Source organism: Panulirus ornatus, chromosome 27, assembly GCF_036320965.1.
Source record: "Panulirus ornatus isolate Po-2019 chromosome 27, ASM3632096v1, whole genome shotgun sequence".
Taxonomy (NCBI): domain Eukaryota; kingdom Metazoa; phylum Arthropoda; class Malacostraca; order Decapoda; family Palinuridae; genus Panulirus; species Panulirus ornatus.
The window spans coordinates 21,070,077-21,142,165 of NC_092250.1; the positions used below are offsets into that span (position 1 = coordinate 21,070,077).

Consider the following 72,089-nt stretch of genomic DNA (forward strand, 5'->3'; position numbering starts at 1 on the left):
TCTTTTCTCTTTCACTAACAATTTTACTTCTTACTCACTACCCTTTCTAATCTGCCAACATCCTTTTGCCACTCGTCACTCAATCTTTCCTGGTGTTTAGTCACAGAAGTCTCCTTTCCAAGTTCACTTACTCTCACGACTCCCCTCTCCCCAACATTCATTCCTCTTTTTTGAAAACCTTTAAAAATCTTCACCTTCGCCTCCACAAGACAGTGATCAGACATCCCACCAGCTGTCCCTTTCAGCAAATTTACATCCAAAATTCTCCCTGTTACACGCCTGTCAATCAATACGTAATCTCATAATGCTAAGGGACCATTTCTCGAACTCATATACGCATGCTTGTATCTCTCTTTTTGAATAAGGTATTCCCAATCACCACTCTTTTTTCAGCACACAAATCCACAAGCTCTTCACCATTTCCATTCACAACACTGAATAAACCATAGGTACCAATTGTACCCTCAACTGCCACATTACTCACCTTTGCATTCAAATCACCCATCGCTAGAACCCGGTCTCGTGCATCAAAATTGCTGACACTTGCCTCTCATGATCTTTCTTCTCATGACGAGGTGCATAAGCACCAATAACCACCCGTCACTCGTCACCCTCTTTTAGTTTTACCTACATCAATCTAGAATTTACTTTCTTACACTCTATCACACACTCCCACAACTCCTACTTCAGGAGCACTGCTGCTCCTTAATTCTTGTCCTCCCACCAACACCTGACCTTACTCCCCTAACGTTTCCAAACCATTTTTCCCCATTACCCTTGAGCTTTGTTTCACTCAGAGCCATAACATCCAGGTTTCTTTCCTCAAACATACTACCTATCTCTCCTTTCCTTTCATCTTGGTTACATCCACACATGTTCAGACACCCTAATCTGAGCCATCGAGGAAGATGAGCACTCCCCGCTTGACTCCTTCCGTTTCCCCTTTTAGAAATTGCAATACAAGAAGGAGAGGGTTTCCATCTCCCCTCTACAGCCCCCTTTAGTCGCCTTCTACATGCAGGGAATACGGAAATAGAATTCTTTTCTTCTCTACTCTAGAGACATTTCTCCCCTATCTAAGGGTATCACAGTGGAATTTATTGAAAAAGGGGATGACTGTGTTGTTGACTGGTTGATGATATTCAATGTATGTATGGCTCATGGTGAAGTGCCTGAGGTTTGGCTGAATGCATGCATAGTGCCATTGTACAAAGGCAAAGGGGATAAAGGTGATTGTTCAAATTACAGAGGTATAAGTTTGTTGAGTATTCCTGGGAAATTATATGGGAGGGTATTGATTGAGAGGGTGAAGGCATGTACAGAGCATCAGATTGGGGAAGAGCAGTGTGGTTTCAGAAGTGGTGTTTGCTTTGAAGAATGTATGTGAGAAATGTTTAGAAAAACAAATGGATTTCTTTGTAGCATTTATGGATATTGAGAAGGCATATAATAGAGTTGATAGAGATGCTCTGTGGAAAGTATTAAGAGTGTATGGTGTGAGAGGCAAGTTGTTAGAAGCAGCGAAACGTTTTTATCGAGGATATAAGGCATGTGTACGAGTAGGAAGAGAGGAAAGTGATAGGTTCTCAATGAATGTGGGTTTACGGCAGGGGTGCGTGATGTCTCCATGGTTATCTAATTTGTTTATGGATGGGGTTGTTAGGGAGGTGAATGCAAGAGTTTTGGAGAGAGAGGCTAATATGCAGTCTGTTTTGGATGAGAGAGCTTGAGAAGTGAGTCAGTTTTTGTTGGCTGATGATACAGCACTGGTGGCTGATTCGGATGAGAAGTTGCAGAAGTTGGTGACTGAGTCTGGTAAAGTGTGTGAAAGAAAGCTGAGAGTAAATGTGAATGAGAGCAAGGTTATTAATATTAAGTACAGTAGGGTTGAGGGACAAGTCAGTTGGGAGGTAAGTTTGAATGGAGAAAAACTGGAGGAAGTGAAGTGTTTTAGATATCTGGGAGTAGATTTGGCAGCTGATGGAACCATGGAAGCGGAAGTGAGTCACAGGGTGGGGTAAGGGGCGAAAGTTCTGGAAGAGATGAAAAATACGTGGTAGTCGAGAAGATTATCGCGGAAAGTAAAAATGGGTATGTTTGAAGGAATAGTGGTTCCAACAATGTTATATGATTGCGAGGCGTGAGCTATAGATAGGGTTGTGCGGAGGAGGGTTGATGTGTTGGAAATGACATGTTTGAGGACAATATGTGGTGTGATATGGTTTGATCGAGTAAGTAATGAAAGGGTAAGAGAGGTGTGTGGTAATAAAAAGAGTGTGGTTGAGAGAGCAGAAGAGAGTGTATTGAAATGGTTTGGTCACAGAGAGAGAATGAGTGAAGAAAGATTGACAGAGAGGATATATGTGTCAAAGGTGGAGGGAACGAGAAGTTGGAGACCAAATTGGAGGTGGAAGGATGGAGTGAAAAAGATTTTGAGCGATCGAGGCCTAAACATTAAGGAGGGTGAAAGGCGTGCAAGGAAAAAAAGTGAATTGGAACGATGTGGTATACCGGGGTCGACATGCTATCAATGGATTGAACCAGGGCATGTGAAGCGTCTGGGGTACACCATGGAAAGTTTTGTGGGGCCTGGATGTGGAAAGGGAGCTGTGGTTTCGGTGCATTATACATGACAGCTAGAGACTGAGTGTGAACGAATGTGGCCTTTGCTGTCTTTTCCTAGCGCTGCCTCGCATGCGTGCGGGGTAAGGTGTTGTCATTTCATGTGTGGCGGGGCGGCGACGGGAATAAATAAAGGCAGCAAGTATGAACTATGTACATGTGTATATATGTATATGTCTATGTATGTATATATATGTATATGTCTATGTATGTATATATATGTATATGTCTATGTATGTATATATATGTATACGTTGAGATGTATAGGTATGTATATGTGCGTGTGTGGACGCGTATGTATATACATGTGTATGTGGGTGGGTTGGGCCATTCTTTCGTCTGTTTGCTTACGCTACCTCGCTAACGCAGGAGACAGCGACAAAGTATAGTAAATATAGAATCAATATATATATATATATATATATATATATATATATATATATATATATATATATATATATATATATATATATATATATATATATATATCCCTGGGGATAGGGGAGAAAGAATACTTCCCACGTATTCCCTGCGTGTCGTAGAAGGCGACTAAAAGGGAAGGGAGCGGGGGGCTGGAAGTCCTCCCCTCTTGTTTTTTGTTTTTCCCCCAAAGAAGGAACAGAGAAGGGGGCCAGATGAGGATATTCCCTCAAAGGCCCAGTCCTCTGTTCTTAACGCTACCTCGCTAGTGCGGGAAGTGGCGAATAGTATGAAGGAAAAGAAAGAAATATATATATATATATATATATATATATATATATATATATATATATATATATATATATATTATCTTTTTTTTTATACTTTGTCGCTGTCTCCCGCGTTAACGAGGTAGCGCAAGGAAACAGACGAAAGAATGGCCAAACCCACCCACATACACATGTATATACATACACGTCCACACACGCACTTATACATACCTATACGTCTCAGCGTATACATATATATACACACACAGACATATACATATATACACATCTACATAATTCATACTGTCTGCCCTTATTCATTCTCGTCGCCACCCCGCCACACATGAAATAACAACCCCCTCACCCGCATGTGCGCGATGTAGCGCTAGTAAAAGACAACAAAGGCCACATTTGTTCACACTCAGTCTCTAGCTGTCATGTATAATGCACTGAAACCACAGCTCCCTTTCCACATCCAGGCCCCACACAACTTTCCATGGTTTACCGCAGACGCTTCACATGCCCTGGGTCAATCCATTGACAGCATGTCGACCCTGGTATACCACATCGTTTCAATTCACTCTATTCCTTGCATGCCTTTCATCCTCCTGCGTGTTCAGGCCCCGATCACTCAAAATCTTTTTCATTCCACCTTTCAACCTCCAATTTGGTCTCCCACCTCTCCTCGTGCCCTCCACCTCTGACAGATATATCCTCTTTCTCAATCTTTCCTCACTCTTTCTCTCCATGCGACCAAACCATTTCAAAACACCCTCTCTTGCTCTCTCAACCACACTCTTTTTATTACCACACATCTCTCTTACCCTTTCATTACTTGATCAAACCACCTCACGACACATATTGTCCTCAAACATCTCATTTCCAGCACATCCACCCTCCTGCGCACAACTCTATCTATAACCCACGCCTCGCAACCATATATCATTGTTGGTACCACCATTCCTTCAAACATACTCATTTTTGCTTTCCAAGATAACGTTATCGACTTCCACATATTCTTCAACGCTTCCAGAACTTTCACCCCCTCCCCCACCCTATGACTCACTTCCGCTTCCATGGTCCCATCCGCTGCCAAATCCACTCCCAGATATCTAAAACACTACACTTCCTCCAGTTTTTTTCCATTCAAACTTACTTCCCAATTGACTAGTCCCTCAACCCTACTGTACCTATTAACCTTGCTCTTATTCACATTTACTCTTAGCTCTCTTCTTTCACACACTTTACCAAACTCAGTCACCAGCTTCTACAGTTTCTCACCCGAATCAGCCACCAGCGCTGCATCATCAGCGACCAACAACTGACTCACTTCCCAAGCTCTCTCATCCACAACAGACTTCATACTTGCCCCTTTTTCCAAAACTCTTGCATTCACCTCCCTAACGACCCCATCCATAAACAAATTAAACAACCATAGAGACATCACGCACCCCTGCCGCAAACCAACATTCACGAAGAACCAATCACTTTCCTCTCTTCCTACATGTACACATGCCTTACATCCTCGATAAAAACTTTTCACTGCTTCTAACAACTTGCATCCAACACTATATACGTATTCTTAATACCTTCTACAGAGCATCTCTATCAACTCTATCAAATGCCTTCTCCAGATCCATAAATGCTACATACAAATCCATTTGCTTTTCTAAGTATTTCTCACATACATTCTTCAAAGCAATCACCTGATCCACACATCCTCTTTCACTTCTGAAACCACACTGCTCTTCCCCAATCTGATGCTCTGTACATGCCTTCACCCTCTCAATCAATACCCTCTCATATCATTTCCCAGGAATACTCAACAAAGTTATAAATCTGTAATTTCAGCACTCACTTCTATCCCCTTTGCCTTTGTACAATGGCACTATGCAAGCATTCCGCCAATCCTCAGGCACTTCACCATGAGTCATACATACATTAGATAATCTTACCAACCAGTCAACAATACAGACGCTCCCTTTTTTGATAAATTCTACTGCAATACCATCAAAACCCGCTGCCTTGCCGGCTTTCATCTTCCGCAAAGCTTTTGCTACCTCTTCTCTGTTTAACAAATCATTCTCCCTGACCCTCTCACTTTGCACACCACCTCGACCAAAACACCCTATATCTGCCACCCTATACCAAACACATTCAACAAACCTTCAAAATACTCACTCAACCTCCTCACATCACCACTACTTGTTATCACCTCCCCATTAGCACCCTTCACTGATGTTCCCATTTGTTCCCTTGTCTTACGCACTTTATTTACCTCCTTCCAAAACATCTTTTCATTCTCCCTAAAATTTAATGGTACTCTCTCACCCCAACTCTCATTTGCTCTCTTTTTCACATCTTGCACCTTTCTCTTGACCTCCCGCCTCTTTCTTTTATACATCTCCCAGTCATTTGCATTTTTTCCCTGCATAAATCGTCCAGATGCCTCTCTCTTCTCTTTCACTAATAATCTTACTTCTTCATCCCACCACTCACTACCCCCTTTCTAATCTGCCCACCTCCCACGCTTCTCATGCCACAAGCATCTTTTGCACAAGCAATCACTGCTTCCCTAAATACATCCCATTCCTCCCCCACTCCCCTTACGTCCCTTGTTCTCACCTTAAGTCTCCTTCTCAAGCTCACTTACTCTCACCCCAACATTCTCTCTTCTTTCCTGAAAAGCTCTACGAATCTTCACTTTCTCCTCCACAAGATAATGATCAGACATTCCTCCAGCTGCACCTCTCAGCACATTAACATCCAAAAGTCTCTCTTTCGCGCGCCTGTCAATTAACACGTAATCCAATAACGCTCTCTGGCCATCTCTCCCACTTACATACGTATACTTATGTATATATCTCTTTTTAAAGCAGGTATTCCCAATCACCAGTCCTATTTCAGCACATAAATCTACAAGCTTTTCACAATTTCCATTTACAACACTGAACACCCTATGTACACTAATTATTCCCTCAACTGCCACATTACTCACCTTTGCATTCAAATCACCCATCACTATAACCCGGTCTCGTGCATCAAAACGACTAACACACTCATTCAGCTGCTCCCAAAACACTTGCCTCTCATGATCATTCTTCTCATGCCCAGGTGCATATGCACCAATAATCACTCATCTCTCTCCATCCACTTTCAGTTTTACCCATATCAATCAAGAGTTTACTTTCTTACACTCTATCACATACTCCCACCACTCCTGTTTCAGGAGTAGTGCTACTCCTTCCCTTGCTCTCGTCCTCTCACTAACCCCTGACGTTACTCCCAAGACATTCCCAAACCACTCTTCTCCTTTACCCTTGAGCTTCGTTTCACTCAGAGCCAAACATCCAGGTTCCGTTCCTCAAACACACTACCTATCTCTCCTTTTTTCTCATCTTGGTTACATCCACACACATTTAGACACCCCAGTCTGAGCCTTTGAGAAGGATGAGCACTCCCCGCGTGACTTCTTCTTCTGTCTCCCCGTTTAGAAAGTTAGAATACAAGGAGGGGAGGGTTTCCAGCCACCCGCTCCCGTCCCCTTTAGTCGCCTTCTACGACACGTGAGGAATGCGTGGGAAGTATTCTTTCTCCCCTATCCCCAGGGATAATTAATATATATATATATATATATATATATATATATATATATATATATATATATATATATATATATATATATATATATATATATATATTTATATATATATATATATATATATATATATATATATATATATATATATATATATATATATATATATATATATATATATATTGGAAAGGATCACAATTTTGCGCGTGATCAAGATATTCCTATGAGTCCACGGGGAAAATGAAACACGATAAGTTCCCAAGTGCACTTTCGTGTAATAATCACATCATCAGGGAGACACAAGAGAGAAATATAAGTCAGTCGATATGCATCGAAGAGACGAAGCTAGGACGCCATTTGGTAAACATGCGATTGTCCAAGACATACAACGAACGTTCATAAACTTATCTTGCTGGAAAATCCTGTTTATGTGTTTATGTGTTTTACAAAACACAAGAACAGAATTTTCCAGCAAGACCTATAGAGAGTTCAGTAGACTCCATCAGATATAAATTGTCAAAATGTTTAGTTTCTTTATTAGCCCTTTAGTGAGTAAGGTATCAAATTCTAATATCATGAACAATGTAAATTTAGTCAACAAGCTAAACAATATAATTGTTAATTTTGATTTCAAATTAGTTAGCTTTGATGTTTCCTCATTTTTCACTAAAGTTCCAGTTGATGACCTTTTAGAATATTTATTTGCTGTCTTGGATGATATTAATTTACCTGTTTCAAAGTCTGTTTTCATTAAACTGATAAAGTTGTGTACAAAAGATTGTGTATTTCAATTCAGTGGAGATTATTATGCTCAAAAATTTGGTATGGCAAATACCTGTACTAAGTAATCTTTATATGGAATTTTTTGAAACAAAATTACTAAAGGATATCTTACCTTCTAACACAATTTGGTTTAGGTATGTAGATGATGTCGTTTGTGTTTGGCCAACAAACGAAAATGTACAAATATTTCTCCCCTTACTTAATAATTTAGTACCTTCCATCAAATTTACTGTAGAAAATGAAAATAATGGTATGTTACCATTTTTAGATTGCATGATCCATAGGCAAGGAAACAAGTTTAAGTTTAGCATATACAGAAAACCTACCAATGTATGCTTATTTTTTTTTTCACACTATTCGCCATTTCCCGCGTTAGCGAGGTAGCGTTAAGAACAGAGGACTGGGCCTTTGAGGGAATATCCTCACCTGGCCCCCTTCTCTGTTCCTTCTTTTGGAAAATTAAAAAAAAAAAAACGAGAGAGGAGGATTTCCAGCTCCCCGCTCCCTCTCCTTTTATTCGCCTTCTACGACATGCAGGGAATACATGGGAAGTATTCTTTCTCCCCTACATATCCATTATCACTCATCTCAACATGACAGAGTTAAATCATTATCATTTCAATCTATGTTCCTTAGGGCATTACGTATTTGCAGTCCAGAGTTTATTGATGATGAGTTTGAGAAGATGTATTCTATTGGATCAAAGTTAAAGTACCATAGATCTTTCATTGATAAATCCCTTAAGTTAGCAAAGAAATCCTTCTATAGAGTGAGCCTAAACATCCCATTGACACCAAGAATCTTTCAGTTCTCCCTTTTGATAATAATTTCACCATACTTCCCATGTTGCTCAAATTCTTTAATGTAAATGCTGCCTTCAGCAACATTAATACTATAAAGAATATCTTAATCAGGAATTCACCAGAAAATTTTCTTGGATGCATCTATAAAGTGCCTTGTGAAAACTGTAATAAATTTTATGTTGGGCAGACTGGTAAGGATCTTTCTGTTAGACTTAAGCAACATAAATATAGTATAAGAACGGGACAAGAATCAAATGCCTTGTTTAATCACGTTAAAAACTATGATCATTGTACTGACTGGAGTAATGCCATCTCAGTTATTAACTCCAACGCTATTACCACGAGAAATATCATTGAATCTTCTATTATTAAATACACAAAGAATTATAATCTTAATATCAGTGACGGTCAATACAAATTAGATAACTTTATTATTGATAAAATTTGTAAAATGATAAGTTTATGAGTTTGGTAAAGTGTGTGAAAGAAGGAAGTTAAGAGTAAATGTGAATAAGAGCAAGGTTATCAGGTACAGTAGGGTTGAGGGTCAAGTCAATTGGGAGGTGAGTTTGAATGGAGAAAAACTGGAGGAAGTGAAGTGTTTTAGATATCTGGGAGTGGATCTGGCAGCGGATGGAACCATGGAAGCGGAAGTGGATCATAGGGTGGGGGAGGGGGCGAAAATTCTGGGAGCCTTGAAGAATGTGTGGAAGTCGAGAACATTATCTTGGAAAGCAAAAATGGGTATGTTTGAAGGAATAGTGGTTCCAACAATGTTGTATGGTTGCGAGGCGTGGGCTATGGATAGAGTTGTGCGCAGGAGGATGGATGTGCTGGAAATGAGATGTTTGAGGACAATGTGTGGTGTGAGGTGGTTTGATCGAGTAAGTAATAATAGGGTAAGAGAGATGTGTGGAAATAAAAAGAGCGTGGTTGAGAGAGCAGAAGAGGGTGTTTTGAAATGGTTTGGGCACATGGAGAGAATGAGTGAGGAAAGATTGACCAAGAGGATATATGTGTCGGAGGTGGAGGGAACGAGGAGAAGAGGGAGACCAAATTGGAGGTGGAAAGATGGAGTGAAAAAGATTTTGTGTGATCGGGGCCTGAACATGCAGGAGGGTGAAAGGAGGGCAAGGAATAGAGTGAATTGGAGCGATGTGGTATACCGGGGTGGACGTGCTGTCAGTGGATTGAATCAAGGCATGTGAAGCGTCTGGGGTAAACCATGGAAAGCTGTGTAGGTATGTATATTTGCGTGTGTGGACGCATGTATATACATGTGTATGGGGGTGGGTTGGGCCATTTCTTTCGTCTGTTTCCTTGCGCTACCTCGCAAACGCGGGAGACAGCGACAAAGCAAAAAAAAAAAAAAAAAAAAAAAAAAATATATATATATATATATATATATATATATATATATATATATATATATATATATATATATATATATATATATATATATATTATCCCTGGGGATAGGGGAGAAAGAATACTTCCCACGTATTCCCTGCATGTCGTAGAAGGCGACTAAAAGGGGAGGGAGCGGGTGGCTGGAAATCCTCCCCTCTCGCTTTTTTTTTTTTTAATTTTCCAAAAGAGGGAACAGAGGAGGGGGCCAGGTGAGGATATTCCCTCAAAGGCCCAGTCCTCTGTTCTCAACGCTACCTCGCTAATGCGGGAAATGGCGAATAGTATGAAAAGAAAAAAAAAAAAAAAAATATATATATATATATATATATATATATATATATATATATATATATATATATATATATATATATATATATATATATATGTATATATCCATTCCCGGTGCCGCCACCCCGACCCCCCTAAAACAAGAAAAAGAAACAGCATCGCTGCCTCCCAGCTTCAGCGAAGTAACGCCAGGATAACAGACAACAAACGCCACAATCGTTCACACTCAGTCTCCAGCTGTCATGTATAATGCACCGAAACAACAGCTCCCTATCCACATCCAGGCCCCACAGACCTTTCCATGGTTTACTCTGGTTCAGTCCATCGAGAGCACGTCGACCCCGGTATACCACATCGTTCCAATTCACTCTGTTCCTTGCACGCCTCTTACCCTCCTTATGTTCAGGCCCCGATCGCTCAAAATCTTTTTCACTCCATCCTTCCATCTCCAATTAGATCTCCCGCTTCTCCTCGTTCCTTTCACCTCTGACACATATATCCTCTTTGTCAACATTTCCTCACTCATTCTCTCCATATATCCAAACCATTTCAGCACGCCGTCTTTTGCTCTCTCAACCACACTCTATTCATTACCACGCATCTCTCTTACCATTTTCTTACTTAATCAAACCACCTCACACCACATTTTGTCCTCAAACATTTCATTTCCAACACATCCACCCTCCTCCGCACAACCGTATCTATCGACCATGCATCGTAACCATATAGTACTGTTGGTTCCTTCAAACACACTCATTTTTGGTCTCTGAGATATAGTTTTCCTTGTCCACACAATTTTCATCGCTTTCAGAACCTTCGCCCTCTCCCCCACCCTGTGAATCACATCCTCTTCCATGGTCCCATTCGCTGCTAAGTCCTCTCCCAAATATCAAAAACACTTCACTTCCTCCAGTATTTCTCCATTTAAACATATCTCCCAATTAACTTCTCCATCAACCCTGCTGAACCTAATAACCTTGCTCTTATTCACATTTACTCTCAACTTTCCCACACTTTTTCAAACTCATTCACCAACTTCTGCAGCTTCTCACTCGAATCAGCCACCAGCGCTGTATCATCGGCGAACAGCAACTGACTCACTTCCCAAGCCCTCTTATCCTAAGCACACTTCATACTTGTCCCTCTCTCCAAAACTCTTGCATTTACCTCCCTAACCACCAAGTCCATAAGCAAATTAAACAACCATGCAGACAATACAGACATCTTTACTGGGAACCAATCACTTTCCTCTCTTTCTAATCGTACACATGCCTTACATCCTTGATAAAAAAAATTTCACTGATTCTAGCAGCTTACCTCCCACGCCATATACTCTTAATACCTTCCACAAAGCATCTCTATCAACCCTATCTATGCCTACTCCAGATCCATAAATGCTACATACAAATCCATCTGTTTTTCTAAATATTTCTCACACACATTCTTCAAAGCACACACCTGATCTACACTTCCTCTACCACTTGAAACCACACAGCTCTTCCCCAGTCTGATGCTCTGGATATGCCTTCACCCTCTCAATCAATACCCTTCCATACAATTTCCCAAGAATACTCAACAAACCTATGCCTCTGTAGGTGGAACACTCACCTTTATCCCCTTTGCCTTTGTACAATGGCACTATACATGCATTTCGCCAATCCTCAGGTACTTCACCATGATCCATGAATACAATGAATATCCTTACCAACAAGTCAGCAACAAAGTCACCCCCTTTTTTAATCATTTCAACTGCAGTGCCATCAAAACCCGCTGCCTTGCCGGATTTCATCTTCCGCAAGGATTTTATCGCCTCTTTTCTCTTAATCGAGCCATATTCCCTGACCCTCTCGCTTCGCACACCACCCCGACCAAAACACCCTACATCTGCCACTCTATCACCAAACATATTCAACAAACCTTCAAAATACTCACTCCATATCCATTTCACTTCATCACTACCTATCATTACTTTCCCCTTTTCCCCTTCCACCGATGTTCCATTTGTTCTCTTGTCTTTCCCACTTTATTTATCTCCTTCAAAACAACTTTTCATTCTCCCTGAAATTCAATGATACGCTCTCACCCCAACTCTCATTTGCCCTCTTTTTTAATCCTTGCACCGTCCTCTTGACCTCCTGCCGTTATAATACATCTCCCAGTCATTTGCATCACTTCCATGCAAGTTTCGTCCAAACGCCTCTCTTTTCTCCTTCGCTGACAACCTTACTTCATCACACCACTCACTACCCTTTCTAACCTGACCTCCTCCCACCTTATTCATGCCACTTGCATATTTTGCACATGCCATCACTGCTTCCCTAAATGCGTCCCATTCCTCCCCCACTCCCCTTACGTCATTTCCTCTCATCTTTCGCCATTCTACACTCAATCTCTCCTGGTACTTCCTCACACAAGTCTCCTTTCCAAACTCACTTATCCTCACCACTCTCTTCTCCCCAACATTCTCTTTTTTCTTTTTGAAAGTCTACAAATCTTAACCTTCGCCTCCACAAGATAGTGATCAGACATCCTCCAACTGCCCCTTTCAGCACATTCTTTCGTCTGTTTCCTTGCGCTACCTCTCTAACGCGGGAAACAGCGACAAAGCAAAATAAAATATAAATGAATATTTTTTTATTTATTCATTTATTATTATTCATACTTTGTCGCTGTTTATGGATGGGGTTGTAAGAGAGGTGAATGCAAGAGTTTTGGAGAGAGGGGCAAGTATGCAGTCTGTTGTGGATGAGAGAGCTTGGGAAGTGAGTCAGTTGTTGTTCGCTGATGATACAGCGCTGGTGGCTGATTCGGGTGACAAACTGCAGAAGCCGGTGACTGAGTTTGGTAAAGTGTGTGAAAGAAGAAAGCTGTGAGTAAATGTGAAAGAGAGCAAGGTTATTAGGGACAGTGGGGTTGAGGGACGAGTCAATTGGGAGGTAAGTTTGAATGGAGAAAAACTGGAGGAAGTGAAGTGTTTTAGATATCTGGGAATGGATTTGGCAGCGGATGGAACCACGGAAGCTGAAGTGGGTCATAGGGTGGGAGAGGAGGCGAAAGTTTTGTGAGCGTTGAAGAATGTGTGAAAGGCGAGAACATTATCTCGGAAAGCAAAAATGGGTATGTTTGAAGGAATAGTGGTTCCAACAATGTTGTATGGTTATGGTTGCCAGACATGGGCTATAGATAGAGTTGTGAGGAGGAGGGTGAATGTGCTGGAAAGGAGATGTTTGAGGACAGTATGTGGTGTGAGGTGGTTTGACCGAGTAAGTAATAATAGGGTAAGAGAGATGTGTGGTAATAAAAAGAGCGTGGTTGAGAGAGCAGAAGATGGCGGTTTGAAATGGTTTGGTCACATGGAGAGAATAAGTGAGGGAAGATTGACAAAGATGATATATGTGTTAGAGGTGGGGGGAACGAGGAGAAGTGGGAGACCAAAGTGGAGGTGGAAGGATGGAGTGAAAAAGATTTTGAGTGATCGGGGCCTGAACATGCATGAGGGTGAAAGGCGTGCAAGGAATAGAGTGAATTGGAACGATGTGGTATACCGGGGTCGACGTGCTGTCACTGGATTGAACCAGAGCATGTGAAGCGTCTGCGGTAAACCATGGAAAGTATTGTGGGGCCTGGATGTGGAAAGGGAGATGTGATTTCGGTGCATTATACATGACAGCTAGAGACTGAGTTTGAACGAATGGGGCCTTTGTTGTCTGTTCCTAGTGCTACCTCGCGCACATGCAAGGGAAGGGGGTTGTCATTACATGTGTGGCGGGGTGGCGACGGGAATGAATAAGGGCAGACTATGGATTATGCACGTCTGTGTGTATATATATATATACATATATATATATATATATATATATATATATATATATATATATATATATATATATATATATATATATATATATATATATATATATACGTTGACATGTATAGTTATGTATATGTGCGTGTGTGGACGTGTATATATATACATGTATATGTGGGTGGGATGGGCCATTCTTTCGTCTGTTTCCTTGCGCTACCTCGCTAACGCGGGAGACAGCGACAAAGTATAATATGTAGATAAATAAGTTAATATATATATATATATATATATATATATATATATATATATATATATATATATATATATATATATATATATTTTTTTTTTTTTTTTTTTGCTTTGTCGCCGTCTCCCGCACCTGCGAGGTAGCGCAAGGAAACAGACGAAAGAAGTGGCCTAACCCACCCCCATACACATGTATATACATACAAGTCCACACACGCAAATATACATACCCATACATATCAATGTACACATATATATACACACACAGACACATACATATATACACATGCACACAATTCACACTGTCTGCCTTTATTCATTCCCATCGCCACCTCGCCACACATGGAATAACATCCCCCTCCCCCCTCATGTGTGCGAGGTAGCACTAGGAAAAGACAACAAAGGCCCCATTCGTTCACACTCAGTCTCTAGCTGTCATGCAATAATGCCCGAAACCACAGCTCCCTTTCCACATCCAGGCCCCACAGAACATTCCATGGTTTACCCCAGGCGCTTCACATGCCCTGATTCAATCCATTGACAGCACGTCGACCCTGGTATACCATATCGATCCAATTCACTCTATTCCTTGCCCGCCTTTCACCCTCCTGCATGTTCAGGCCTCGATCACTCAAAATCTTTTTCACTTCATCTTTCCACCTCCAATTTGGTCTCCCACTTCTCCTCGTTCCCTCCACCTCCGACACATATATCCTCTTGGTCAATCTTTCCTCACTCATTCTCTCCATGTGCCCAAACCATTTCAAAACACCCTCTTCTGCTCTCTCAACCACGCTCTTCTTATTTCCACACATCTCTCTTACCCTATTATTACTTACTCGATCAAACCACCTCACACCACACATTGTCCTCAAACATCTCATTTCCAGCACATATATATATATATATATATATATATATATATATATATATATATATATATATATATATATATATATATATATATATATATATATACACTTTAACCTTACCTGGTACCCATTTTATGGGCTAACTTTAAGGGCTGAATGAATAGCAAGGTTGACTGTGTAACGACTGCCACAAGCAGAATTGGGACCTATGCGCTTGACCCTGAACGGCCGGTTAATGCGTTGCGGTCAGAATCTCTGAAGGATACACCACCGCAGGGATCCATAGTGTAAAGGCAAGGGGAACAAATGTTAATTTTCGAATTACAGAGGTATGAGTTTGTTAAGTATATCCGGTAACTTGTATGAGGGAGTGGTGATTGAGAGGATGGCGGCAAGGATAGAGCATCAAACGGAAGGAACACTAGTTTCAGGAGTGGTAGAGGATGTACAAAACAGGTGTTTGCATTGAAGAATCTGAAGAAAAAAAATAGAGGAATAGAAGAATTTTTGGGGAAAAGTGTACGACAGAGTTAATAGAGATGCTCCGTAAAAGGTAATAAAAGTATTTGTTTTTGGAGGAAAGCTGTAGAAGCAGCGAATGAGTTTATCAAGAGATTAAGGCTTGTGTTCAAATCGGAAAAGAGGATGGTGAGTGAATCGAAGTGAAGATAGATCCACGGTTGTGGTGTGGGATGTTGCCATTACTGTTCAAACTAATTATGGATGGGGTCCGCAGTTTCTGATGTTGAGGGAGTGGAGGTGGGAAGAGGCGAGTCAACTGTAGCTTGATAATGACTGTGCTGGTGGCAGATCCGAGAGGAACTGCATGAGCTGGTGTCTGAGTTGAGATAGTGTGAGAAAAAAAAGTTGATTAAATTTGCATAAGAGCAGTGGAGGGGTTTTTGGTTATTTGAATGGAGAGAACCTGAAGAGTCCTGTAGGTCGAATGGAGCCATGGAGCTGAGCCATAGAGTGGGTGAGGTGGTACAGTCGTGGGCACTGAGGAGAGTTTGGTGAGATCACTGTCTCTTAGTATGTTCCGACGGTGTTCTACGGATGCGATGAATCGACCCGGAATTAAAAGTACGGAAGAGGGTGGATATTTAAAAAAAAAAAAAAATGTTTGAGGATATATTAGGTGTACGGAGGTTGGGAGAATGAATAATTGTAAGAGAGAGGTATAGATGGGAGAGGAGTTTGTATTGGAGAGCTGAAGCGAATGTGCTGAAATAGTTTGGCATATGGAAAGCATAATTAAGATGATATATGTGTCAGAGGTGGAGAGAACAAAGAGAAGGGAGAAACCTAGAAAGATAAAAAAAAAAAAAATTAAAGAAGTCGGGGCTTGAACAAGCTGGAGGGTTTGAGTGCCTTGGAGTGATAGAGTGTACAGAGAGCAACGTACTGTCACTAGGCTGAAGTAGGGTATATGAAGAGGTCAAGGAAAACTATGGAAAGGTCTTTAGGCCTGTTTGTGGATAAAATGCTCTGGTTCAGTACGTTATACATGACAGCTAGATAGCAAATGTGAACGAAAGAGGCCGTTCTTGGTCTGTTTCTGCACTACCTAGTTATCACGGGAAACGGCGAAAGATAAACGTTTCATTTGTGGGTCTTCACGTGTAACCATTTGTCTAAATGAAACAGAAGATATAATATCCAAAAGAACCACTGAAACGGCTGATGTGGACATTACATGTATTCAAACCTTGACACAGGAAAGGAGCAAAATCGGGAACACACATCCGCAAAACGTGATTTAAGAAAAAAAGAGGTATGTAAGAACAGTGAAACAATCAAACCTAATGCTCATGTTCTTTCGAACACAAATTTTCCATATGGGAAGGGTGAGGTGGAAAGATAGAAACCCTCAGGTTATGTCGAATTGAGATTGGGACAGATATCATTGGCAAATTGTGGTTAAGAAAGGCGAGTGAAATAAAGAATGCAGAATGTGTAGAACACCCGAATCCTACACCCTGCCACATTATGTACTTTAATCTTCATTACTTAATGAATGTAGAAATACCCAAATAGGTAATGTCCCCGAGAACAGATTGAATGTGCAATAATGGTAAAACCGATGATATAATAAAGAGGTGTAGACAAACTTTGCATGTCAGATAATTGCAGTTATTGATAATGTAGTTACTTAGGAAGTCCCTTTATGGATTTATGTGAGCCTTACGAGGGGCATTAATTTATGGGGTTGGGCTAACTAGTATCATTTCATCCCTTTGATACATTGCATTATTTCATCTCAGTAAACGTATCCATCAACTTCTACCATCATCTATGCTATCGTTCCTGTATGTGTTGGTCGTATTGCTTTATAGCTTCCAGGTAAATAGTGAAGCTTGTTTCATTATGAGAGTTTATCATCATTATATATTCTTTATGTAGTTACAAATATAAGCCCGTCAAATGTTATTGTAAAATGAATCATATATTGAAATACATCGAAAGATGTTTTCCTTTTAGATGTTGTCACTCATTTGTACTATAATCATAATTTTTCCCCCCTTAGTCGAAAATGGCATTACTAGTACTGAACAAAGTGTATTGAATTGTAAGTCCGTAGCATATGAACCAAATAAACCGTGACATTTCACAGACCGTAAAGCGAGGTGTTGTTTGGGTGTGCCAAGTCACTGCCAACATGGCAAGTTGGGGAGGTAAGGCTCATAATTTTATTGTTCTGTTAGAGGTGTACAATTACGACTAGTTGGAGAGATAAGGTTCACTGTGCTACAAGTAGTGTGCTGACATTACTATCCGGGAGGTAAAGTTTATTATGCCGTAAGTAGTGTCAATATGACTAAGGTTAGGGAGGTAAGTTTTATTGTGCTTTTAGTTGTATTCCGTCATGGCTAGTTGGAAGGTAATATTCATTGTAAGGTGCCAGCATGACAGCTGGAAGGTAAGGTTCCCCGTAAGTTAGTTGTGTGCCAACATGACTGATTGGGGAGGTGAAGTCTGCTGTGCTCCATGGGGTATGCTAACATGATAAGTTAGGGAGATAAGTTAGGGAGATTAGGTTACTTATGCTGTCCGAGTGTGCCATCATGATAGTTAGAAAGATGAAAGTTCTCTGTATTGTTAGTAGTGTGCCAACATGACTAGTTGGGGAGGTAAGGCTAATGTTGCTGTTTATAGTTGTACCTCCATAACATGTTTTGGAGATAAGGCTCACTGTACAATTAGTAGTGCGCTAACATGACTGCTTAGAAATTAAAGTTAATTGTGCTGTTACTAGTGTGTTAGCATGATTAATTGGGGAGATAAGGTTCTTTGTGCTAATAGTAGTGTTCCAGCATGGCTAGTTGGGGAGATGAGGTTCATTGTGTTGTTTAAGAGCATTTGTCGAAGGTAGGCAGCTTAATTATCTCTGATTCTTTATCTTTACCACTTGCCTTTAATACCCTGAGATCAGAATGTAACATGCTGGTCTCTGAAGCCAGACACAAATACTTTATTGCTCAAGGGATTCAAATCAAATTGTTATGGATTCCCTCTTATATAGGCCTCCATGAGCATGACAAAGCTGATGCTTTAGCCAAACTTGCACTTAGTAAAGGTGATGTTGAGAACAATATTGGGTTGTCAATTAGAACCCTCAAACTGCAATTAGAAAAGAACTAATTGACCTCTGTGAAGCACGAAGACGAGTTCATATAAGCATAAGTAGAAGCATTTACCATCAGTGAAATATGTAAAATAAAACTTGTATGTAGAGATCGTACTAAGATCAGCAGATTACATAATGTTGTAACTGCTAGACTACAGCTAGGGTATAGGTACTATTGGCACTTTGGCATAACTGAAGATGTTAACTGTGTGAATTGTAAAGTTTGTGGTCAAAGATTTGTACACAAACTAGAACACTTTCCTAGAATGTGGAAGAATCGAGCGTTTTAGGGACAAATGTAAACAAACTTTGCAACAAATGTCACAACACCTTATTGTTGATAACAAGATACCTGAAAATTTAAGTTTGTGTCCACTTTTTGCATCTAGTCATTAAAATTTACCATGTGAAACTGTAATACACTCAATGAAATACAAATTGTAACATCTTCTGTGATAACTCACTGGGGTCTGAGTAAGACCCTTTGTAACCCATGTAATCCTTTTGCGCTACCACTCATAGGATGAGCATGCGGTTCACAGTAAATTTGCCAGGGACACCGGCACAAATCTAATTTGTGTTGTTTATAGTGTGCCACTATGGCTAGTTGGGGAGGTAAGGTTCACTGTGCTGTTTGCAGTGTGCCACCATGGGTAGTTGGCTAGGTGAGGTTCATTATGCTGTTAGTAGTGTGCCAGCATGGCTAGCTGGTGAAAGTGCTATATGATTCCACATCGAAATTAGCAAGACTCTTTTGTTTCTGGTATATTTCATTACCTGACAGTAGCAAAGTGCAAACTTGTGTTGTATGCAGACTGCTGTACTTTTATGGTATCTGTAAAGAATGTATCGGTTTCAGAAGAGATCTTTAGTGCAGAATTGGAATCAGTTATTGATTGTAGAACAGAGTAAGTTGTTATTGCATATTGGTAACTATGAGTCCATTTCATTTACTTCAGAGCGTTAATTGAATAGGGTCGATTCCTTCAAGTTATCTTGGATTGAAAACGAAATTGAATCAGAATCAAATGCAACCCATTTAGGTGTAACATTAGACTAGTAATTACTGGATGACAGTATTGCATGTAAGTTACTAACTAATAGTTCAAAAAGCTCAAATTTTCCAACCGAAACATCTGTAATGTTGATCCAGAAACTTAAAAGTTTCTTGTATTAGCTTTGACTCAGTGTCATTTTGATTTTACTTATTTATCATGGTATGGTGGTCTTTCTAAAAACTGAAAAGTGAAACAGACCTAATTTGAAGGGTACTAACTGATGGGGATGCTTTTTTTTTTCTTACTAAAACACGTGTAGATTCAGAAAGGAACCTACCAAATCACACAGCTTCCACTTCATTCAATTGTAATCTGTCCTTCATAAACATAACAGATTGCATGTATAAATGCTACCATAAGTGTATGGACTTGACTCCTTCCTGAAAAAAAGGGGTTCACTAATCTGTTATCTAGACTGAATGCCTTGCCAAAGAAGGCATTTCCCATGTTGATTTTGATAAGAACTCTTGGAATTATAATTTCTTAGTTTTATCATGAAAACATCAGATAAGCTGGTGATATTTTCCCAGTAGCCCCCCTAATCTGTGCTTCAGTACGTGGTTAGTATCTACAAGACGAATAACAAGTGTATTATGGTTAGTGTCACCATAAACCTCATCCTTAGCATTGGCAGAATGTTTTACCCTTGTTTCTGAGAAACAAACATTTATGGCTTGAAGGGTTTCTGGTACAGAATTCCTCCAGATGTCCTCAGATAATGGGGTTGCTGACAAGTCTGTTCAGTGTTGTTGACATCATCCAAGGGCTAAAACTGATTCTTTGTAATTATTGGCCTCAATGATTTATAATCAAATGTCGGATATAATGAAAATTAGATGCAAGTATAGTTCCTTGGGGGACTGAGTTGGCATGGTTTACAACTATGTGCTATGATTTGTTAGTTAAAGTGTTTTTGCTTTGATTGAAGTTACCAAATATTAGAGGGGAGAATTGACAAGAAATCCTTCTTAAGGAAAGTTCACTTTATGTTTTAAATTTTATGTCCAGCAGGTTTCCCTTGCTAAAACAATCCACACATTTATTCAAATAGTATGGCATCACCCATGGGGTCATTGTCTGTTTCACAGATATTGAAAGAAACATAGTTTGACCAGAGCAAGTAATGAGTCAAAGATGCAACATTGTAGTAGATAATGTGGTGGTCTAAGTGCTGGTACCTAAAGCCAGATAGATTATATTCATTTTATTTTACTTTGTCGCTGTCTCCCGCATTAGCGAGGTAGCGCAAGGAAACGGACGAAAGTTGGCCCAACCTACCCACATACACATGTATATACATACACGTCCACACGCAAATATACATACCTATACATCTTAACATATACATATATATATACACACACAGACATATGCATATATACACATTTACATAGTTCATACTGTCTGCCTTTATTTATTCCCATCGCCACCCCGCCACACAGGAAATAACACCCCCCTCCCCTCGCATGTGCGCAAGGTAGCGCTAAGAAAAGAAACAAAGGCCACATTTGTTCACACTCAATCTCTAGCTGTCATGTAATAATGCACTGAAACCACAGCTCCCTTTCCACATCCAGGCCCCACAGAACTTTCCATGATTTACCCCAGACACTTCACATGCCCTGGTCCAATCCATTGACAGCACGTCGACCCTGGTATACCACATCGTTCCAATTCACTCTATTCCTTGCATACCTTTCACCCTCCTGCATGTTCAGGCCCCGATCACTCAAAATCTTTTTCACTCCATCTTTCCACCTCCAATTTGGTCTCCCACTTCTCCTCATTCCCTCCACCTCTGACATATCCTCTTGATCAATCTTTCCTCACTTATTTTCTCCATGTGACCAAACCATTTCAAAACACCCTCTTCTGCTCTCTCAACCACACTCTTTTTATTACCACACATCTCTCTTACCCTATTATTACTTACTCAGTCGAACCACCTCACACCACATATTGTCCTCAAACATCTCATTTTCAGCAAATCCACCCTCCTCTGCACAACTTTATCTATAGTCCATGCCTCGCAACCATAAAACATTGTTGGAAGCACTATTCCTTTAAGCATACCCATTGTTGCTTTCCGAGATAATGTTCTCAACTTCCACACATTCTTCAATGCTCCCAGAACTTTCGCCCCCTCCCCCACCCTATGATTCACTTCCGCTTCCATGGTTCTATCCGCTGCCAAATCCACTCCCAGATATCTAAAACACTTCATTTCCTCCAGTTTTTTTCCATTCAAACTTACCTCCCAATTGACTTGTCCCTCAACCCTACTGTACCTAATAACCTTGCTCTTATTCACATTTACTCTCAGCTTTCTTCTTTCACACACTTTACCAAACTCGGTCACCAGCTTCTGCAGTTTCTCACACGAATCAGCCACCAGCGCTGTATCATCAGCAAACAAGTAACTCACTTCCCAAGCTCTCTCATCCACAACAGACAGCATACTTGCCCCCCTCTCCAAAACTCTTGCATTCACCTCCTTAACAACCCCATCCATGAACAAATTAAACAACCATGGAGACATCACACAACCCTGCCGCAAACCAACATTCACTGAGAACCAATCACTTTCCTCTCTTCCTACAAGTACACATGCCTTACATCCTCGATAAAAACTTTTCACTGCTTCTAACAACTTGCCTCCCACACCATATATTCTTCATACCTTCCACAGAGCATCTCTATCAACTCTTATCATATGCCTTCTCCAGATCCATAAATGCTACATACAAATCCATTTGCTTTTCTAAGTATTTCTCACATACATTCTTCAAAGCAAACACCTGATCCACACTTCCTCTACCACTTCTTAAACCACACTGCTGTTCCCCAATCTGATGCTCTGTACATGCCTTCACCCTCTCAATCAATACCCTCCCATATAATTTCCCAGGAATACTCAACAAACATATACCTCTGTAATTTGAGCACTCACTTTTATCCCCTTTGCCTTTGTACAATGGCGCTATGCAAGCATTCCGCCAATCCTGAGGCACCTCACCATGAGTCATACGCACATTAGATAACCTTACCAACCAGTCAACAATACAGTCAACCCCTTTTTTAATAAATTCCACTGCAATACCATTCAAACCCGCTGCCTTCCCGGCTTTCATCTTCCGCAAAGCTTTTACTACCTCTTCTCTGTTTACCAAATCATTCTCCCTAACCCTATCACTTTGCACACCACCTCGACCAAAACACCCTATATCTGCCACTCTATCATCAAACACATTCAACAAATCTTCAAAATACTCACTCCATCTCCTTCTCACATCACCACTACTTGTTATCACCTCCCCATTAGCCCCCTTCGCTGAAGTTCCCATTTGTTCCCTTGTCTTACGCACTTTATTTACCTCCTTCCAAAACATCTTTTTATTCTCCCGAAAATTTAATGATACTCTCTCACCTCAACTCTCATTTGCCCTCTTTTTCACCGCTTGCACGTTTCTCTTGACCTCTTGCCTCTTTCTTTTATGCATCTCCCAGTCATTTGCATTATTTCCCTGCAAAAATCGGCCAAATGCTTCTCTCTTCTCTTTCACTAATAATCTTACTTCTTCATCCCACCACTCACTACCCTTTCTAATCTGCCAACCTCCCAGGCTTCTCATGCCACAGACATCTTTTGCGGAAGCCATCACTGCTTCCCTAAATTCATCCCATTCCTCCCCCACTCCCCTTACCTCCTTTGTTCCCACCTTTTTCCATTCTGTACTCAGTCTCTCCTGGTACTTCCTCACACAAGTCTCCTTCCCAAGCTCACTTACTCTCACCACTCTCTTCACCCCAAAATTTTCTCTTCTTTTCTGAAAACCTCTACATATCTTCACCTTTGCCTCCACAAGATAATGATCAGACATCCCTCCAGTTGCACCTCTCAGCACATTAACATCGAAAAGTCTCTCTTTTGCGCGCCTGTCAATTAACACGTAATCTAGTAACGCTCTTTGGCCATCTCTCCTACTTAGATACGTATACTTACGCATATCTCTCTTTTTAAAGCAGGTATTTCCAATCACCAGTCCTTTTTCAGCACATAAATGTACAAGCTCTTCACCATTTCTGTTTACAACGCTGAACACCCCATGTACACTAATTATTCCCTCAACTGCCACATTACTCACCTTTGCATTCAAATCACCCATCACTATAACCCAGTCTCGTGCATCAAAACTACTAACACACCCATATATATACTACAATAAACATCTGATCTGAGTGTTTACATCTTGAATCAAATGATGGATTAAGCCATCAGATGGAGTACATGTTTTTGATAAGTGTGTAACTTAACCAATAATGGAACCCATATATCATGTGTACTGTGAAAACAGGCAAGTTATCTTAATGATTATGTAGTTATTGATATTTCATATTACTTGATAATTACCTAAACCTTTATTTTTTATGTCTTCCCATAACTTACTGATTAGATATTGAAAATTGTATTATAAGAATGAAAGTGGAAAATCCAATACTCTTAAGTACTTCTTTGAATTGATAACAACAGTTGCATAAGTGTAGAACTTAGACCATAAATCTAGAAAATGCACATCCATAAACAGATAGGTTAAAAGGTTATTGTATGTTTTTGTGATGATAGAAATACCTGCAAAGCATGATTTGGAACATAGAGTTGAACAATATTGAATAAGATGGTAACTGTTACGTATATCAGGAAAGATTTAGAGTTGATTAATGTAAAAGTAGGTAATATACTTCGAAAATATCAGCAGAACCCATCAAATCCCCACATGACTTCAGCTAATTGCCAAAATGATAGTCTAAATTTGTCTGATAAAGACCCATTCATAACAACCAAATAAGTTTGGAAGACATCTTCAAGGAAAGAAACAATGAAAAATCCAAGAAAACCAAATTCTTGAACCTATATCATCACTTTCAAGTACCCCATATGTTACCCCTAATGACACTGGAACTCCAGTCAACAGTTCATTTGATTTTAAAGTTATCAAGACCTGTCAGATTGAAAGTGGAAACTGGATAAGGCAGCATTTAGGATTATTACTAGTACAGTGTTGTACCTGTTGTTTCTACCATTTCATGGTGTTTCTTTTTTTTTTTTTCTCCATACTATTCGCCATTTCCTGCGTTAGCATGGTAGCATTAAGAACAGAGGACTGAGCCTTTGAGGGAATATCCTCACTTGGCCCCCTTCTCTGTTCCTTCTTTTGGAAAATTAAAAACAAGAGGGGAGGATTTCCAGGCCCCCTGCTCCCTTCCCTTTTAGTCGCCTTCTACGACACACAGGGAATACATGAGAAGTATTCTTTCTCCCCTATCCCCAGGTGTTTCTGTAACCATTAATATTATAGCAGCTGTAAAATATGCAAAATGATTTTTCCTGTATTGTTTATATGGCACCATGCATAAACCAGAAAAGTCTTATCATTCAGCAGATCCCTGGTCCCATGGTTGCTGAAGTAGGAAGGTTCAACTTGTAACACTGAAAAGTACATTCATCAACTTGTGTAAGTTAGAATCACTGCACCTCAGAAGTAAATAATTACCTATTGTGTACTGATTTGTTGAATTAGGGTTTCTAGTTATGCCCCCCCCCCTCTTCAGAACTTATTTCTTTTTTGTTTTTATGAGAATTTTACATATTTATCCCATATTGAAAGTAGGGTGGGTTTGAAGATTTTTTTCCCCCGAGGATCTGTTGAAATTTTTAATTCACTGTTCCTGGAAGCCAGAAATAATTCTGTATTCAAATGATTTGAAATATGCAATTATTTTTGATGTTACTGAAATTACACACCGATTTTCAGGTGCTGAAGAAAATGAGTTGGATAACCGCAATCAACAAAGGGCATATTCTCTTTCAGGGAAAGTATCAACGTTACGCTCTGTGAGTATATAGTTCTTGTTTGCACTGATGATTATGTTTTGTAGAATCTGTTATTGGTTTGGCAAGAGATTTGTACAGTATATTAATGATTCATTTTTCTAAACTTAAGGGTCCAGCCATCTTAGAAATATTCACAGCAAAGAAAGGATTGATAAACATCAAGGTGCTCAGAAAATGTCATTGTGCATGAATGGAAAGATGAAAATGCTAAAGAGGCATTAATTGTTTCCAGAACACGTGTGCATCAGCTTCCCATCCATTGACCTCACTGCAACATTAGATCAGCAGCCCAGTGGCCACAGGTGCTTCAACTGCCCTGTGTTTAATTCTCATTCAGTATGAAATATACAGTTTAGAAGTATTCCAATAGTTGAAAATTACAGCATTGAAATTTTATGGTTTGCTTGCAATGGAAGTGTACTAATCCATTCACTTCATCTGGTACACATATGTATCGTTTTTTTGTCTTCCAAAAACTGCCGCACAGGGGGGTAGACTTTGAAATTAACCAGCTGCAGTGATGAGTTAACAATATGACCATATAGAGGTTATCACCTTAAAGAAGAAGCAGTGGTTCAAGGCTGCCATCATTTGGGAACACCAAATTCAGCCATTGACAGCGTGAACTGCCAGTCTAGTTTTACAGTGAGTTCAATATTTCCATTTTAACTGTTTAAGATTCCATTGCCCATTCTTTGGCAGTGGTAGCATGCTTAAAAGTTTGATTGCTCATTTAGACAAATTATGTAAGGGTTTTCAACAGAAGTGGTTCTTAATTTAAGAATGATTTAAATTTCTTGAAAAAGGGAAATGGGTTAAAAAAGGTTGAGAACCACTGGTGTAACAGATGATAGAGACACATGAGCATCTACCTTTTGGGAACAGAAACCCAGATGATATCTACAGAAGAGGGGAAAGAGAACCAACTTAGCAGCATAAGGCAGCAGGGTTATGTCTGAGGGTTAGACTGAAAGAGTTTATAAGTTACATTACTTTGGAGTCACCTTTATGAAATGAGTATACAGAGTCAGAATTTCCCTAGATATGAGAGAAGTACTTCATCAAGGATGGATCAGACCTATGTATAATCAGGGTGGCTGATCAGAGGGATTATTTCTTAGAGACAGACTAAGCTATTTGTGTTATGTGGGGCTACCAAGATAAGTTAGATGTTACTGTGATAGCAAGTTGTTTTGTGTTGAGTTTTGGAATTTTGCATATGTCCATTAAAAGAAATGGAGAAAGTTTTGAAGGGTCTCAGAAAGAGAGATAGGAAGAAATTGGGTTATAGAAGGATGAAATGTAATTAGATTGCATGTACTTAGAAACATTTTTGTAGTATGTTTAAAGAGAAAGTTGCAATGTGATGATATGTGGATTGAGCAAGAGAGGATGAAATAGATTTCAAGGAGGTGGAGGAATGTGTTGTTGAGTCATTAGTGTTGAATGCATTTGGTTATCAGGTGAAGAAAGGAAATCGTTGATAGAGAAGAAGAAAGAGTGTAGGAGGCAGTACAGAATCTGAAGAACACTGTTATTGATAGGAAAGTGGGAGAGGTTGATTGATTGTCAACTATGGAGACAGAATGGCCAGAGAGGAAGCTAAATATAAGGGTACAAATTGTGAGGATGAACAGTGGCGTATCTAGGGTATGGCAGGTAAGGCAGGTGCCCTGGACGTTACTTGAAGGTGGGCGCCACTCAACAGGTTTGTTTTTTGACATTTGCTACCTGATTGACATTCTTAAGAGTTTGCTTTTGTGAGATAAAAAAGAAACTCGCCTACTTTTCATTTATATTAATATTTTGCTACTGTCAGTTGCATTACCACTTCTACCTTACAATTTTGATCAAATAACTCTTAAAGACTTTGAAGTTTATATACATTTAAGTTTGGCCTACCTCTTCTACAGTTTATAATTATGCTGTATATATTTTTACATACATCCACTGTATTTACATTTTTAATCAAGCCAGGGGTGCAATTTCAGTGCTTGCCATAGGCAGTATTTCCCCTAGATACGCCCCTGAATAGTTAGGGGTATTGTTCAGCTCAAAATGCTTTTTGTTTCAAAACTGAAACATAAGATATTCAAACACTTTTATACTTGAAATAATTATGGAAAGTATATCATAATGCTCACACTACCGATACTATATTTATTTATTTATTTTGCTTTGTTGCTGTCTCCCACATTAGCGAGGTAGCGCAAGGAAACAGACGAAAGAATGGCCCAACCCACCCACATACACATGTATATACATACACGTCCACACACGCAAATATACATACCCATACATCTCAATTTATACATATATATACCCACACAGACATATGCATATATACCCATGTACGTAATTCATACTGTCTGCCTTTATTCATTCCCATCGCCACCCTCCCCCCTCATGTGTGCGGGGTAGCGCTAGGAAAAGACGACAAAGGCCCCATTCGTTCACACTCAGTCTCTAGCTGTCATGTAATAATGCACTGAAACCACAGCTCCCTTTCCACATCCAGGCCCCACAGAACTTTCCATGGTTTACCCCAGATGCTTCACATGCCTTGGTTCAATCCATTGACAGCACGTCGACCTCGGCATACCACGTTGTTTCAGTTCACTCTATTCCTTGCTTGCCTTTCACCCTCCTGCATGTTCAGGCCCCGATCACTCAAAATCTTTTTCACTCCATCTTTCCACCTCCAATTTGGTCTCCCACTTCTCCTCGTTCCCTCCACCTCCGACACATATATCCTCTTGATCAATCTTTCCTCACTCATTCTCTCCATGTGACCAAACCATTTCAAAACACCCTCTTCTGCTCCCTCAACCACACTCTTTTTATTACCACACAACTCTCTTACCCTATTATTACTTACTCGATCAAACCACCTCACACCACATATTGTCCTCAAATATCTCATTTCCAGCACATCCACCCTCCTCCGCACAGCTCTATCTATAGCCCATGCCTCACAACCATATAACATTGTTGGAATCACTATTCCTTCAAGCATACCCATTGTTGCTTTCCGAGATAATGTTCTCGACTTCCACACATTCTTCAATGCTCCCAGAACTTTCTCCCCCTCCCCCACCCTATGATTCACTTCTGCTTCCATGGTTCCATCCGCTGCCAAATCCACTGCCAGATATCTAAAACACTTCACTTCACTTCAGTTTTTCTCCATTCAAACTTACCTCCCAATTGACTTGTCCCTCAACCCTACTGTACCTAATAACCTTGCTCTTATTCACATTTACTCTCAGCTTTCTTCTTTCACACACTTTATCAAACTCAGTCACCAGTTTCTGCAGTTTCTCACACGAATCAGCCACCAGCGCTGTATCATCAGCGAACAACAACTGACTCACTTCCCGAGCTCTCTCATCCACAACAGACAGCATACTTGCCCCTCTTTCCAAAACTCTTGCATTCACATCCCTAACAACCCCATCCATAAACAAATTAAACAACCATGGAGACATCACACACCCCTGCCGCAAACCTACATTCACTGAGAACCAATGATTTTCCTCTCTTCCTACACATATACATGCCTCACATCCTCGATAAAAACTTTTCACTGCTTCTAACAACTTACCTCCTATACCTTATATTCTTAATGCCTTCCACAGAGCATCTCTATCAACTCTATCAAATGCCTTCTCCAGATCCATAAATGCTACATACAAATCCACTTGCTTTTCTAAGTATTTCTTACATACATTCTTCAAAGCAAACACCTGATCCACACATCCTCTACCACTTCTGAAACCACATTGCTCTTCCCCAATCTGATGGTCTGTACATGCCTTCACCCTCTCAATCAATACCCTCCCATATCATTTCCCAGGAATACTCAACAAACTTATACCTCTGTAATTTGAGCACTCACTTTTATCCCCTTTGCCTTTGTACAGTGGCACTATGCAAGCATTCCGCCAATCCTCAGGCACCTCAACATGAGTGTTTTTATTTTTTTTCTTACTTTGCTTTGTTGCTGTCTCCCGCGTTAGCAAGGTAGCGCAAGGAAACAGACGAAAGAATGGCCCAACCCACCCACATACACATGTATATACATACACATCCACACATGCAAATATACATACCTATACATCTCACTGTATACATATATACATACACACACAGACATATACACGTATACACATGCACATATTTCATACTGTCTGCCTTTATTCATTTCCCATCGCCACCCCGCCACACATGAGTCATACATACATTAAATAACCTTACCAACCAGTCAACAATACAGTCAACCCCTTTTTTAATAAATTCCATTGCAATACCATCCAAACCCGCTTCCTTCCCCGCTTTCATCTTCTGCAAAGCTTTTAGTACCTCTTATCTGTTTACCAAATCATTCTCCCTAACCCTCTCGCTTTGCACACTACCTTGACCAAAACACCCTATATCTGCCACTCTATCATCAAACACATTCAACAAACCTTCAAAATACTCACTCCATCTCCTTCTCACATCACCACTACTTGTTATTACCTCCCCATTAGCCCCCTTCACTGAAGTTCCCATTTGTTCCCTTGTCTTACGCACTTTATTTACCTCCTTCCAAAACATCTTTTTATTCTCCCGAAAATTTAATGATACCCTCTCACCTCAACTCTCATTTGCCCTCTTTTTCACCTCTTGCACCTTTCTCTTGACCTCCTGCCTCTTTCTTTTATACATCTCCCAGTCATTTGCATTATTTCCCTGCAAAAATCGTCCAAATGCCTCTCTCTTCTCTTTCACAAACAATCTTACTTCTTCATCCCACCACTCACTACCCTTTCTAATCTGCCAACCTCCCAGGCTTCTCATGCCGCAAACATCTTTTGCACAAGCAATCACTGCTTCCCTAAATACATCCCATTCCTCCCCAACTCCCCTTACATCCTTTGTTCTCACCTTTTTCCATTCTGTACTCAGTCTCTCCTGGTACTTCCTCACACGTCTCCTTCCCAAGCTCACTTACTCTCACCACTCTTTCCACCCCAACATTCTCTCTTCTTTTCTGAAAACCTCTACAAATCTTCACCTTTGCCTCCACAAGATAAAGCTCAGACATCCCTCCAGTTCTATGTTACAGTTTTGATCAAATAAGTCTTTAACTTTAAGTCTTTCAGAGTTTATATAGATTTAAGTTTGGCCTAATTCTTCAACGGTTTATAATTACACCATGTATTTTTATATACATCCACTGTATGTACATTTTTAATCAAGCCGGGACGCAATTTCAATACTTGCCATAGGCGCTATTTCCCCTAGATACGCCCCTGAGGACAAAGAAGAGAACACAATGCCATACCTTGTCACAAGCTTTTGATACATCAAGGGTTTACCACAGGATTCTCTGCAGGCCCTAGAGATGATCAGATATTATCAAGATAATAAAAGGTATCACTGGTCAATATTTCCATGCAAAAGCCATACTGTTGATCAGAGAGAAGACTGAGATTCAGGATACTTAAGGAAATAAGAATTGATGTAGGATTCAAAGGTTTGAAATAGTAAAATGTAAAGCATTAAGATGATAGTTGGAAGGGTTAGAATGGTCAACTTTTCCAAAAACGAAAAGTTTTGGATTTTAAACAAGCAGAACAGGCAAGCAAAGTACAGGTGCAAATTTGGAAGAACACTGGTTCAAAACATGTATATAATTCCCATCTGGTCCATATGCCATACTTTTATCCTGATAGAGATGTGCTTATTATAGGGAATAGTGTAGGATTAATAGGAGGAATATTAGTAAGTGAGGAAAGTCAGAGTAATCCAATGTGGAGTTCGAGAAGGAGAGAAGTTACTCTTATTTGCAACAAATCCTGCCTAAGTAGAGGCCTGATAAGGGAGGATAAATGTACTTCCAGTATGTTGTATACATGAACTAAGATTGTGAGATTTTTACATGGTTATGTTTTCATTTTATGAGTACTTGATATGAGGCATCACTTTATGCTCTTTAGATACATATAGATAAATCCTTTTTGCCAATGCCATAACTAGTGCACATCCTGACTAGTGATGGAATAGGTATGTATCAATGGCAGCTTATCATAATGCACTTAAGTAAGGTATTGTGTTTGTTACAGTGCTATTATTGCAGTACATAATGTACAGTATGTTGAAATATAAGGGCAAGTATTCCACATTGCCTTAACTCATGTTCATTTAAGTTTTAGGGTTATGGAACTCAGAAAAATATGTGTAATTGCATAAACCAATGTGATGGTTATAACAAATGAAATATGGTGAATTTAGTTGAAACTCTTGTGTCATTAAGTTCACAGTTGCTGCAGTAAAGTGTTTCCCAAATACATGCAGATTTTCCTTCTGTAAATTTCAGCTAGCTCTTGACATTGAGAGTGAAGCATATGAACACAACAGACTACTGGATGGCATTAGCAACGACTTCTCTAGTGGTGAGGGTTTGATGTCTGGTAGTATCAACAGAATCAAGACTCTCCTAACTTCTGGAAGACAGAATCGTAAGGCTGTGTGTTACATGGCCGGTTTTGTTATTGTATTTTTATTTATTTTGTGGTATTTGATATCAAGAGTGTCATCTGTAAAATAATATATATCTTCATTTGCAATGAAGAAAGTTTTTTGCTTTTCTTACGGATTTTGTGATTAAAAAATATATTATTTTGATTATGATCTTTCAAGAATCAGGGTGTGTTTCCCTTAACTGACTAGCATTATCTGCAGGTGACAAATTTTGAAGGTGCATTTTAGTAAATGGGAAGTGTTTAAAACTATCATCCCACTAAAATAAGGTTCCAAGTCTCTAACCAGGCTGGTGCCATCTGTTTTTACATGAGAAACTGCATAAAAGATGCTGGATTTCAAAACCATAAGCTCTACTCACTTCACAAAGCAAATGTGATTTATGTGGCAAAAATGGGTTGTTACTATTAGTATATTTTTTTGTCTTATATTCTGTAAATTACTTACAGCCCCAGAAACCCTTCAAAGGGGTTCACTGCAGCTTTGGATTGCTTTCCATGTAGGAGCAAGAAAATGAGAGATTCTTTTTGAGCAAGAAGTTCCTCTTGTCAGTTGTCAGTGATACAGCCTTTGCCACTCATGATGTAACCATTTGCTAGCAAAGTCTGGTAACATGGTAAATGACAAACAAATATGAAAAAGAAAATGTATAACTAAATGTAACCCTAGTACTCCTTTCATTTGGCTTTTATATTTTCAAAGTTGTACATAAGTCAGCAATCAGAAGCAGGGAAATTATGAACTCATTTGAAGAGAAATTCCTCAACAAGACTGTACTCCCTTTCATCTTCTAGTGATGATACAGCTACTTGACTCTCCTTGTTCGAGGTTACAATATGAGTCAAAAGTTACCTTCAGTGAGGCTAAGCATCAGGAGTACGGTTTCATCAAAGAGCATTTTTTTTACTCCAGAGGAATGCACAGTTTCCTGTGACATCACACCCCCCTTTCACAGACTATCCTTTACCTGGAACAACTCCCTCGCTTCTCTTCCTGTTTGTACATGACCTTAATAGAAACTTTTCTCTGCTGACAACAGCTTTCCTCCCACAACACATGTACATAAGACATTCCACAAGGTGTATCTATCAACCTGATCATATGCTTTCTCCATTATATTTTATTATATGATTTTTTATTATCATACTTAATCGCTGTTTCTCCTGCCAGCGAGGTAGCACCAGGAAACAGACGAAGAATGGCGGGGAGTGCTCATCCTCCTCGAAGGCTCAGATTGGGGTGCCTAAATGTGTGTGGATGTAACCAAGATGTGGAAAAAGGAGAGATAGGTAGTATGTTTGAGGAAAGGAACCTGGATGTTTTGGCTCTGAGTGAAACGAAGCTCAAGGGTAAAGGGGAAGAGTGGTTTGGGAATGTCTTGGGAGTAAAGTCAGGGGTTAGTGAGAGGACAAGAGCAAGGGAAGGAGTAGCAGTACTCCTGAAACAGGAGTTGTGGAAGTATGTGATAGAATGTAAGAAAGTAAATTCTCGATTAATATGGGTAAAACTGAAAGTTGATGGAGAGAGATGGGTGATTATTGGTGCATATGCACCTGGGCATGAGAAGAAAGATCATGAGAGGCAAGTGTTTTGGGAGCAGCTGAATGAGTGTGTTAGTGGTTTTGATGCACAAGACCGGGTTATAGTGTTGGGTGATTTGAATGCAAAGGTGAGTAATGTGGCAGTTGAGGGAATAATTGGTATACATGGGGTGTTCAGTGTTGTAAATGGAAATGGTGAAGAGCTTGTAGATTTATGTGCTGAAAAAGGACTGATGATTGGGAATATCTGGTTTAAAATGCGTGATATACATAAGTATACTTATGTAAGTAGGAGAGATGGCCAGAGAGCGTTATTGGATTACGTGTTAATTGACAGGCGCGCGAAAGAGAGACTTTTGGATGTTAATGTGCTTTGAGGTGCAACTGGAGGAATGTCTGATCATTATCTTGTGGAGGCTAAGGTGAAGATTTGTATGGGTTTTCAGAAAAGAAGAGTGAATGTTGGGGTGAAGAGGGTGGTGAGAGTAAGTGAGCTTGGGAAGGAGACTTGTGTGAGGAAGTACCAGGAGAGACTGAGTACAGAATGGAAAAAGGTGAGAACAATGGAAATAAGGGGAGTGGGGGAGGAATGGGATGTATTTAGGGAATCAGTGATGGATTGTGCAAAAGATGCTTGTGGCATGAGAAGAGTGGGAGGTGGGTTGATTAGAAAGGGTAGTGAGTGGTGGGATGAAGAAGTAAGAGTATTAGTGAAAGAGAAGAGAGAGGCATTTGGACGATTTTTGCAGGGAAAAAATGAAATTGAGTGGGAGACGTATAAAAGAAAGAGACAGGAGGTCAAGAGAAAGGTGCAAGAGGTGAAAAAAAGGGCAAATGAGAGTTGGGGTGAGAGAGTATCATTAAATTTTAGGGAGAATAAAAAGATGTTCTGGAAGGAGGTAAATAAAGTGCGTAAGACAAGGGAGCAAATGGGAACTTCAGTGAAGGGCGCAAATGGGGAGGTGATAACAAGTAGTGGTGATGTGAGAAGATGGAGTGAGTATTTTGAAGGTTTGTTGAATGTGTTTGATGATAGAGTGGCAGATATAGGGTGTTTTGGTCGAGGTGGTGTGCAAAGTGCGAGGGTTAGGGAAAATGAGTTGGTAAACAGAGAAGAGGTAGTAAAAGCTTTGCGGATGATGAAAGCCGGCAAGGCAGCAGGTTTGGATGGTATTGCAGTGGAATTTATTAAAAAAGGGGGTGACTGTATTGTTGACTGGTTGGTAAGGTTATTTAATGTATGTATGACTCATGGTGAGGTGCCTGAGGATTGGCGGAATGCGTGCATAGTGCCATTGTACAAAGGCAAAGGGGATAAGAGTGAGTGCTCAAATTACAGAGGTATAAGTTTGCTGAGTATTCCTGGCAAATTATATGGGAGGGTATTGATTGAGAGGGTGAAGGCATGTACAGAGCATCAGATTGGGGAAGAGCAGTGTGGTTTCAGAAGTGGTAGAGGATGTGTGGATCAGGTGTTTGCTTTGAAGAATGTATGTGAGAAATACTTAGAAAAGCAAATGGATTTGTATGTAGCATTAATGGATCGGGAGAAGGCATATGATAGAGTTGATAGAGATGCTCTGTGGAAGGTATTAAGAATATATGGTGTGGGAGGCAAGTTGTTAGAAGCAGTGAAAAGTTTTTATCGAGGATGTAAGGCATGTGTACGTGTAGGAAGAGAGGAAAGTGATTGGTTCTCAGTGAATGTAGGTTTGCGGCAGGGGTGTGTGATGTCTCCATGGTTGTTTAATTTGTTTATGGATGGGGTTGTTAGGGAGGTGAATGCAAGAGTTTTGGAAAGAGGGGCAAGTATGAAGTCTGTTGGGGATGAGAGAGCTTGGGAAGTGAGTCAGTTGTTGTTCGCTGATGATACAGCACTGGTGGCTGATTCATGTGAGAATCTGCAGAAGCTGGTGACTGAGTTTGGTAAAGTGTGTGAAAGAAGAAAGTTAAGAGTAAATGTGAATAAGAGCAAGGTTATTAGGTACAGTAGGGTTGAGGGTCAAGTCAATTGGGAGGTGAGTTTGAATGGAGAAAAACTGGAGGAAGTGAAGTGTTTTAGATATCTGGGAGTGGATCTGGCAGCGGATGGAACCATGGAAGCGGAAGTGGATCACAGGGTGGGGGAGGGGGCGAAAATTCTGGGAGCCTTGAAGAATGTGTGGAAGTCGAGAACATTATCTCGGAAAGCAAAAATGGGTATGTTTGAAGGAATAGTGGTTCCAACAATGTTGTATGGTTGCGAGGCGTGGACTATGGATAGAGTTGTGCACAGGAGGATGGATGTGCTGGAAATGAGATGTTTGAGGACAATGTGTGGTGTGAGGTGGTTTGATCGAGTAAGTAACGTAAGGGTAAGAGAGATGTGTGGAAATTAAAAGAGCGTGGTTGAGAGAGCAGAAGAGGGTGTTTTGAAATGGTTTGGTCACATGGAGAGAATGAGTGAGGAAAGATTGACCAAGAGGATATATGTGTCGGAGGTGGAGGGAACGAGGAGAAGAGGGAGACCAAATTGGAGGTGGAAAGATGGAGTGAAAAAGATTTTGTGTGATCGGGGCCTGAACATGCAGGAGGGTGAAAGGAGGGCAAAGAATAGAGTGAATTGGAGCGATGTATGGGGGTGGGTTGGGCCATTTCTTTCGTCTGTTTCCTTGCGCTACCTCGCAAACGGGGGAGACAGCGACAAAGCAAAAAAAAAAAAAAAAAATAAATAAACATACATAAATGCACATTTTTTTCTTTATTATTATACTTTGTCGCTGTCTCCCGCATTAGTGAGGTAGTGCAAGGAAACACAAAAGAATGGCCCAACCCACCCACTTGCACACATATACATACCTATACATTTCAACGTATACATATATATACATACACAGACATATACATATATACACATGTACATAATTCATACTTGCTGCCTTTATTCATTCCCATCGCCACCCTGCCACACATGAAATGACAACCCCCTCCCCCTGCATGTGCGTAAGGTAGTGCTAGGAAAAGAACAAAGGTGACATTCGTTCACACTCAGTCTCTAGCTGTCATGTATAATGCACCGAAACCACAGCTCCCTTTCCACATCCAGGTGTCACAAAACTTTCCATGGTTTACCTCAAATGCTTCACATGCCCTGGTTCAATCCATTGATAGCATGTCGGCCACGATATACCACATCTTTCCAATTCACCCTATTCCTTGCACTCCTTTCATCCTCCTGCATGTTCAGGCCCCGATCGCTGAAAATCTTTCACTCCATCTTTCCACCTCCAATTTGGTCTCCCACTTCTCGTTCCCTCCACCTCTGACACATATATCCTCTTTGTCAATGTTTCCTCAATCATTCACACCATGTGACCAAACCATTTCAAAACACCCTCTTCTGCTCTCTCAACCACTTTTTTTATTACCACACATCTCTCTCACCCCTTCATTACTTATTCAATCAAACCAGTGAATGTCGGTTTAGTGGCAGGGGTGCATGATGTCTCCATGGTTGTTTAATTTGTTTATGGATGGGGTTGTTAGGGAAGTGAATGGAAGAGATTTGGAGAGAGGGGCAAGTATGCAGTCTGTTGTGGATGAGAGAGCTCGGGAAGTGAGTCAGTTGTTGTTCGCTGATGATACAGCGCTGGTGGCTGATTCGGGTGACAAACTGCAGAAGCTGGTGACTGAGTTTGGTAAAGTGTGTGAAAGAAGAAAGCCGAGAGTAAATGTGAATGAGAGCAAGGTTATTAGGTACAGTAGAATTGAGGGACAAGTCAATTAGGAGGTAAGTTTGAATGGAGAAAAACTGGAGGAAGTGAAGTGTTTTAGATATGTGGGAGTGGATTTGGCAGCGGATGGAACCATGGAAGTGGAAGTGAGTCACAGGGTGGGGGCGAAAGTTCTGGGAGCATCGAAAAATGTGTGGAAGGCGTGAACATTATCTCGGAAAGCAAAAATGGGTATGTTTGAAGGAATAGTGGTTCCAACAATGTTGTATGGTTGCGAGGCGTGGGCTATAGATAGAGTTGTGCGGAGGAGGCTGGATGTGTTGGAAATGAGATGTTTGAGGACAATTTGTGGTTTGATACATGCACATATACATATCACCATATATACATATACATACGTATACATACACAGATATATACATATATACACATGTACATATTCATGCTTGCTTGCCTTCATCCATTCCTAGCGCAACCCTGCCCCACAGGAAACAGCATCGCTACCCCTGCTTCAGCAAGATAGTGACAGGTAAACAGGAAAAAAAGGCCACATTCGCTCACTCTCAGTCTCTAGCTGTCATGTGTAATGCACTGAAACCACAGCTCCCTATCCACGTCCAGGCACCACAGACTTTTCTGTAGTTTACCCCAGACGTCTCACATGCCTGGGTTCAGTCCCTTGACAGCACGTCGATCCCGGTATACAGCATCATTCTGGTTCATTTTATTCCTTGCATGCCTCTCACCCTCCTGTATGTTCAGGCCCCAATCACTCAAAATCTGAGTTTTGTACAGCCATGGGTTGCTTCTAGCCAAGCATTTTGGGATCCACTGTGGTGGTGGCAAGAGGATGTTCTCAGCATTGTGAGAGTGAGGTCACTGTCACCCATATCTTGTCAGCAGAGCTCTGTTTGTGTTATTTTTTCATAATGTGACTCTTTAAGTGATCTTGATACACACCTTAACTTGTAACCTTAACTTTTATGCTGTTTTTTATTGTTAAATACCGTACAGTATGGTTTCCAGGTGTACAGCTAGTGATGTAAGTCATGTTTCCATAAAGATGGCCAGAAAGAAATGTATTTAAAGCAAAACATAGACTATCTTGACCACCTTGCCATGGTGAAAATGCAGCATCAGATGCATGGTACTTTAGTGCTAACGAGTCCATACTGTAAACCATAAAGAAGATTGAAACAGTAATAAGAGCTATGGTTGCAGCAAGTGCATCACTGAGCACAAAAGTGACATACTTTCCCCATAATTGATTCATAGAAAATGAATGAAAGAAAAAAGCTCTCTCTCTATCGATATCTTTGATGCTCATTCCTACCAGAAACTCCCATCAGAAGGGTAGCCATAGCAAGAGAGTCTCCGCTTATCTCATTTCTTACATTATACACTCAATCTCTCCTGTTACTTTCTCATATGGTTCTTTCCTAGCTTACTTACTCTCACCACTCTCTTCTCCCCACATCTCTTCTTTCTTGAGAACCTCTACAAATCTTCACCTTCCCCTCCACAAGATAGTGATCAGACATCCCTCCAGCTACCCTTTTCAGCACATTAACATCTAAAAGTCTCTCTTTTACAAGCCTATCAGTTAACACATAATCCAATCATGCTCTTTGACCATCTCTCCTGCTCACTTACGTATACTTATGCATATCTATTTTTAAACCAGGTATTCCCAATTACTAGTCTTTTTTCAGCACACAAATCCACAAGCTCTTCATTTCCATTCACAGCACTGAAGACCACTTGCACACCAATTACACCTTCAACTGCCACATTATTCACCTTCGCATTTAAATCACCTATCACTAAAACCTGGTCTCGTGCATCAAAGCTGCTGACACACTCACTCAGCTGCTCCCAAAACACCTACTTCTCATGGTTTTTCTTAGTAAAAATATTGTATAAATTACCATCAGGCTATGTGTATAAGGTGTATGTGAAACATATGGATTTGTGTTTAGACTTGGGTCCCATTCCCAAGATATTATGGTTTTTTTTATTATTATTTTGCTTTGTCGCTGTCTCCCGCGTTTGCGAGGTAGCGCAAGGAAACAGACGAAAGAAATGGCCCAACCCACCCCCATACACATGTATATACATACACGTCCACACACGCAAATGCTCTCAACTTCCACACATTCTTCAAGGCTCCCAGGATTTTCGCCCCCTCCCCCACCCTATGATTCACTTCCGCTTCCTTGGTTCCATCCACTGCCAGATCCACTCCCAGATATCTAAAACACTTTACTTCCTCCAGTTTTTCTCCATTCAAACTTACCTCCCAATTAACTTGACCCTCAACCCTACTGTACCTAATAACCTTGCTCTTATTCACATTTACTCTTAACTTTCTTCTTTCACACACTTTACCAAACTCAGTCACCAGCTTCTGCAGTTTCTCACATGAATCAGCCACCAGCGCTGTATCATCAGTGAACAACAACTGACTCACTTCCCAAGCTCTCTCATCCCAAACAGACTTCATACTTGCCCCTCTTTCCAAAACTCTTGCATTCACCTCCCTAACAACCCCATCCATAAACAAATTAAACAACCATGGAGACATCACACACCCCTACCGCAAACCCACATTCACTGAGAACCAATCACTTTCCTCTCTTCCTACATGTACACATGCCTTACATCCTCAATAAAAACTTTTCACTGCTTCTAACAACTTGCCTCCCACACCATATATTCTTAGTACCTTCCACAGAGTATCTCTATCAACTCTATCATATGTCTTCTCCAGATCCATAAATGCTACATACAAATCCATTTGCTTTTCTAAGTATTTCTCACATACATTCTTCAAAGCAAACACCTGATCCACACATCCTCTACCACTTCTGAAACCACACTGCTCTTCCCCAATCTGATGCTCTGTACATGCCTTCACCCTCTCAATCAATACCCTCCCATATGATTTACCAGGAATACTCAACAAACTTATACCTCTGTAATTTGAGCACTCACTCTTATCCCCTTTGCCTTTGTACAATGGCACTATGCACGCATTCCGCCAATCCTCAGGCACCTCACCATGAATCATACATACATTAAATAACCTTACCAACCAGTCAACAATACAGTCACCCCCTTTTTTAATAAATTCCACAGCAATACCATCCAAACCTGCTGCCTTGCCGGCTTTCATCTTCCGCAAAGCTTTTACTACCTCTTCTCTGTTTACCAAATCATTTTCCCTAACCCTCTCACTTTGCACACCACCTCGACCAAAACACCCTATATCTGCCACTCTATCATCAAACACATTCAACAAACCTTCAAAATACTCACTCCATCTCCTTCTCACATCACCACTACTTGTTATCACCTCCCCATTAGCCCCCTTCACTGAAGTTCCCATTTGCTCCCTTGTCTTACGCACTTTATTTACCTCCTTCCAGAACATCTTTTTATTCTCCCTAAAATTTAATTATACTCTCTCAACCCAACTCTCATTTGCCCTCTTTTTCACCTCTTGCACCTTTCTCTTGACCTCCTGTCTCTTTCTTTTATGCATCTCCTACTCATTTGCATTTTTTCCCTGCAAAAATCATCCAAATGCCTCTCTCTTCTCTTTCACTAATAATCTTACTTCTTCATCCCACCACTCACTACCCTTTCTAATCAACCCACCTCCCACGCTTCTCATGCCACAAGCATCTTTTGCGCAAGCCATCACTGCTTCCCTAAATACATCCCATTCCTCCCCCACTCCCCTTACCTCCTTTGTTCTCACCTTTTTCCATTCTGTACTTAGTCTCTCCTGGTACTTCCTCACACAAGTCTCCTTCCCAAGCTCACTTACTCTCACCATCCTCTTCACCCCAACATTCTCTCTTCTTTTCTCAAAACCCATACAAATCTTCCCCTTCGCCTCCACAAGATATGAACAGACGTCCCTCCAGTTGCACCTCTCAGCACTTTAACAACCAAAAGTCTCTCTTTCACGTGCCTGTCAATTAATACGTAATCCAATAATGCTCTCTGGCCATCTCTCCTACTTACATACGTATACTTATGTATATCTCGCTTTTTAAACCAGGTATTCCCAATCACCAGTCCTTTTTCAGCACATAAATCTACAAGCTCTTCACCATTTCCATTTACAACACTGAACACCCCATGTATACCAATTATTCCCTCAACTGCCACATTACTCACCTTTGCATTCAAATCACCCATCACTATAACCCGGTCTTCTTCATCAAAACCACTAACACACTCATTCAGCTGCTCCCAAAACACTTGCCTCTCATGATCTTTCTTCTCATGCCCAGGTGCATATGCACCAATAATCACCCATCTCTCTCCATCAACTTTCAGTTTTACCCATATTAATCTAGAATTTACTTTTTTACATTCTATCACATACTCCCACAACTCCTGTTTCAGGAGTGGTGCTACTCCTTCCCTTGCTCTTGTCCTCTCACTAACCCCTGACTTTACTCCCAAGACATTCCCAAACCACTCTTCCCCTTAACCCTTAAGCTTCATTTCACTCAGAGCCAAAACATCCAGGTTCCTTTCCTCAAACATACTACCTATCTCTCCTTTTTTCACATCTTGGTTACATCCACACACATTTAGACACCCTAATCTGAGCCTATGAGGAGGATGAGCACTCCCCGCGTGACCCCTTCGTCTGTTTCCCATTTTAGAAAGTTAAAATACAAGGAGGGGAGGATTTCTGGCCCCCCGCTCCCATCCCCTCTAGTTGCCTTCTACAACACGTTAGGAATGCTTGGGAAGTATTTTTTTTTTTTTTCCCAAAGAAGGAACAGAGAAGGGGGCCAGGTGAGGATTACCCCTAGAGGCCCAGTCCTCTGTTCTTAATGCTACCTTGCTAATGCGGGAAATGGCGAATAGTTTGAAAGAAAGAAAGATATATATATATATATATATATATATATATATATATATATATATATATATATATATATATATATATATATATATATTATTATTATTATTTTTTATTTATTTTTATTATACTTTGTCGCTGTCTCCCGCGTTTGCGAGGTAGCGCAAGGAAACAGACGAAAGAAATGGCCCAACCCCCCCCCCCCATACACATGTATATACATACGTCCACACACGCAAATATACATACCTACACAGCTTTCCATGGTTTACCCCAGACGCTTCACATGCCCTGCTTCAATCCACTGACAGCACGTCAACCCCGGTATACCACATCGCTCCAATTCACTCTATTCCTTGCCCTCCTTTCACCCTCCTGCATGTTCAGGCCCCGATCACACAAAATCTTTTTCACTCCATCTTTCCACCTCCAATTTGGTCTCCCTCTTCTCCTTGTTCCCTCCACCTCTGACACATATATCCTCTTGGTCAATCTTTCCTCACTCATCCTCTCCATGTGCCCAAACCACTTCAAAACACCCTCTTCTGCTCTCTCAACCACGCTCTTTTTATTTCCACACATCTCTCTTACCCTTACGTTACTCACTCGATCAAACCACCTCACACCACACATTGTCCTCAAACATCTCATTTCCAGCACATCCATCCTCCTGCGCACAACTCTATCCATAGCCCACGCCTCGCAACCATACAACATTGTTGGAACCACTATTCCTTCAAACATACCCATTTTTGCTTTCCGAGATAATGTTCTCGACTTCCACACATTCTTCAAGGCCCCCAGGATTTTCGCCCCCTCCCCCACCCTATGATCCACTTCCGCTTCCATGGTTCCATCCGCTGCCAGATCCACTCCCAGATATCTAAAACACTTCACTTCCTCCAGTTTTTCTCCATTCAAACTCACCTCCCAATTGACTTGACCCTCAACCCTACTGTACCTAATAACCTTGCTCTTATTCACATTTACTCTTAACTTTCTTCTTCCACACACTTTTCCAAACTCAGTCACCAGCTTCTGCAGTTTCTCACATGAATCAGCCACCAGCGCTGTATCATCAGCGAACAACAACTGACTCACTTCCCAAGCTCTCTCATCCCCAACAGACTTCATACTTGCCCCTCTTTCCAAAACTCTTGCATTTACCTCCCTAACAACCCCATCCATAAACAAATTAAACAACCATGGAGACATCACACACCCCTGCCACAAACCTACATTCACTGAGAACCAATCACTTTCCTCTCTTCCTACACGTACACATGCCTTACATCCTCGATAAAAACTTTTCACTGCTTCTAACAACTTTCCTCTCACACCATATATTCTTAATACCTTCCACAGAGCATCTCTATCAACTCTATCATATGCCTTCTCCAGATCCATAAATGCTACATACAAATCCATTTGCTTTTTTTTTTTTTTTTTTTTTTTTTTTTTTTTTTTCCAAAAGAAGGAACAGAGGGGGCCAGGTGAGGATATTCCAAAAAAGGCCCAGTCCTCTGTTCCTAACGCTACCTCGCTAATGTGGGAAATGGCGAATAGTTTAAAAGAAAGAAAGATATATATATATATATATATATATATATATATATATATATATATATATATATATATATATATATGAAAAATGTAAGAAATAATTTAGAAAACTGAAACTTCTAGCTGGAAATGAAATGAAAAATGAATGTCACATAATGGTTCAACCTCTGGCTATGGAAAAGGGAAATGTATAATTTATTTACACAGACGTCAATAGTAGTTTTCATCAATTTAACCACTGTATCATACTGCCTGGTCCACTTCTTCTCATATCATGAAACTGGAATATTGGCTTATGATGTTTCACAAGATATTATGTATATGGAAGTATTCCAAAATCCAAAGAACTAAAAATCTGAAACACTTCTGGTCCCAGGCATTTCGGATAAGGGATACTTAACCTGTAGTAGATGCTCCTGAGGAAAGTACCAGTGGAAGTTCAGCGAAGGAGGTAAGAATATAAAATGTGTAAGCAGAATGTTAAGAAGGTGATAGAGGAAAGCAAAGAATAAGTAGACGAAGATTTGGGAAGAAAATTAAGTGAAAAGTTTAGGAAAAATAAAAGTTTTCCTGAAAGGAGGTGTAAAAGGAAAGTGGTGGATGTAAGAGAGGAAATGTTAATGGGAGAAGTATGGAATGGGTGTTCTGAATCAGAAATTGAAAGTGAAAGGAAGATGGAAAAAGTACTTTGAGGAACTGATGGATGTTGGAGAAGGGAAGTCAGCAGTTGTTATATGCATGAGTATGGAGGATGAAAGGAAGAGGATACAAGTGCAAGGGCACATAGGAAAAAGAAAGGCAAGGGGAGCAGTAATGAGGCTGAAAGTAGGAAAGGCACCTGGAGTGGATGGGATTACAGCTGCTATGCTGAAGTATGGAGGAGAAAATGTGACATTAAATGCATCTGATATGTAATTTAGCATGGAAAGATGATGATGTGCCAGAGGATTGGGTGAAAGCTGTTATTGGAACTTTATTCAAAAGAAGAGGTGCTAATGATGTTTTTAGCAATTCTATATATCTATCTATCCATATCTCTGATGCCTATTCCAGTGGAACTTCCTCAGTGGGGATGGAGAACTCCAGTGCTGCTTCTTATCCTGTAGTGCCTCGCCCTTCACAGGCTACTGGCAGAGGGCAACTCTAGCACAGTTCCTGCCTAATACTTCTGTCTACTACAACCATCTTCCCAGAAGGCTGGGCCAGCACACAGAGCTCACCTCAGGAAAAACTAGAGTTACGAAGAATGAGCTGTGGGAGTTGAGTGTTGACAAGCTTTACATATGATAATGAGAGATTGTTTGTTTGTGGACAAAATGCCTGTAATCCATGTGTGGTTGAGGCAGAAAGAAAAGACAGCTACCTGGGTCAGAGGAGCACTACTTGACAACCACTGAAGTGCTGGCTTACTAAGCACCTGTCACTAACTCTCTCAATACCCAGGCAGGTGGTACTAGTAATATACCAACTTGGTCACATCTGCCTACCACCTACTACCTGGCAATTATTGGGGAATAAGTCTGTAAAGTATACCAGGAAAAGCTTATGCAAGAATTTTGATTGATAAAGTGATGGAAGTGACTGAATGCAAAGTAAGTGAGAAGCAAGGGGGTATTAGGAAAGATAGGGGATGTTTGGATCAGATTTTTTGGTAAAGATGACCATGGAAAAGTATTCGGTGAAAGGTAAGAAAATCTATGCTGCTTTAATAGATTTGGAGAGAGTGTATAACAGAGTCAAGTGGAATGCTTTGTGGGATGTGTTAAGGATATATAGGCTAGGAGGACAGCCGTTGGATGATGTGAAAGCTTTCTGTAATGGAGCAAGTTCCTGTATAAGAGTGGATGAAGAGTTAAGCAAAAGTTTCGGTATGAATGGAGTGTGAGGCAAGGCCTTGTGATGTCACTGTGGCTTTTTAATCTATATATATGGTTGAAGTCCTAAGAGAGATGAAAGCAAAACTAGGGAAAGGGGGTGCAAAGAGCGAGTGTGATGGTGAGATGTGATGGCTAGTGGAAAGCCTGTTTGCAGAAGATACTGTGTTGTTTGCTGAAAGAGATGTCACACAAGGTTGTAAATGTGTTTTATGATGTGTGTAATTTTAGGCAATTGAAGGTTAACACAAGTAAAAGTATAGCAAAGGTGTTTGAAGGGAAACAAAGATACTGTGTTGTTTGCTGAAAGAGATGTCACACAAGGATGTAAATGTAAAGGTGTTTGAAAGGAAACAGAGTGAAAGTATCAATTTTTTAAAACCATATAGAGTGAAAGAAGAAAGTTGACAACTGTGCTTTGGATATAGGAGAATAAAGACTGGAAGAGGAGAGAAAATCTAAGTATTCAGGAGCTCTCTTGGGTAAGTTTGATGATACAGAGGGAGAAAGCAGTAAAGGGTTCAAGAATCCCTGGATTCCTTGATAGAATAATTAATGGTAGAGGTGTAAGTATGGAAGTGAATAGAGGATTAAGGGAAAGAATAGTCCTCCCAACCTTGACCTACATAGCCAAAACATGGATGTGGAATGGGTCATAGAGGTTAGGAATTTAAGGCTGTGGAAATGAGCTGTTTGAGAGAAGCATGTGGTATGACTAGATGGAATGAAGAAAGAAATGAAGGAATGTATGAGAGGTGTTATGGTAGGGTATGCAAAGGGAATGAATCAAGGAGTGGTAGAGTGGATAAAACATAATACCTTGAGGTGGTTTGGGCATGTGAAAAGAATGCAAGACTGGGAGCTTACAGTGAGAGTTTATGATAGTACAATTAAAGGGGTTGGTGCAAGAGGAAGACCACTTGTGATGTGGGCAAATAGAGTGGAAGAATACTGGAGGGAGAGAAATGTGTGGAATGGTATATGCAAGGAGACATGTAAGGACAGGGCTAAGTGGAGACTTTTGCCATGGCCATCCCCTTGATGGGAGTTCCCAAAGGGAATGGGCATCAAAGATGTAATTTATTTTCCTTTCTGCTACCTATCCATAAAATGATTAGTATTTCTACATGCTCTCAAAATTTTGCCATTAGCCTCTTTAGATGTATCATCCTTTCATTATGAGGCATGTAGATAAATGAAATAAACACGATATATGTCAGAGCATATGGAAGTAGGAGCTGCAGTTTTTACCTGTTCAGGTATGAAGTACTCTACAGGTCTATAAATGATACATACAAGTCCTTCTGACTCCTTAAGTATTGCTCAGCCACACATAAAAGCAGACACGATCCACACATCCTCTGCTACCCCTTAAGCCATATTGCTCCTGTCCACCCCGAAACTCTGTGTATGCCACGACCCTCTCAATCACTGCTCTCCCATACAACGTACCAGCCACACTCACTAGACTTCTGTAATATGAACATTCACTTTTATCCTCTTACCTTCACACATTGGCTTTATATGGAGATACTTACAATCCTCAGACACATCACCATGAGCCACGCATTCACTGAAAATTCAAGCTAACCAATCAACAACAAAGTCGCTCCCATTAAGGAATTTGACTGCAGTCCCATCCACCCCAGTCGCTTAGCCACACTTCATCTTATGCAACGCCCTCACCGCCTCTTCCCTTTTCACCAGACCACTTCTGTGACTCTCTCCCTTCTCATTCACATACACATCTGCCATCAAACACATTTAATAACCCTTCAGAATACTCATACCCATCTCCTCTTTACCTCATTTCTACTTGTTACCGCTTCCCTATTTGTCCCTTCCACTGGTGTTAGCAATTTGTTCTGTTTTTCTCATGGTATTAACCTCTTTCCAAAACATTTCATTATTCTCCCAGAAGTTTGTTGATATTTCCTCATTTCAACTTTCCTTGCCTTCTTTTTCACCCCCTGCACCATTCTCTTGACTTTTTGCCATTTTTTTTAGTGCATTTACCTATTACTAGCACTCCTTCCCTATAGATAATACCCATACACCTATCACTTGCACCTAAACTTTGTCATCCCATCACTCACTCATCTGTCCATTCCCAACTTACTTTACACTACGTTCATCTCTCGCATAAGTTAGCAGTGCTTTCTTATATGCCCCTTATTACTCACTCACACCCTAACTTCATTTACCCTCATCTTTTGTTATTCTGTACTCAATCTCTCCTGTTATCTGTTCTCACGAGCCTCTTTTCCAAGCTCACTCACATTTGCCATCTGTTTCTTAACCATATAATTTATTTTCCTAAAGCTTCTAAAAACCTCCACCCTTTCCTCCACCAAATAATGATCAGACATTCTACCAGCTGCCCCTGTCAAAACATGTACAACCACAACTCATTCCTTTGCATGCCTGTCAGTTATTGCATACTTCGATAATGCCCACATACCATCTTTCTTACTCACCCATATATACTTATGTATGTCCCTCTTTTCAAACTAGGTATTCCTAATCTCCAGAACTTTTTCAGCACACAACTCCACAAGCTGTTCACCATTCTTATTCACAACACCAGGTACCTTATCATCCCCAGTTATACCAACTGCCACATTACCTGCTTGTGCATTCAAATCACTCATCACATCAAAACTGCTGACATTACACTCACCTCCCAAAACTCTTACCCTTCTCTTTTAGTCCTCTAATTTCCAGGTGGATAAGCAGTAATAATCACCCATCTCTCATAATCCACTTTCATTTCTACCCACAGCAGTATAGGGCTCTCTTCTTATACTAACATATTCCTACAACTCCATCATCGGTAATGCTAACTTCTTGAGCCTTTGCCCTCACATTAACCCTTGACTTTATGCCAAAGACATTCTCAAACCATTCTTCACTTTTCCCTTTTAGTTTTGTTTAGCTCAGAGTCAGAACATCCATGTTACTGTCCTCTTACATAAAACCTGTCTATCTCTTCTTACCATCTAGTTTATATCCAGTACACAGTATGACATCCCAGCCTACTTCCTGACACCCCAGTCTGAACCTTTGAAGAAGATGAGCACTCCTCGCTTGGCACCTGTTTCTACTTTTTAAGACTGAAAAAATACAAGGATGGAAGAGTTTGCTGCCCACATCTCCCTCTTTTTTATTTATTTATTTTTATATTGGAGGCTTCGGTCATGGATAAAAATTCATATTAAGGCCGGGCCTTAACTGAAATATAAAGATGATTATGAAAGGAAAAACGAAGAGATGGGAAAGTACTACAAATTTTGGAGGAAGTGAAAAACTTGTCTTTTAAAATGTGCCAGTCCATAGTTAGGAAAAGAAATGAGAAGTTAGAGAGTTCCAAAGCTTTGAGGTGTAGGGAAAGAAACAGTTAACAAAATGGCCCACCCTTGAGTTGTCAGTGGCCACTCAGAAATTATGTGGCATAGCAGCTTGCCAAGTATTGCATGTTCTAGATAGTGGTAAGAACTACACAGGCAGCCACTTCTTGGAGCAAAAACCAAAGCAATACCTATAGAAGAGGAAAAGTGATCCAATATAGGGCAAGAAGGACAAGCTTGGAAGTTATCCTAGGAGAGTTTATAAGTCGGACTGCTTTTGACAACTTTGTCAAGTAAGGATGCTCTAGAGCTAGAATCACCCCAAATGTGAGGGCAGTACTACATACAAGGACAAATCAATCGTTTGTATAGATGGAGTAATTGTATAAAAGAAAAGAAGTTTCAACATCAAAACAGGACACCCAGTTTCTTAGAGGTAGACTTAGCTATTTCCACAATATGGTGTTTCCAAGAAAAAGTGGATGGTACAGTAATACCAAGTATGCTCATTGAGTCAAAAGGTGGAATTACAAAACCTTCCAAGGTGAGATGAAAGTTGAGGTGTTTTCAGTAGAGAGATGGGTAGAAACTGAGTCTTGCAGACATTAAATTTAACTAGATTTCGTCTTCCACACTGAGATATCCTGTCCAAGTCTGAGTTTATTGATAAAGCTCTGTCAGGATCAGATGCAGATTGAGGGAGCAGAATTGGCAGATATGGATGAATGCAGTGTTGAGTCATCAGCATATGAGTGCATATGGTTATATATGGAAAAGAGGAAATCGTTGATAAAAAGAAAAAGTGTAGGGGTCAGGACAGAACCTTGAGGGACTGCTGTTTATAGAGAAAGGTGGGGAGGCTGATCCATCAAAAACTACAGAAATAGATTGGCCAGAGAGGAAGTTTGATATGGAAGAGCAGAGTGAGGGAGGGAAGCCAAAGGAGAGGAGCTTAGGGATGAGACCCTGATGCCACACCCTGTCAAAAGCTTTGGATATGTCAAGGGCAACTACATATTACTCCCCAAAATCTTTCAGGGATGATTGTCAGACATTATTAAAATAGGGAAGAATACCACCTGTGGATCTCATCCTACAGAATCTGTGCTGGTGATCAGAGAGGACTCTGAGTTTTAAGTTGTACAGGGATATGGGGGTTGAGGCAATAGGATGATAGGGGGTCAGAACGATCATCCTTCATAGGGATGTGATGTATCAACATATGATTCCAAGCAGGAAAAGTTTTGGCTTTTAAACAGACGAGTAAGCACAGGTGCAATTTCAGAGACACACTGTTTAAGTATACTAGGATTGATTCATTGAGGACCTTGCTTATGTCTAGAGAGACAGGCGATTTTTGGACAATCCGAAAAGAGATTACAGAGAGGGGCATAGCATTAGTTAGAGGAGCATCAGGGGTTGAAGGAATGTTATAGAGTCATCCACGTGGAGTTAGAGAAGAAATGGAAACGAGAGTTGCTTTGTCGATGGGAGATACAATTATAGTACCATCAGAATGGAAAAAAGAAGAAGGTACAGTGATAGAAGTTGTTATAGGTGCCCTTAGATAAAGTCCAGAAAAACTTATCTGGATGACAGGGTGAGGTTATTGCACTTCCTTTGAATAAAGGAATGCATTCCCTCTTGGATAATGTGCTTGCACTGATTACTGGCAATGATTAAAGCTAAATGGAAGGCAGAGTAATGAGAATTCTTCTAAGACTGATATGCCTGCTTCCTTGCCTGAATGGCTTCAGAACAGGAACAGTTGAACATGGATTGTAAAAAGAAGTTGTCTTGGAGGAAGAGGGAATAAATACTTCCATTCCCGCAAGAATAACCTCTGCCATGCACTTGCCTGAGACAGAAGCTTGCGCTAAAGCTCCTTTAGTCGCCTTCTGTGTGAGTACTTGGGAAGTATTATTTTTACCTTCATCTCCTGCCCTGAAATAAATTCCTCTTGAACTCTCATAACCATGGCAAGTTCATAATCCTTCCACCCCCACCAAATCCTAGATATGCTTCCCTCAGCTGTGCCCAAAACTTGAAAAATTTAGAATATGAAACCTCTACAGGGTTTATGTATATCATATGTTATTGAAGAAAATAGTATCATTTCTTGTAAAATGGTGTAGGGAGATACTGAGTTGACATTGGGGGGTATACCTTATTAATCTAAGTACATGATGACTATGGATTTTTCTTTCTAAGATTTCCACTTATGCACTTTATAGTTTTCTTTTCATCCATAGTTTTTCACTTTCCATACGTATCATATCTTCTTTTTTTTCATGTATTTTTTTTATATAACATACCCATTATTAACGTATTTCCAAATGATTTACACACAGAACATTTCTTACAGATTTAAATGCAAAAAATTATCTTGTAATCAGGATATAAACCCTAATGCTGGAGCAGTTGTCTATATCATTAAATTGATGGCAACAGGTTCCTGATATGTTTAACTTCCCATTATGTTGACACAGTTACACTCTGGGAATTTATAGTTGACTATAATTAGTGATGTTTTTTAGTGATGTGTTTTTGGCTTCCAGTGATATCTAAGGATAAGAGATGGAGTCATCCATTGGCTGGGAATTTATAACATTTCCTCCAAAGTTTCTTCTACTCTAATGGCACATTGCAACCTGTCGAGTGGAACTTCTGGTTCACAGTTTAAAGGTTAAGAAGAAAATTGTATTCATATATTAGGTTTTCCTTGAATTTTGCAAAAATTAACTTGATTTGAGTTTTGTTCAGAACCACTGAAAGAGTGACCTGGTAGACATGGTAATGTATGAATCTAATCATAGACAAAAGCATCATATTTGCATTCCCAGGCAATTGATCACGCAGTTTGTTTGGGGATGAAGCAGTTCATTACATTTTAGAAAACACACACAGGCACGTAAAGGAGCCTGTTTCACAACAGTTGCACAAGAGCCACACTGTTCCTGAAATGGCACCCAAAGCACATTACTACTTTCAGTGCTTTTGGCATATTTTGGTGTTTTGTCTTACCGCCAGTAATGGTGCACCTGAAAATGAGCTGTCATTGGTAAGAGCCTATGCCAAGCTGTCTTGGCGAATCTGTAAACGCATACACCAACACAAAGCTGAGTCCACAGCCACATGTGCACTAGGACACAGATCACATGGAGAAGCAGATCAGTAGTGGTTCAGAAAGCCTCTGCTGCTGCTGCAGACATTAAAACGATGACCTGCAGGGATGGGTTGATCTTCTACTGGTTATCATCAAGCACCCTCATCCTCTAAAAGATTAGGACATATTTAACCTCCCTGGAAAGGTGATAGTGGGTGCACAACAGGGATCTATGAAGACTGATTTCCCTTGACAATGGTTCGGCACCCTATCAGTCACCTGAGAAATACAGAAGATGGGGAATACCTTGTTAGTCACAAGGACCTGGTGGGATCCCTCGGCTTGAGAAGTATAGATGTGGACTACCTTGTCAGTTACACAGGAACCTGGTGGGATCCCCGAGCTTGAGAAGTATAGATGTGCACTACCTTGTCAGTTACACAAGGACCTGGTGGGATCCCCCAGTTTGAGAAGCATAGAAGATGGGGACTGCTTGGTCAGTTATACAAGGACCTGTTAACCTCACCCCCCCAAAAAAAAAAAAAAAAAAAAAATCCTCCAAATGCACACAAATAAAATCTGCTCACACTTAGAGACAAAAAGAAAGCATGGGAAAAGAGATAATGCAGCCACCCAGGGTGTCACTGACAAGTCCACATGCAAAGCTAGGACCAGTCAAATCTTTACACAAACACATTTGTTTAAATGAATTTATTTGCGATGAAGAAATTACACATTTTACATAAAAAATACATCCATCTATTAGCTTACTTGCTATGTTTTCATACAGGCCGCCCTGTGCCTGTAATGGCACCCCAGGGGGACACACCCGACCTGAGCCAGTAAATAATACACTCGAGAATGAGACGTCATTGACAAGAGCCCATGCCAAGCTAATTTTTACTGATACACACCCAAGTGCCTATCCAAAGTGTAGAAATATCCAGCTCACCTTAATATTAAGCTATTTGATTAGTTGATATCATGACCTCCCATTTCAGTAATACCTCATCTGTATTTTCATCCGAATGCCTGCCAAGATTCAATGAACCGTTATTTATTTACATACGTTTTACTTCATCCCACCACTCACTACCCTTTCTAATCAACCCACCTCCCACGCTTCTCATGCCACAAGCATCTTTTGCGCAAGCCATCACTGCTTCCCTAAATACATCCCATTCCTCCCCCACTCCCCTTACCTCCTTTGTTCTCACCTTTTTCCATTCCGTACTCAAGTCTCTCCTGGTACTTCCTCACACAAGTCTCCTTCCCAAGCTCACTTACTCTCACCACCCTCTTCACCCCAACATTCACTCTTCTTTTCTGAAAACCCATACAAATCTTCACCTTAGCCTCCACAAGATAATGATCAGACATCCCTCCAGTTGCACCTCTCAGCACATTAACATCCAAAAGTCTCTCTTTCGCGCGCCTGTCAATTAACACGTAATCCAATAACGCTCTCTGGCCATCTCTCCTACTTACATACGTATACTTATGTATATCTCGCTTTTTTAAACCAGGTATTCCCAATCACCAGTCCTTTTTCAGCACATAGATCTACAAGCTCTTCACCATTTCCATTTACAACACTGAACACCCCATGTATACCAATTATTCCCTCAACTGCCACATTACTCACCTTTGCATTCAAATCACCCATCACTATAACCCGGTCTTGTGCATCAAAACCACTAACACACTCATTCAGCTGCTCCCAAAACACTTGCCTCTCATGATCTTTCTTCTCATGCCCAGGTGCATATGCACCAATAATCACCCATCTCTCTCCATCAACTTTCAGTTTTACCCATAGTAATCGAGAATTTACTTTCTTACATTCTATCACATACTCCCACAACTCCTGTTTCAGGAGTACTGCTACTCCTTCCCTTGCTCTTGTCCTCTCACTAACCCCTGACTTTACTCCCAAGACATTCCCAAACCACTCTTCCCCTTTACCCTTGAGCTTCGTTTCACGCAGAGCCAAAACATCCAGGTTCCTTTCCTCAAACATACTTCCTATCTCTCCATTTTTCTCATCTTGGTTACATCCACATACATTCAGACACCCCAGTCTGAGCCTTCGAGGAGGATGAGCACTCCCCGCGTGACTCCTTCTTCTGTTTCCCATTTTAGAAAGTTAAAAATACAAGGAGGGGAGGATTTCTGGGCCCCCGCTCCCGTCCCCTCCAGTCGCCTTCTACGACACGCGAGGAATGCGTGGGAAGTATTCTTTCACCCCTATCCCCAGGGATAATATACATATATATATATATATATATATATATATATATATATATATATATATATATATATATATATATATATATATGAATATATATACATACACATACGCACATATACACACATACACACACACACACATATATATATATATATATATATATATATATATATATATATATATATATATATATATATATATATACATATATATATATATATATATATATATATATATATATATATATATATATATATATATATATATATATATATATATATATATATGAGAAATACTTAGAAAAGCAAATGGATTTGTATGTAGCATTTATGGATCTGGAGAAGGCATATGATAGAGTTGATAGAGATGCTCTGTGGAAGGTATTAAGAATATATGGTGTGGAAGGCAAGTTGTTAGAAGCAGTGAAAAGTTTTTATCGAGGATGTAAGGCATGTGTACGTGTAGGAAGAGAGGAAAGTGATTGGTTCTCAGTGAATGTAGGTTTGCGGCAGGGGTGTGTGATGTCTCCATGGTTGTTTAATTTGTTTATGGATGGGGTTGTTAGGGAGGTGAATGCAAGAGTTTTGGAAAGAGGGGCAAGTATGAAGTCTGTTGGGGATGAGAGAGCTTGGGAAGTGAGTCAGTTGTTGTTCGCTGATGATACAGCGCTGGTGGCTGATTCATGTGAGAAACTGCAGAAGCTGGTGACTGAGTTTGGTAAAGTGTGTGAAAGAAGAAAGTTAAGAGTAAATGTGAATAAGAGCAAGGTTATTAGATACAGTAGGGTTGAGGGTCAAGTCAATTGGGAGGTGAGTTTGAATGGAGAAAAACTGGAGGAAGTAAAGTGTTTTAGATATCTGGGAGTGGATCTGGCAGCGGATGGAACCATGGAAGCGGAAGTGGATCATAGGATGGGGGAGGGGGCGAAAATTCTGGGAGCCTTGAAGAATGTGTGGAAGTCGAGAACATTATCTCGGAAAGCAAAAATGGGTATGTTTGAAGGAATAGTGGTTCCAACAATGTTGTATGGTTACGAAGCGTGGGCTATGGATAGAGTTGTGCGCAGGAGGATGGATGTGCTGGAAATGAGATGTTTGAGGACAATGTGTGGTGTGAGGTGGTTTGATCGAGTAAGTAACGTAAGGGTAAGAGAGATGTGTGGAAATAAAAAGAGCGTGGTTGAGAGAGCAGAAGAGGGTGTTTTGAAATGGTTTGGGCACATGGAGAGAATGAGTGAGGAAAGATTGACCAAGAGGATATATGTGTCGGAGGTGGAGGGAACGAGGAGAAGAGGGAGACCAAATTGGAGGTGGAAAGATGGAGTGAAAAAGATTTTGTGTGATCGGGGCCTGAACATGCAGGAGGGTGAAAGGAGGGCAATGGTTAGAGTGAATTGGAGCGATGTGGTATACCGGGGTTGACGTGCTGTCAGTGGATTGAATCAGGGCATGTGAAGCGTCTGGGGTAAACCATGGAAAGCTGTGTAGGTATGTATATTTGCGTGTGTGGACGTATGTATATACATGTGTACGGGGGGGGGGGGGGTTGGGCCATTTCTTTCGTCTGTTTCCTTGCGCTACCTCACAAACGCGGGAGACAGCGACAAAGAAAAAAAAGATATATATATATATATATATATATATATATATATATATATATATATATATATATATATATATATATATATATATGAAAAATGTAAGAAATAATTTAGAAAACTGGAACTTCTAGCTTAAAATGAAATGAAAAATGAATGTCATATAAAAAAGGGGGTGACTGTATTGTTGACTGGTTGGTAAGGTTATTTAATGTATGTATGACTCATGGTGAGGTGCCTGAGGATTGGCGGAATGCGTGCATAGTGCCATTGTACAGAGGCAAAGGGGACAAAGGTGAGTGCTCAAATTACAGAGGTATAAGTTTGTTGAGTATTCCTGGTAAATTATATGGGAGGGTATTGATTGAAAGGGTGAAGGCATGTACAGAGCATCAGATTGGGGAAGAGCAGTGTGGTTTCGGAAGTGGTAGAGGATGTGTGGATCAGGTGTTTGCTTTGAAGAATGTATGTGAGAAATACTTAGAAAAGCAAATGGATTTGTATGTAGCATTTATGGATCTGGAGAAGGCATATGATAGAGTTGATAGAGATGCTCTGTGGAAGGTATTAAGAATATATGGTGTTGGAGGTAAGTTGTTAGAAGCAGTGAAAAGTTTTTATCGAGGATGTAAGGCATGCGTACGTGTAGGAAGAGAGGAAAGTGATTGGTTCTCAGTGAATGTAGGTTTGCGGCAGGGGTGTGTGATGTCTCCATGGTTGTTTAATTTGTTTATGGATGGGGTTGTTAGGGAGGTGAATGCAAGAGTTTTGGAAAGAGGGGCAAGTATGAAGTTTGTTGTGGATGAGAGAGCTTGGGAAGTGAGTCAGTTGTTGTTCGCTGATGATACTGCGCTGGTGGCTGATTCATGTGAGAAACTGCAGAAGCTGGTGACTGAGTTTGGTAAAGTGTGTGAAAGAAGAAAGTTAAGAGTAAATGTGAATAAGAGCAAGGTTATTAGGTACAGTAGGGTTGAGGGTCAAGGCATTTGGGAGGTAAGTTTGAATGGAGAAAAACTGGAGGAAGTAAAGTGTTTTAGATATCTGGGAGTGGATCTGGCAGCAGATGGAACCATGGAAGCGGAAGTGAATCATAGGGTGGGGGAGGGGGCGAAAATCCTGGGAGCCTTGAAAAATGTGTGGAAGTCGAGAACATTATCTCGGAAAGCAAAAATGGGTATGTTTGAAGGAATAGTGGTTCCAACGATGTTGTATGGTTGCGAGGCGTGGGCTATGGATAGAGTTGTGCGCAGGAGGGTGGATGTGCTGGAAATGGGATGTTTGAGGACAATGTGTGGTGTGAGGTGGTTTGATCGAGTAAGTAATGTAAGGGTAAGAGAGATGTGTGGAAATAAAAAGAGTGTGGTTGAGAGAGCAGAAGAGGGTGTTTTGAAATGGTTTGGGCACATGGAGAGAATGAGTGAGGAAAGATTGACCAAGAGGATATATGTGTCGGAGGTGGAGGGAACGAGGAGAAGTGGGTGACCAAATTGGAGGTGGAAAGATGGAGTGAAAAAGATTTTGTGTGATCGGGGCCTGAACATGCAGGAGGGTGAAAGGAGGGCAATGGTTAGAGTGAATTGGATCGATGTGGTATACCGGGGTTGACGTGCTGTCATTGGATTTGAATCAGGGCATGTGAAGCGTCTGGGGTGAACCATGGAAAGTTCTGTGGGGCCTGGATGTGGAAAGGGAGCTGTGGTTTCGGGCATTATTGCATGACTGCTAGAGACTGAGTGTGAACGAATGGGGCCTTTGTTGTCTTTTCCTAGTGCTACCTCGCACACTTGAGGGGGGAAAGGGATGGTATTCCATGTGTGGCGAGGTGGCGACGGGAATGAATAAAGGCAGACAGTGTGAATTGTGTGCATGGGTATATATGTATGTGTCTGTGTGTGTATATATATGTGTACATTGAGATGTATAGGTATGTATATTTGCGTGTGTGGACGTGTATGTATATACATTGTGTATGGGGGTGGGTTGGGCCTTTTCTTTCGTCTGTTTCCTTGCGCTACCTCGCAAACGCGGGAGACAGCGACAAAGCAAAAAGAAAAAAAAAAAATATATATATATATATATATATATATATATATATATATATATATATATATATATATATATATATATATATTCAGTATGTTTAGAAAAAACAAGGTTATCTTTTACTTGTATTCAATTTTTTTTTCATTTGTACAGAAAAGTTCGAAATCTTTAAAGCCTTCTTGCAAATACCGGTTTAAATGTCCCGCTATAATCTTCCTTCGAGTTTCAGCGCAAGTGTAAACAGTAATCAGCTGACGAGTAGTTTACTAGCAAGCCTTTAATATTCTGAAATACTTTTCGTAGTCGTATCGCACCTCCATTGTATTACTTTTACTTACTTTTGTGTGATTCTATCAGCATAGTGATGCTGCTGTTATGGTGAGTGAAGATTTGGCATTATTTCTTAGAGAACAAGATATGTTTTGGCTAACGGGGTGAGCCAGTAAATGATATAGTCGGATCATTCTCGGCTGTGTTCTATGATTTGTATTGCTGTGTGAAACTTTTTTGAGTTGGTGGATACTTGACAGAAGTTTCAGTTGGTGGTTTGATATAGGGTAAGTTGGTGTTATAATGAAATGTAAGGATATGTTGACTGAATGTATCGTAAATTTGGTATTTATTGATGAAAAATGCATCTTTTTTATATAGTTTAGTCCTTTATGATAGAGTGAGGATGGATTTGATAATGGTAGGGTTAGTTAGGATTGGTGGAACGTTGTTTAGTGTCTATGTATAAAGGCAAGTGGGACAAAGATAGATGATCGAATTGCAGTGGTATAAGTTTGTTGAGTGGGGTTGGTAATTTGTACAATCATTCCCTTATTTTCTCTTTCCATCCTTTTCCTCTTTTCTTTTTGAAAAACTACTTCATGATTCCAAACAGTAACAGGCCTTAGGTAAAAATGCTAGTGATCATTTACAAACCTCCCTCCCTACCACCATGCTGTAACACCATAGGGTTTGGCAGGCTACTGTATGGTTGTTAAGTCCCAGTAAATGAGCATATCCTGCACCCTTGTGCTTTTATGATTACTTAAAGGGGTAAATTTTACAAATGAACCCATTTGGGAGGGTAAAATTATGTTTTTGCCTTCAGCTGAGCAAGTGCTGTGAGATGGTCATGGGGTTCTACTTATTATTTTTTTTTGTCATACTTAATCGCTGTTTCTCGCATCAGCGAGGAAGTGCAAGGAAACAGGCGAAGAATGGCCCAACCACTTGTATACACATATATATATTATAAATGCCCATACATGCACATATACATACATATACATTTCAGTGTATACATACATATACATACACAGACATATACATATATACACATGTACATATTCATACTTGCTACCTTCATCCATTCCCATCACCACCCTGCCACACAGGAAACAGCGTTCCCCCCCCTTTTTGTCAATCTTTCCTCACTCATTCTCTCCATGTGTCCAAACCATTTCAACACACCCTCTTCAGCTCTCTCGACTACACTCTTTATTACCACTCATCCCTCTTACCCTTTCATTTCTTACTCGATCAAACCACCTCACACCACTTGTTGTCCTCAAAAGTTACATTTCCAACACATCCATCCTCCTCCACACAACCCTATCAATAGCCCATGTCTTGCAACCATATAACATTGTTGGAACCACTATTTCTTCGATCATACCCATTTTTGCTCTTCAAGATAAAGTTCTTGCCTTCCATACATTCTTCAATGCATCCAGAACCTTCACCCCCTCCCCCACCCTGTGACTCGCTTCCGCTTCCATGGTTCCATCCACTGCTAAGTCCACTCCCATATATCTAAAACACTTCACTTCCCCAGTTTTCCTCCATTCAAACATACCTCCCAAGTATCATGCCCCTCAACTCTGCTGAACCTAATAACTTTGCTGTTATTCACATTTGCTATCAAATTTCTCATGTCACACACTTTACCAAACTCAGTCACCAACGTCTGCAGTTTCTCACCCGAATCAGCCACCAGTGCTGTATCATCAGCAAACAATGGCTGACTCACTTCCCAAGCCCTGTCACCCACAAGAGACTGCACACTTGCCCCTCTTTCCAAAACTTTTGCGTTCACTTCCCTAACCACCATATCCATAAACAGATTAAACAGCCATGGAGACGTCAAGCACTTCTGTCGCAAACCAACATTCACTGGGAACCAGTCGCTTTCCTCTCTTCCTACTCATACACATGCTTTACATCCTTAGTAAAAGCTCTTCACTGCTTCTAGCAACTTACCTCCCTTATCATATACTCTTAAAACCTTTCACAAAGCAGCTCTGTCAACCCTATCATTTGCCTTTTCCAGATCCATAAATGCTACATACAAATCGATCTGTTTTTCTGAATATTTCTCACATACATTCTTCAAAGCAAACACCTGATCCACACATACTCTACCACTTCTGAAACCGTACTGCTCTTCTCCAACCTGATGCTCTATACATGCCTTTACCCTCTCAATCAATACCCTCCCATATGATTTCCCAGGAATACTCAACAAACTTATGCCTCTGTAATTTGAACACTCACCTTTATCCCACTTGCCTTTGTACAATGGGTCTATGCATGCGTTCTGCCAATCCTCAGGCACTTCACCATGATCCATACATACATGGAATGTCCTTACCGACCAATCATCAACACAGTCACCATCTTTTTAAATGAATTCCACTGCAGTACCATCCAAACCCGCTGCCTTGCTGGCTTTCTTCTTCCGCAAAGCTTTCACTGCCTCTTCTCTATTTACCAAGCCATTCTCCCTGACCCTCTCACTTTGCACACCACCTCAACCAAAACACCCTTTATCTGCCACTCTATCATTAAACACATTAAACAAACCTTCAAAATACTCACTTCATCACTACTTGTTATTAACTCCCAATTTGTACCCTTCACCAGTGTACCCATTTGTTCTCTTATTTTAATGACTTTATTTGCCTCCTTCCAAAACATCTTTTTTTAGTTATTTATTTTACTTTGTCACTGTGTCCCGCATTTGCGAGGTAGCGCAAGGAAACAGACGAAAGAATGGCCAAACCCACCCACACACACATGTATATACATACATGTCCACACATGCAAATATAAATACCTATACATTTTACCATACACATATAAATACACACACAGACATATACATATATGCACCTGTACATAATTCATTTCTTTCGTCTGTTTCTTTGCGCTACCTCGCAAACGCGGGAGACAGCGACAAAGTATAAAAAAAAAAAAAAAAAAAAAACATAATTCATACTGTCTGCCTTTATTCATTCCCATTGCCACTCCGCCACACATGATATAACAACCCCCTCACCCCGCATGTGCACAAGATAGCACTAGGAAAAGACAACAAAGGCCACATTCGTTCACACTCAATCTCTAGCTGTCATGTAATAATGCACCGAAACCACTGCTCCCTTTCCACATCCAGGCCCCACAGAACCTTCCATGGTTTACCCCAGACGCTTCACATGCCCTGGTTCAATCCATTGACAGCACGTCAACCCCTGTATACCACATCGTTCCAATTCACTCTATTCTTTGCACGCCTTTCACCCTCCTGCATGTTCAGGCCCCGATCACTCAAAATCTTTTTCACTCCATCTTTCCACCTCCAATTTGGTCTCCCACTTCGCCTCGTTCCCTCCACCTCTGACACATATATCCTCGTGGTCAATCTTTCCTCACTCATTCTTTCCATGTGACCAAACCATTTCGAAACACCCTCTTCTGCTCTCTCAACCACACTCTTTTTATTACCACACAACTCTCTTACCCTATTATTACTTACTCGATCAAACCACCTCACACCACATATTGTCATTAAACATCTCATTTCCAGCACATCCACCCTCCTCTGCACAACTCTATCTATAGCCCAACCCTCACAACCACATAACATTGTTGGAACCACTATTCCTTCAAACATACCCATTTTTGCTTTCTGAGATAATGTTCTCGACTTCCACACATTCTTCAACGTTCCCAGAACTTTCTCCCCCTCCCCCACCCTGTGATTCACTTCTACTTCCATGGTTCCATCTGCTGCCTAATCCACTCCCAGATCTCTAAAACACTTCACTTCCTCCAATTTTTCTCCGTTCAAACTTACCTCCCAGTTGACTTGTCCCTCAACCCTACTGTACCTATTAACCTTGCTCTTATTCACATTTACTCTCGGCTTTCTTCTGTCACACACCTACACCAAACTCTGTCACCAGCTTCTGCAGTTTCTCACATGAATTAACCACCAGCGCTGTATCATCAGCGAACAGCAACTGACTTCCCAAGCTCTCTCATCCACAACAGACTGCATATTTGCCCCTCTTTCCAAAACTCTTGCATTCACCTCCCTAACAACCCCATCCATAAACAAATTAAACAACCATGGAGACATCACACACCCCTGCCATACCCCTGCAGTAAACCAACATTCACTGAGAACCAATCACTTTCCTCTCTTCCTACACGTACACTTGCCTTATATCCTTGATAAAAACTTTTCACTGCTTCTAACAACTTGCCTCCCACACCATATATTCTTAATACCTTCCACAGAACATCTCTATCAACTCTATCATATGCCTTCTCCAGATTCATAGATGCTACATGTAAATCCATTTGCTTTTCTAAGTATTTCTCACATACATTCTTCAAGGCAAACACCTGATCCACACCTCCTCTACCACTTCTGAAACCACACTGCTCTTCCCCAATCTGATGCTCTGTACATGCCTTCACCCTCTCATTCAATACCCTCCCATATCATTTCCCAGGAATACTCAACAAACTTATACCTCTGTAATTTGAACACTCACTTTTACCCCCTTTGCCTTTGTACAATGGCACTATGCAAGCATTCTGCCAATCCTCAGGCACCTCACCTTGAGTCATACATACATTAAATAACCTTATCAACCAGTCAACAATACAGTCACCCCCTTTTTTAGTAAATTCCACTGCAATACCATCCAAACCCGCTGCCTTGCCGGCTTTCATCTTCCGCAAAGCTCTTACTACCTCTTATGTGTTTACCAAATCATACTCCCTAACCCTCTCCCTCTGCACACCACCTTGACCAAAACACCCTGTATCTGCCACTCTATCATCAAACACATTCAACAAACCCTCAAAATACTCACTCCATCTCCTTCTCACATTACCACTACTTGTTATCACCTCCCCATTAGCCCCCTTCACTGATGTTCCCATTTGTTCCCTTGTCTTACGCACTTTATTTACCTCCTTCCTAAACATCTTTTTTATTCTCCCTAAAATTTAATGATACTCCCTCATCCCAACTCTCATTTGCCCTCTTTTTCATCTCTGGCACCTTTCTCTTGACCTCCTGCCTCTTTCTTTTATACATCTCCCACTCATTTGCATTATTTTCCTTCAAAAATTGTCCAAATGCCTCTCTCTTCTCTTTCACTGATAATCTTACTTCTTCATCCCACGACTCACTACCCTTTCTGATCTGCCCACCTCCCACGCTTCTAATGCACAAGCATCTTTTGCGCAAGCCATCACTGCTTCCCTAAATACATCCCATTCCTCCCCCACTCCCCTTACCTCCTTTGTTCTCACCTTTCTCCATTCTGTACTTAGTCTCTCCTGGTACTTCCTCACATAAGTCTCCTTCCCAAGCTCACTTACTCTCACCAGTCTCTTCACCCCAACACTCTCTCTTGTTTTCTGAAAACCTCTGCAAATCTTCACCTTCGCCTCCACAAGATAATGATCAGACATTCCTCCAGTTGCACCTCTCAGCACATTAACATCCAAAAGTCTCTCTTTCGCACGCCTATCAATTAACATGTAATCCAATAATGCTCTCTGTCCATCTCTCCTACTTACATATGTATACTTTTGTATATCTCTCTTTTTAAAGCAGGTATTCCCAATCACCAGTCCTTTTTCAGCACATAAATCTACAAGCTCTTCACCATTTTCATTTACAACACTGAACACCCCATGTATGCCAATTATTCCCTCAACTGCCACATTACTCACCTTTGCATTCAAATCACCCATCACTATAACCCGATCTCTTGCATCAAAACTACTAGCACACTCACTCAGCTGCTTCCAAAACACTTGCCTCTCATGATCTTTCTTCTCATGCCTAGGTGTATATGCTCCAATAATCACCCATCTCTCTACATCCACTTTCAGTTTTACCCATATCAATCTAGAGTTTACTTTCTTACAATCTATCTCATACTCCCACCAATCCTGTTTCAGGAGTAGTGCTACTCCTTCCCTTGCTCTTGTCGTCTCACTAACCCCTGACTTTACTCCCAAGACATTCCCAAACCACTCTTCTCCTTTACCCTTGAGCTTGATTTCACTCAGAGCCAAAACCTCCAGGTTCCTCTCCTCAAACATACTACTTATCTATCCTTTTTTCTCATCTTGGTTACATCCACACACATTTAGACACCCCCAATTTGAGCCTTCGAGGAGGATGAGTACTCCCCGCGTGACTCCTTCTTCTGTTTCCCCTTTTAGAAAGTTAAGATACAAGGAGGGGAGGGTTTCTAGCTCCCCGGTCCCATCCCCTTTAGTCGCCTTCTATGACACGTGAGGAATGCATGGGAAGTATTCGTTCTCCCCCTATCCCTAGGGAGAAAACATCTTTTTATTCTCTTTAAAATTTAATGATACTCTCTCTCCCCAACCCTCTTTTGCTCTCTTTTTCACCTCTTGCACCTTTCTCTTGACCTCCTGGCGCTTTCATTCATACATCTCCCAGTCATTTGCACTATTTACCTGCAAAAATCATCCAAACACCCCTCTCTCTTCTCTTTCACTAACAATCTTACTTCTTCATCCCACCACTCGCTACCCTTTCTAATCTGCTTACCTCCCACCTTTCTCATGCCATATGCATCTTTTGCGCAAGCTATCACAGCTTCCCTAAATACATCCCATTCCTCCCCCACTCCCCATATGTCATTTGCTCTCTCCTTTTGCCATTCTACACTCAATCTCTCCTTTCAAGTCTCCTTTCCAAGCTCACTTACTCTCACCACTCTCTTCTATCTAACATTCTCTCTTCTTTTCTGAAAACCTTTACAAACCTTCACCTTTGCCTCCACAAGATAGTGATGAGACATCCCTCCAGCTGCCCCTCTCAGAACATTTACATCAAAAAGTCTCTCTTTTACACCCCTATCAATTAACACGTAATCAAATAATGCCCTTTAACCTTTAACCATTTCTCCTACTCTCATATGTATACTTATGTATATCTCTCCTTTTAAACCAGGTATTCCCAATCACCAGTACTTTTTCAGCACACAGGTCCACAAGCTCTTCACTATTTCCATTTGAAACACTGAAACCCCCATGTACACCATTATACCCTCAACTGCCACATTACTCACCTTCACATTCAAATCACCCATCACTATAACCCAGTCTCGTACATCAAAGCTGCTAACACACTCACTCAGCTGCTCCCAAAACACTTGCCTCTCAATATCTGATTATAACCAGGCGTATGGCTTCTATTTATGGTAGAGAAACAGTTTGTCATCCTTTAAAGTACACATGTTTTGTGAGGCAGAAAAATTTTATTACTTTCATCTTTTTTTGGGTGATTTATATGATGAAAGGCTTTTAGTAAAGTTAATCCATATGACATTGTCCATCCATGAATCATATGATCTTGTCTTTCATTGTTTTTCAAATTAATAATCTCTCGTTACCTTTTTCAGTCTTCCATGAAATTTACCATCAGCTATACAGAGTGAATGTTTTTTATTTTTCTTGTCTTTATTCTCATTTTAAGGTGTGCCCTAGATTCGTTACAGCAGAAGTTCCTCTGAGTTGTGAATTTTGGATATGGAAGGAAATTAAGACACTTTTTCTTCATGTTACAAATTTGGAATACATGCAAGTCTTTTTCACTGAACAGACATTAGTTCTTTTTCTGAATTGGGTGGTATTGGTGACCTAACTGTGATTAAAGTGAGAGTTGATATTCTAAAAGTTAGATAAGAGCTGAATAGAACAGGTTACATGACTATGAACTAATAAGTTTGTTAATAGAAATGATATATTAATGTAAAGACATCATATTTCAGATTTTATTTTGCAAATTAGTGTTTGAAACAAACATGTATGGATATATGTGTGTGCTGACAATATGCTTTTATTAGCCTAGATAGAATATATGCCCATGGTTAAGTGTTTTATTGAATTGTATTGAAATGTTTTTCAAACAGGGGCTAAGGGAAAGGACAAGATCTTTGCAACTAATGACAAGAGTGCCATGTTTGCTCGTCTCTCAAATATGTTTGGTGCAAATGATAATGATGACCAGGGTCATGGTTCCCCCTTTCGAAAACCTGGCTCCCGGAGTGGCAGCCAAGGAAATGGAACACCAGTGCACACCCCTAATACCTCTCAGTGCCAGGTAAGTTCCATGTGTATGTATTACTTATTTTGTTCCCACAGTAATACTAGAAAGACTATTGCAAAATATTCAGTGGGCATTGTGATTAATACATAATTGTGCTCATTTAGTCATACAAAGTCTTATCTTGTACATATTCTAATGTCATCTGTGCAGGTAGGAAGCAGAGATGTCTGTGCCGGAATTGAAAAGATTGAATTAACGAATTCATAAGGTTTATTAATGTTCCTGTTGATGGTACTAGAGAAATACCAGCTTTTTTTGCACAGTGATGGAATTTTGAGGAAAACAGGAGAGGATGTACATGGTTAAGTCCAATGTTTGATTAACTCTTTGTTCAGTGTAAATGCTTGTGAAACTTAGTCAGATGTGAAACCCTGGTGCAGTTTGTATCACTCATCATGGCTTAAGGGCATGTGTGATATTTCCTAGTATTAAAGTTTACACATGCACTTGCACACATACAAGATGGCACATTACTAACCATACATGCCTGAGACTGTTCCTTATTTTGGTTTATATACAGCATAAGATTAACATCTAGAAGTCATCATTGTGCAAAAAAGCACCCCTAAGCATCAGACATCTACATTGAATCATGAAATTGTGGCTCAGGGAGCAGCATTTATCTTCATCACATTAGGTAAAATGTCACTTCCAGCCCAAGCTTGGCCGTAACATAAACAAACACTGCCAAAAAATTGAAAATGTCTCAAACTTGAGGCTCAAATTTAGGACATTTAGTCGGAGAGGGTGGAAAAAGAGCTGGTGAATGAAAAAGAAAGAAGAGAAAATAGGGGAATAACCAAGATATCAAAAGAAGTATTTGTTATCCTATCTGACATTGTCAATATGATAACAGAGGCTGTGGCCACAGCAGTGTGTAATGGTGTTGAGATACATTATTGACAGACTGTTAAGCACCAAATTATCTTTTGAATAGATATGATAATGACAAGCTGGAACACTATACTTGCAGGGATAAGTTGCATATTTTTGGCATTGCAGAGGGGGAAAACAAGAATGAGGAAATTTTGAGAGCAAAACTGAATAAACTCACTGCCGATATGGGTGTCACAATTAAGCCTGATGATATTTCAGTTCCAAATGATTTAGGAAAGTCAAGAGGCAGCAGTAGGCCAGTGATTTTGTGTTTTTGGCACAGAAAGAAGAATGAAATAATGAACATGAAAAAAGAACTGAATAAGAAGGATTGGAAGGTTTTTATCAGTAAAGATTTAACACCATTGAGGGCTGCAGTGCTGAAAGTAACAATAGAACTAGAGATTGTAAAGAATGCAATAACAAAGGATAGAAGAATAGTAACCTGTCTCTTTAACAGGATTCCTGTGGTGTAACATTTAGCATTCTTGACCATGATACATTCACAGGCCACCAAGGGTCGAGCATAGTAACCTATCTCACTAACAGGATTCCTGTAGTGTAACAGTTAGCATTATTGACCATGATGCATTCACAGTCCACCAAGGGTTGAGCACATAGGTTCAAATCCTGGTTATGGCAGTCAGTCCACAGTCAACCCAGCAGTTCATCTACCCCTCATCTGCTCTCTCAACCACACTCTTTTTATTACCACACATCTCTCTTACCCTTTCATTACTTACTCGATCAAACCATCTCGCACCACATCTTGTCCTCAGACATTTCATTTCCAACACATTCCCCCTCCTCCGCACAACCCTACCTATAGCCCATGCCTCGCAACCATTTAACATTGTTGGAACCACTATTCCTTCAAACACCCATTTTTGCTCTCTGAGATAATGTTCTTTCCTTTCACACATTCTTCAATGCTCCCAGAACCTTCGCCCCCTCCCTCACCCTGTGACTCACTTCCACTTCCATGGTTCCATCTGCTACTAAATCCACTCCCTGATATCTAAAACACTTCACTTCCTCCAGTTTTACTCCATTCAAACTTACCTCCGCTTAAACTTGTCCCTCAACTCTACTAAACCTAATAACCTTGCTCTTATTCACATTTACTCTCAGCTTTCTTTTTTCAGTCACCAGCTTCTGCAGTTTCTCACCTGAATCAGCCACCAACGTTGTATCATCGGTGAACAACAACTGACTCGCGTTAGCGAGGTAGCGCAAGGAAACAGATGAAAAAATGGCCCAACCCACATACACATGTATATACATAAACGCCGACACACGCACATATACATGCTTAAACATTTCAACATATACATGCCTATACATACGCAGACATATACATATACACACATATACATCTACATATACATCTACATACATGCCTCATCCATTCCTGTCATCACCTCACCACACATGAAGCAGCACCCTCCCTCCCCCTGCACGTGCATGAGGTAGCGCTAGGAAAAGAAAACAAAGGCTACATTCGTTCACACTCATTCTCTAGCTGTCATGTGTAATGCACCAAAATCAAAGCTCCCTTTCCATATCCAGGTCCCACAAAATTTTCCATGGTTTACCCCAGACGCCTCACATGCCCAGGTTCAATCCATTGACAGCACATTGACGCTGGTATACCTCATCGTTCCTATTCACTTTATTCCTTGCATGCCTTTTACCCTCCTGTATGTTCAGGCCCTAATTGCTCAAAATCTTTTTCACTCCATCATTCCACCTCCAGTTTGGTCTCCCACTTCTCCTCGTTCCCTCTACCTCTGACACATATATCCTCTTTGTCAATGTTTCCTCACTCATTCTCTCCATGTGACCAAACCATTTCAGCACACCCTCTTCTACTTTCTTAACCACATTCTTTTCATTACCACACATCTCTCTCACCCTTTCATTACTTACTGAATCAAATCACCTCTCACCACATGTTGTCCCCAAACATTTCATTTCCAACACATCCACCCTTCTCTGCACAACCCTATCTATAGCCCATGCCTCACAACCATATAACATAGTTGGAACCACTATTCCTTCAAACATACCCATTTTTGCTCTCTGAGATAACGTTCTAGCCTTCCACACATTCTTCAAAGCTCCCAGAACCTTTGCCCTCTCCCCCACCCTGAGACTACTTCTGCTTCCAGGTTCCATCCAATGCTAACTTCACTCCCAGATATCTAAAACACTTCACTTCCTCTAGTTTTTCTCCATTCAAACTTGCCTCCCAATTAACTTGTCCCTCAACCCTACTGAACTTAATAACTTTGCTCTCATTCGCATTCACTCTCAGCCTTCTTTCTTTTTTCGCACACTTTACCAAACTCAGTCACCAACTTCTGCAGTTCCTCACCTGAATCAGCCACCAGCACTTTATCATCAGCGAACAACAACTGAATCATTTCCCAAGCTCTCATCCACAACGGACTGCATACTTACCCCTCTCTCCAAAACTCTTGCATTCACCTCCCGTACCACCCCTTCCATAAGCAAATTAAACAACCATGGAGACATCATGCTCCCCTGCCGCAAACCGAGATTCACTGGGAACCTGTCACTTTCCTCTCTTCCTACTTGTACACTTGCCTTACGTGCTTGGTAAAAACCTTTCACTGCTTCTAGCAACTTACCTCCCACACACATGTATTCTTGATGCCTTCTACAAAGCTTCCCTATCAACCCTATCATATGCCTTCTCCAGATCCATAAATGCTACATACAAATCCATGTGTTTTTCTAAGTATTTCTTACATACATTCTTCAAAACAAACACCTGATCCACACATACACTTATGCACAAACACAAACATACATATATACACATGCACATATTCGTATTTGCTTGCCTTCGTCCATTCCTGGTGCCACCCCGCCCCACAGGAAACAGTATTGCCTCCCCCTGCATCAGTGAAGTAGTGCCAGGAAAACAGACAAAAAAAAGGCCATATTCGTTCATACTCAGTCTCTAGCTGTCATGTGAAATGCATTGAAGCCACAGCTCCCTGTCCACATCCAGGCCCAACAAATTGTATATATAGCATTAATGGGATGGCCTAGATTAGGGCCTCAGCTGTCTGTACCATCTCAGCTAATGTAAATGAAAAAAATGCGGCTAGCAAATTATGATGGTTTATTTTTTATTTTACATATGAGTTAATGAACCATGGCCTGTTGTAGATTATAGTTATCATAGCAACCTCTCTAACATGTTTTTGAAAATGCCAAATTTAAATCTATGAAAGGCTTGTCTCACAGAAAGGGGAGACCAATGAAAGCTGTAACCCATACAGAAATGGTTGATGCACCCAAGACTTTAGTTTGTGTTTGCCCTTCCACCATGTGACTAACCTCACCTATAATGGTTCCATCCATTGCCATGATCACTCTACTTGCTCTAGGTTCTCCCCACTTAAACTCATACCAACCTGTCTCACCCCCTTTTTGTACTTCATTACCATACTACAGTATTGTTCAAACTTTCTCCTTTCATGCACTGTCATGAATCAGCTCCAGGAGTTCTTGGAGTCTGCCACCAGAGCTGTATGATATGCAAACAGCATTTTCTTTATCTTCCATATATATAACTTGGTTATTAGAAGCCATGGTTCATTATTTCTTATCATGGATAAGATGTGCTATTAAATCCTACCTTTTACACCAGAAACGTTTTTGTATCACCTCTGATAAAAGAAGCAACTGTAAAACAAATGCATTCATAAAGGTTTTGATAGATGACAGCACTGAACAGTTGCAAAAGCTGTTGATTACTGTACTTGTGGTATATACCATAAGAGTTACTAGGAGTGAGATATAATGGGGATCTAGGTGGTATTAATTAGAGAGGTTGGTCAGGCAAGTACTTTATATTTCTTTGTACTGTGTGCTGAAAGCCATGGTTTGTTGCCTGAGTAAGTTGACAAATCCCAATTTTGGTGTTGATGGTGAACTTCTTTATCAGCATAGATGCATCCCAAAATAAAGGTTATACTGTTACCGATTTAGAGTTGGACATCAAGTTTGGGTAAAGGAGGTGCACAGGACTGTCAGGAGCCAATGAACAAAGCTAATAGGTGTGAATAAATGTCATTAGTAGAGCATTCACAGGCACTTCATTATTTTTTCAGATTGACAACTCTGGAAGTGTATTAGAAAAAATAGCAAGTCTTTATGCAGAGCGGCTGATGAGTGACATTGTTTTAGTGGTGGGACAACGAGAGTTCCCTGCTCACCGCCTTATCCTGTGTGCCTCATCTGATGTCTTTCAGGTAGGTTTAGGGTGTTTGTTTTATACATGTATGTCCTTGTCTGCTGTGCATCTTATCTTTTAGTTTTGGGTCAATATAGTATTTATGTATGTGTCACTGATACTCATATTTGTGTGAGGGCCCTGGTGTTATTCAGGACCTCTTTTTTAAAGGCTCCTGCAGCCCTAGGCTGCACTACTTCCAGTAGCAGGAAGATGTAAACTCTCTTGAAGTTGGAAGTTCTTCAGCAAGACTGTACTTGCAGTGATACAGTCTTTCTAAAGATAACTTTTCACTCAGTGATTTTTTCATACTTGATTGCCATTTCCCTCTTTAGTGAGGTAACACCAGGG

The 72,089-nt window shown here is 40.5% G+C and overlaps 1 protein-coding gene and 1 long non-coding RNA gene across 3 annotated transcripts in view; both read left to right on the top strand.

The window, feature by feature from the left end:
- Nucleotides 1–17,644: 17,644 nt before the first annotated feature.
- LOC139757671 (uncharacterized) lies at nucleotides 17,645–32,100 on the top strand. The gene is made up of 3 exons (XR_011714692.1): nucleotides 17,645–17,794; nucleotides 25,619–25,698; nucleotides 32,063–32,100. It is a non-coding gene; the product is annotated as an uncharacterized lncRNA (long non-coding RNA).
- A 26,271-nt stretch (nucleotides 32,101–58,371) lies between these two features.
- LOC139757489 (uncharacterized) overlaps nucleotides 58,372–72,089 on the top strand; it is a 15,499-nt gene continuing 1,781 nt past the window's right edge. Inside the window, exons 1-3 of one of the 2 annotated variants that reach the window (XM_071678001.1) lie at nucleotides 58,372–58,527; nucleotides 66,396–66,586; nucleotides 71,617–71,757. In XM_071678001.1, coding sequence (XP_071534102.1) covers nucleotides 66,443–66,586; nucleotides 71,617–71,757 — 285 coding nt within the window. In that variant the 5' untranslated portion in view covers nucleotides 58,372–58,527; nucleotides 66,396–66,442. Of the gene's footprint in view, nucleotides 58,528–58,572; nucleotides 58,707–66,395; nucleotides 66,587–71,616; nucleotides 71,758–72,089 lie in introns of those variants that run through there. The other variant, XM_071678002.1, reaches the window with a different exon arrangement.